This window comes from Copadichromis virginalis, linkage group LG4, assembly GCF_057382275.1.
Source record: "Copadichromis virginalis isolate Kocher_CV1m ecotype Utaka linkage group LG4, C_Virginalis_male_GT1.1, whole genome shotgun sequence".
In the NCBI taxonomy this organism is placed as follows: domain Eukaryota; kingdom Metazoa; phylum Chordata; class Actinopteri; order Cichliformes; family Cichlidae; genus Copadichromis; species Copadichromis virginalis.
Genome location: NC_140621.1, coordinates 1380621 through 1451934, shown reverse-complemented (window position 1 = coordinate 1451934; position 71314 = coordinate 1380621). Strand labels below are relative to the sequence as shown.

Sequence of the window (71314 nt, the reverse complement as noted above, 5' to 3'; positions counted from 1 at the left end):
GCGTTGACTAACCTCGGTCGACACTCACAGGATCCGAGATTAACTTCAGGTAACCTGTAGGAGCTATTTACACCTTTGCTGTCCACACTTTAGACCTGTGTAATGCAGGATATGTTATTAGAGCCACGTGGCAGTAGCCACATCAAGTATTACTCGTTAGATCGTTACCCAATGAACCTGCTCGGAGCCCATGCTGCTCTGATGTTAGAGGAGAAAGGTTGGAGAAGCACTCATGGAGGTGGTGTGGGTGGAAATAAACTCCACCAGGGCAGAAATACACCAAAGCAATCTGCAGGTTGTTCCTGGCTCTGATGATGAATTTTAAAGCAGGACTTGATGAGCTCTGAGTGCTGGCTCAGTGAAGTCACTGCAGAGAAACCCAGCAGAGTAATACTGCTGAAGGTTAAACCTTCCTGTGATGTTTCAGCCTGACTGCCTCACACCGGCCTCTCTTGTTTGATCACCAGAAAATGTTCTCTCCTCCCATACCCGGGGATGTCATGGTCAACTTTTACATCAACTTAAGCAAACTGTGTCTGACTGTGTACCAGCTCCACGTGCTGCCTGCTAACACCACCAAGGTTAGACTCTGTGACACCGTGCACCCGTCTGTGGAGCCGCCCTCTGTCATGTGACCAGTGTTTGTGATCCTTCTCATATCTGCAGAATTTCAAGCCTGCTGGGAGCTCAGTGCTGCACAGCCCTGGAGCGATGTTGTAAGTCCTTCAGTCCTCTGATGAAGCTTGAACATGTTGTAGGAGGTGAAACGTTTACACAAAGAGCCATCAGTGTCATTGCAACTATTCCTGTACATGCTTATTATTAGAAAACGACATATTTCCATTACCAGATGATGCAGCCTTATTCTGTTGTGTAATATTACTGAAACCTGGCTCTATGAGTAATATTTAAATATGACTGTGGCCAAATGGCCTCTTACTCAACAGCTGGGCTCCTGCCCCATGATGCTGGCTTGGATGGAAACTGATTTACTATCTAGTTACTGGTAACACACAGTAGTGCTAAAGTGTACATGGTGGACAGTATCTAAGCTCTCTTTACATTTTGCTAACACAGTGAGCTCAACAACAACCGGTTTGAGGTGAGCCATGTTCACAAAGTGGAGTGTGTGGTGCCTTGGCTGAGCGACACGCTGGTGTTCTTCACCATATCCCTGCAGCTCTGTCAGCAGCTGAAGGACAAGGTCAGTCCCTCAAACACTCGCACATTATTAATCATGACGTGAGAGACGTGGAGGAGATGGAGCATTCATTCTGGGAGCACGTGCTGTCTGTTCGGCAGTGTTGGGAAGGTTACTTTTAAAATGAACTGTTACTCTCCACACCAACACCAGCTAGATGTTAAAATCTTCATATAAATGAGTAACAGTAGGTGGACATTAGGTAAGGCTGCACTTTTTTTGCAGCGATCTCATATAGAAACTATCCCACGCGTATATAAAACAGGTCCGTGGCTCCGAACCGTAGTAAAGGGACCTCTGGCTGATACGTCGGGTTCGTGTCGGCTCGTAGCTGAAAACTAGCTTTACTTTGTTGTCTGGGTCAAGTTTGCAGTGAGAGACAGAGAGAGGCGTTGAAAGGCTGCTGCAACGAAGCTTATTGTTTCAGAGGAAAACAGGAACACAGCGTACAGTCGAGTCGTAACAGCTTACTTACAGCTGGGCTCGTCAGGCTCTCTGTTTGGCTGCAGTGGTTATTATTATATTTACATGCTTCCAGCTCCCGTTTCTGCTCCGTGACAGCTCCTACTGTAACACCTGTACTGATTTTTCTGTGCCAGCATGACACCAATGTGACTAAAAATGTTCAAACATGTAAATGAAATATGAACATTTACTCTGAAAACTGAATTAAAAGCTAAAAGTGAAATAAAAACAAACTAATTAGAAAATATGAACTTTTAGTAACACCACCATTCAGTGTAGCGAGGCTTAGCCTAACCCCTGATGCTGATGGTTCTGGAGCTTTCATGGGGGGCGGGGGGTCTTTTTGTCACGCTTAAGTGTTTCGGATCAAACATACAAAAAGTCAGTTATGATGAAGGGCACGAACACGTCTCCACACCGCTGTAACTAACCTGGGGTGAACCGAGACGTTAGCCAGGGTCACGTGACAGCTGTATGAGCAACGTTGGATAACAAAGACTTTGGGTTTGTTTCATTTACTTTAGAGAAGCAGCCTGAGTCTTTACTGTGGGAACAGATCGGGATCAAAGAGCTCTGGCTTAAATGATCACAGCACGGTTTGCCTAAACGTGTTTCTACAGTGGCGTGAAGTATTTGACCGTTTGGCAGTTTGTTTCATAAAGTGACCTTTCCTTTTGGTCTAGACAGTTCTTTGTTTTTCACCATTAAATCTGTTACAGTGAGCAGAAAGTGAAAGGAAGTGAAAACTGTTTCATCTTTGACTGAATCCCAGCTGCTTCCTTCCCTGCAGATCTCGGTTTTCTCCAGTTTCTGGAACTACAGACCTTTTTAATCCTGCAGCCCGTCATCCTCCAGGCTCCGCTCGGACTCGCACTTAGCACTCTGTTGTAAAGGAAGTGTTCATTATTTTAGCTATTTGAAATGCAGTGTGATGTCAGAGCGCTAAAGCTCCGCCCCCAGTGATGTTAGCCCAGATAGCAGACAGTCCCGTCAGTGCGTCTCAGTACTGCCGTGTGGATTCATGTCATTTGGTTCCCTTTAATAGAATTATTTATTACCCACACTCACATTCCTGATTGTGTTTGAGTTGTTTTGTAGAACACTAATTTTGTACTAAAAGTACGTTTCTTGTACTTGTTCTGTCCCAGCATGGTGATCGCTTTGAAAGCTTCCTCGTAGTAAAGTCCTGCCCTACTACTGTGGTACTGGTACTGTGGTACCGTAGTACTGTGGTACTGTAGTACTGGTACTGTAGTACTGGTACACAGGTGGACACCACAAGCCTGTGACTGTGTAAAATGCTCAGAGTCAAACAGTCTGCTGCCACTAACAGCATCATCTATTCACTCTGCTGCATAGCATTAACCTCACATGCAGCAGCAGTGCTGCGTGACAGTGCCTGTGCATTACTGTTATGATGCACATGGAAAAGGCAGTTTCAGTGGCTGCCAAGCGCATCATGTTGGAGTGGGAACAGGAGGAGGAATCTGTGATGAAGGTAACAGTTTTCTGTATTTTTGATGGGACCAAGAACGTAAACAAAGGAGGAAGGTCTTTGAAGAAGCTCCTGTTCCGTTTCTCCTGCCGTAGCACCTTTCTAATCTTCCCACAGGAAACAAACCTGCTCCACAGTACGTCGAGGACGGGGCTCTGCTGGAGGCTGTCATCACTGTACCAGGTCGTTTGGGGTGTAATGAGTGGCAGTTTGGACATAGATGTCAGCTGCTCAGCTCATTTTACCTGTCACTAGCTGATTGGCTGACCTGTGTATGTAGATACTGAGATGCTTCTTCACAGAGCTGAGCTCTAATTGATCCTGTTTCCAGTTTTATAAGGTGCACAATCAACAGAGGAAGTGTTGCTCTAGCTCAGCCTCTTCCTCCGAATTATTCCCTCATTCAGTATGTGGGTGTGTGGGACACAGTAAGAATCAAACGTTGTTGTAATGGGTAAAACATCTGTTAGGAGTGATATCACGAACATGCCACAGTCTCCCCCTGTGGTCTGCTTTACAGAGAACCACGCACGGCGTATATTTACACGTGTCATGGCTCCTCCAGTCTGCTTTGGTTCAGATTGTCGTGCAGTCCTGATGTGCTGTGTTTGTCTGCTTCTGCACACCGGCCTGAGCTCAGTACAGATGGCAGCACGTTTGTTTCAGAACAGCAGAAGCTGTAAGAAAACCCGACGAGCAGGATGAGCAGAAACACATTTGTGCAAACTGATGAACACAAACGTGGCTGGAGCAGGGCCCTTCATCCCTCGACCTCACATTCCCTCTTTGTTACTACATGGATTTATTTAAATAAGCTACCTGTGACATCATCTGTTGCTGTTTGTATTCGTCTCGTGTTGATTTTCTTTGAACCAAATACTATTGTAGACATGAACAAATGACTTCTTTCCACTAAGTATTAATGTATTTAAAGATGCCTGTCATGTAAAATGTGGAATGTGTGCAATTAAACTTTCGTCCTGATGAACTCTCTTTGGTGATCTGAAGATGCATGTAATAAAAAAGTCATCACTGAACTTCATTTGTATTATTGGAAATGCAGTGCCACATTGTATTTGTCACATTTCAGGTTGTCAGATTTAATATTAGACAAAGATTCATGCAAAATTCATTTTTGTAATGATGTCATACATTAGGGGGGGAAAGAGATCCAAACCTACCCGACCCGGTTTGTTTGTTTGTGGTAACACCAGCTGCACCTGATTTGCAATCAGAATTCTGAAACATCCATCAGTTTGTTCCATGAAGCTCAAGTTCATGTACTTGGTTATACAGCAGCACAGTGAGATGAAACACCAGGACCTTTACTTCTGAAAGTAGTGATGGCCCGCTTGAAGCTGGCGCTCCGGAGCGTGTGTCGAAAAAAACAACACACTGGTTCAGAAGCACTGTGTCGAGGCTTGCTTAGTTTGGCAAAAGTCACGTGACCAGTGACGTCCGAAGCTTCATTACGCACGTAACTGCTTCGGTACCTGATTCAAACAGATATAAGGAAGTGAATCATCCACGGGATTCGTGGAGTGTGTTGATGGTGACAGAGATCAGAGGCGTGTGGGAATATTTTGAGTTGATTTTGCTCAATTCATTTTATCTGCCGAAGTGAAAAACCTGAAATGTCCAAAATCATATTTTCATAATGTAAATATCATTACAGCATATGACTTTAGGAACACTTCCATGTGAATTAAAGCTAATGAAGACTACAACAATGTATTTGACACTATACGTACATTACATTGCTACAGTTTAGAAAATCATTTTGTTTATTGTTTTTAGGTGATAGTCTGCAGGACCCAGGAATACCTGCATATCTACCAGCTTGCAGTGTGGTTCCTGCACTCCACAGCCTCTTCTGTTCCATGCAAGTGGATTTTCTCCAGGGCAGGAGAAACTATTTCTAAGAAAAGGAACAGACTCAGCCAGCGCACAGTAACACTAATCCTCTTTTTAAATGTAAATAACAAAAGGGCTACCTTACATTGATCATGTTTTTACTTTGCAAGTTCTTGATTAGGGATGGGTTTTGATTATCGCTTTTCTGATTACAATCCATGCTAAACTGAATAAAGTGATATTGATTCATTAAAATCCCGTGTCGATTTGTAAATTAACGTTATTATGCCTGAAACGCCAGCATCTCAGGTTAAACCTCACAACATGTCGTCAAACACCATGCAGCTAAAACAGTAACTGGGAGCAGGTTTACGGATTCTGCATACAAACGTGAACACAGAGCGCGGACCCGACGCGTCAGAATCAGATTTTGATGTGTCGGCGGGTCCGCGCTGTGTTTGCCTCTTTTTTCTTCGCTGGCTTCTGCAGCTGCAGGTTTCATAACTCTCTGTTTACATCTCTAATTAAGTCTCACATGTGTCAGCTTTCTTTTAATAGATACGAAATTATGGATATATACTGTTAAATGATCAGAATTGTAATATTTCTGACTGAGGCAAAACTTTCCAGATTCCAATCAAATTGAATCGGATCCTGTATCGAATCAAAATGATTCTACAAATCAGTGACGATGCAGCCGTACTCAGCTCCCTAAGCATTTTCCCTTTCCAGTTCACAATCAATCCCACCCCTAGGTCAAAAATATGTATAGGACAATTGGCCTCATCTAATATTTTGTATGAACCTGTCCAGCTGTCCAGTGATTAAACGACAAGTAGATGGAGGCAGGACTTCACAGCAGGGGCATACTGCATAATGTGCTGTGCGTTATCATATGTATATTATATATATTGCTCACTTATTGTATTTACCAACATCAAGGAGTTATGAGCAAAGAAAGGCCACCATAGTGCATGTTTAAATAGGGAAAGTTTATTGATCAAAATGTATTACGCAGATACGCATTACATTTTTTTCAGCCCCCCAATCGAGAAAACAAAACCAATTACATGTTCAAAGCAACGGAACGGTGGCCCAATATCAGAGAGAACTCCACTCTTGAGTGAGCAGTGATAATTGAGCAGTCTGTTTTATTTTGCAGATTCAAGCTGCTCTTCAACATTTTCACCACCAGATGTCACCGGAGAGGACTGTGTTGAAAAGCTTCGAGTAATGAACCGTTTTTCAATACAAGCTTCAGTGCTTCGGAAAGCTTCATTTGGCCATCACTATCTGAAAGGCTCAAAACAGACAAAATTAAATTGGAGTTGTGCAGTCAAAATCCAGTTGTGATGCCTTGTCATTGCCAAGAATAAATGCTGAGGGAAGCAACAATGGTTGCTGACTGAAGTAGTCGCACTCGAACGTCAAGGAAGGTGGAAGGAAAGCAGATTACGCAGACATGTCAGGTTTCCAGAGGTGAGCAATTTATTTACAGTGAGCTTAATTTAATGTGTAACTTAACAAAACTTCCCCCCAAATCAAGTCACTTAACAAACCTCACCATGGCTCTGGTGACCCAGCTCACCTCTGCTCTCTGCTGCATCTGGTAGAGACTGGCTTTAAATAGGGCCATCAATTTCCCTCCAATTGCCCAGCCAGTACCACTCACACTGAGGGATCTAAAACTCTACACAGATGATCTGAAAACACAAAACCTCTACACACTTCTAACATGCACATTTACACAACTAAATGGCAGTGTTAACGAAAAGAAAAACATTCAACAAATCCCTTTAAACTTTAACACGAACAAAAGGAAGCATCTCTATGGACAAAGAAACCCCTCCACTTGGTTTGACCTGCTGATGTCATGTGTGACATCATCAGGACTTTAAAATGAGGAAATGCCAGGTGGGCGTTTCCCCACACCTGACCCTCATGAAGACTGAAAAGACAAACAGAGTAAGTATGAACGAATTACTTAATGTGTAACATAATAAAATATAAAGAAACATGTAACTGAGTATTTGTCTTAATTTGCAGAATGTTTGATTTGCCAGCAACAAAACGCTTCCACAAACAAACCCGGGACAGTGAGTGAAGCAAAGTTACATGACAAACAGCAAATCATAGCAAATACATAGAAACAGAATAATGTGCAAAAAAAAAAAAGGTAAACACATGTGGGACAAATGGAGAGCATTGCAACTGCTCCTCCACTTTGTCACACTGACCAGGAAAAAACAAAGCGAGCAACTTGTGTAAATCAAGGTAAAAAAAACTGTTTCCCCTCCTCGTCAACACTGACGAACCATCGAGGTCTGCAGAATGATCTGACCAATGGCTCAGACGGTTCAGAGTCTCTGAGGTCATAGTGCTGCCGGGACTGCCCTTGAGCACTGTCGGTGTCAGCACTGGAACACGACCATGAGGAAGACCTTGATATAGTTTGGCGCACCATCTTTCTCACTAGAAGAAACAAGACTTGTCATCACTGCAGTCTCAATACTGAGAGATATTGAGATGAGATACTGCAACCACTGGCACTCCCATATTTTCATATTCTGAGACCGAACTCTATATTGCTCGTTCCCATAGAGCAGGGTTTATCAGAGCTTACCTCCAAAATATGGGAATGGACTGTCTGCAGTCCTCACACTTGCTTCAGATGTTATCAGTCCATTCATTGGACATTATTGGTTGTAATCAGCCCCACAGATAGGAGCCAGGAGAGGCCCTCTACCCCTGCTAATCGCTCAGGTTTGTTATCCATTCACACAGAGGGCCACAAAGAAAAGGACGGGAACAGCCCAGAATCCATTTTCCTGACTTCATGCAAATAAGGCAGTGCTACCAGGTAAAAGGATTGAAATGGACAGCAGTGATTTTAATGAGTGAGTTAATGTGGTGTTGATATACCAGCTTTGACATGTATTTGTAGACGTTATGTTTTCCACTGTCTTTGTGATGCTAGCTTAAAGTTACTGTGAAAGGTTCATGTATACTGTGGTTGGTACGTCTTCGTCTTGGCTGTAGCATTCTATTGTTTCTATTTCTGTTTTCTCTAACTGTTATTACTGTAATGAGGGTCTAACAAACAATTGATCTAATTGATCTCATTATCATTTGTTTATTTACAATTAAGTGCTTCCAACTTCTAGTCACAGTTTATAGGTTGCTCCTAGTTTTTAGCTTCTACTCGTGCTTATTATGGCTTCATTTTGTGCTTATGTCATTGCCTAATTTACACAGTTAAATGGTTCTGTATAAGAAATATTCTTGACAAATCCAGAAAACAAAAGGCTCGGTGATGTCAGACATGACATCATCAGCACTTTAAAAGTCAGGAAATGCTGGATGTCTCCTACACCTGACCTCCGTTTAGTAGGATGAAGGACGAGCTCAGAGCAAAGTAATAATAGTAAGCTTAACCCTTAAACAAGAAGCAAACATTTAAACCTGAAACATAATAAAACAAGATATGACTGTGTACTGCTTTAATCTGCTGTTTTTTATTTAACTGCAACATAACACTAAAGCATCCCATGTCCCAATTGCCAGTCTTGGTAGCCGGGGTTCGGTCCACGTGGGTGGCTGGCCTCTCCCTTGGAGATAGGGTGAGAAGTTCGGCCATTCGGGAGGGGCTCAGAGTAGTAGTATCCTTGGGCAAGATACTAACCCTAAGTTGTTCTTCGATGCATCCATTGGAGTGTGAATGTAGTTAGAAAGCACTATGTATGGAGAAAGTGCTTGTGAGAATGGGTGAATGTTGTATGGAGAGTAGAAAAGCGCTAAATAAGAATCAGAGTCTATAACTGCTCACAGACTGGCTGTCAGGAAGCCGTTCGAACGCAAGCAAAACCGGGACACAATACAGAGCTATGCACAAGACGTAGACTACAAATTTATTTATTGAGCACTGTTCATAGATTAAAATCACAAAGTGTTGCACAATAAAACCAAAAATATTAATAAAATATTGACATGAAACAATGAAAACATTAATTAAAGCTTGTTTGTATAGAAATGGTGCCTGAGAGACCAATCCCCACGGGGACCAACAGTAGCCTCGGACACGAAGACCTGAGTGCTCGGGATGAAGCACGAGGTTTCAGGGATAAACTGACCAGAGCTTCACCATGTAGAGCTCAACAAGTTCAAACTGAAATTTTAAAATGAAACCTAAAATTTACTGGCAACCAATGAAGAGAAGCCAAAACTGGAGTAATATGTGGCCTCCTATTGGTGCTGCAGTGTTCTGTCTGAAGGCTCCAACGCTGATTTGTAGAAACCAGTAAAAAGACCACTGGAGTAATCCAAACGAGAAGAAATAACAGCATGAAGAATCATCCCCGGCTCAGCCTTTGACACCAGCAGCCTGACCTTAGAAATGTTTCTCATGTGATTAAAACACTTCTGAACCAGTTTGGAGACATTGAACTGTCGCTATGACGCCCAAATTTCTGAGACTCGATTGAACGGACGAGTCTAAAACACTGATGCGCTGCTTGATAACTCCAAATGATCATCATCATCATGTATGGAGGTGATTATGACAGTGAGTATCTGTTGTGTGCCCACCTTATTACTAAATTAGGCAGAGCACTCTGAATTGAATCAGGACATAAAGCACGGTCTTTATGTTGCTTTATTGAACACTCTTCATCTTACAACTAGCCACTTAACGGGGCTTCCTTTGGACAACAACATCCGGTTCAAAGGTCATCACCTTAAGACATAGCCATATCAGTACATATCTTCAACCATCTTTAAAAATGGTAGAGGGATGGTTTGGGCTGCGTGTCAGGCAGTGCTGGTGGGAATCTTGTGAAGGGAAAAAGATGCCATCTAAAAGCATGCAGTGGGAACTATGGAAGAAATTACAAGAAAGCTTGATTAGGAGAGTTCAGGCTGCACTGAACTCTGGTGATATCAGCTACTGACTTTGTTAGAACTGTAAAAACTCAGCTTTCATACTGTATGTCTCTGTGTCAGAGATGTCAATAAATCACTGCACCTATTTCCATGTTTCCTGTCAAAACATAAAGAAAAGAAGACTTTTGCTCTGTACTCTGCTTTATTTGAAATGAATGGAAGAACAAAACAAAATGCTTCCAGTGGAAGGATGGCTTTGACACTGGGAAAGTATTTATGGTCTGTATCGGGCTTGCCTGTCCATATGGAGCAAAAGCAGCTCTGCATCATACACTCAGGCTCCTGACATCTTTCTGCATTAGGAAACCTAATCACAGTTTATAGACAAGTCAGTGTCATTTTAGTGACAGTACCAGGTTGTTTCACAGCAGAAGTCAGCCATGTTTAGGGAAGGTCTCGTCCCTTCAGACCTCCACATTTTTATTTTCAGTACATCCAAATAAATGCAGTAGGACAGTAGTTTATCACTGAAGTCAATCAAAAGCCAACAGATAGTTGGCCTGCTCGAGGAAACCTTACTTTCTGGGTTACGTTTCATGCTGGTACTGTGGAGATCTGACTGTGGACGTATTTCACATATGCAGCCCTTGGACAGTGTCCAGGTACGTTTAAAAAGAGAGTAACAGTGAGATGAAGCCAAAGAAAGTGAATATAACAACCCACAAATAGTGTTTAGGTCGTTATATCTTTACAGAATTATTTTTTACTGAAGAAGTACCAAAACCCTGCATACATTTATTCCACCGTCGCTGGAAATCTAGTCAGCATGTAGAGGAACCTGTTTGTTTTCTATCAGACTAAATGTGTCTCTGTGTTTATGATACACTGGACGCTTTCTTATGATAAATAATGGATTTCTGTGTCCAACTAAAGAGAGACCCTTCACTGATGACGATGACGTAAACAGACAGACGTTCACAGCGCTATATACTGCCCCCTCATGGTCATCTTACAAGCAGCGTACACTATGGTTTTATATCTTCACAAATATTTTATATTTTTTATTAAGATTTGTATGTTGTGTTGTTGTTTTTTGAAACTATGGACGTAACGTCTGTCAATAAAGATAGATAGATAGATAGATAGATAGATAGATAGATAGATAGATAGATAGATAGATAGATAGATAGATAGATTGATTGATTGATTGATTGATTGATTGATTGCTGACAGCAGCATCTTCAAACATCACCACACATCATACTGAAGTCATTCATGCAGTTTGTAGGAAACAGGCCGCTGTGTTCATTTCACAGGCGGAGGTCACGTGTTTACCTGTACATAGAGTCGCCATTGTTGTTGTTGTTTATTTGTTTGCTGTTTCTACGACGGCGTGCGCACACTGCTGCACTCGGCCTGTCATGAGTGTGTTTTAAACGTCACACAGTGATATCTGATCATGTGTAAACGGCTGGTTAGTGTGTGTTAAACTCATAATGCGCACACACACATAAGATGAGCGAACTCGGGGATGTTTCGCTTGGTTCACGGGACAGCGACGCCCACGGAAATGACAGCAGCGTGACCAGTTCCGCTGCTGTCGCTTACGTGGAGACAGGAAGTGTCTTCCGTTGGTTTCCGGATCGGAGTCTCGGTTGATGTTGTTGTGTGTCTACCATGGCCCAGGACGCGCTTTCTCTCCGGGTGTCGGAGATCAGCGACCCGGCGCTTCTCTTTGAGTGCTATAACACTGAGGAGATCCGCGGAATCGAGCGCAAAGTCCGCGGGGAGATCGAGCAGAAGAGGGAGGAGCTGAGGCAGATGGTGGGCGAGCGGTACCGGGACCTGATCGACGCCGCCGACACGATCGGGGAGATGAAGCAGTGCTCGGAGAGCGTCGTGCAGTCCATCCAGGACATGCAGCAGTACTGCCACAGGCTGAAGCAGGGCAGAGCCAGCGTGGCCAGCTGCAGAGTGGAGGTGAGCCAAACGCCGTGTGTCGACGCATGCGCCTTAGTAGTACTTTACAACGTCATGAAGATCTACCGTAACCTCACCTACAAAGCGGCAGACTCGCAGCTGCTCAGGAAAGGTGAGGCTGCTGGACCACCTGAACACAGCTTCGTCACAGAGCAGTGTGTGGTTCATTCCAGCCTGTTCAACACCGCTGCTACATGCAGCACACAAGCACCATCAGGCAGAACAGAAGGATGCAGACACACAAGAGTGCAGAAGTGACCTGGTGTGTGTGTGTGTGTGTGTGTGTGTGTGTGTGTGTGTGTGTCCAGTCACTGAGTGTTCAGGAGTGTGATGGCCTGGGGGAAGAAACTATTCTGTAGTCTGGCAGTGAGTGTGTGTCTGTGGGGTGTGTGGTCCTCCACGATGCTGGTGGCTTTGCAGTGTGATAAGTGTCTGTGATGGAGGGAAGAGCGGCTCCAGTGATCTTCCCAGCTGTTCTCACGATCCACTGTACTGCGGTGCAGTTACCATACAGACAGTGAGGCAGCTGCTCAGGAGAAAAGGCTTCAGAGACTTCCAGCTGTTTATTGTCATTGTGCAGTTTCTGGACCACAAAGGTGCTGAAGTAAGAAGAAGAGAAACCAATATACAACGAAGGTGGAAAATAAATAAATAAATAGAATAAAATAAAAAGCAGTGTGTATGTATAGATATGTGAGTGGAACTATATACATGGTGTATGTGTAGGAAACACTGAAACAGACTGGGACCAGAATAAGTGCACAGAACATGGAGAGACTGAGATATTGCACACAGATGATCAGCAGCAGTGTCGGGGTGGATGTGTTGGGGAAGTCCTTACACACTCTTCTGGACTTCATCAGTCAAAGTTCAACACTTGGTTGAACTAAACTGCGTGTTTCCTTCTAAAGCTTCTCCTGAGTTAAGAGAACGAACGCTTTCACATGTGCACAAACTGCTTTTGCAGCAACTGTTTGAAGCTGATGACGTTGTGACGGAGACGCACTGTGTGTCCTGTTGCAGAGCCAGACACCGTGGCAGCTAAAGTTCTACACCATGGCCTCCCAGATCAAGCTGCTTTTGGAGATCCCGGAGCGGATTTGGAGTGCCATGGAGGCATCTCACTACCTCCGAGCCACGCAGCTCTACCTGATGTGCTGCCACCTGCACCATCTGCTGCAGCTGGAGGCCACTGCAGCAGGCCTCTACAGCTCCGTCCTTGTCCGATTTCCCATCCTAATCCGACAGGTTGCCACCACCGAACACTTCAGGTTTGTGTCACAATTCCTGCTTAACGGAAACTTGAAATCGAAACTCCGTGGCTGGAAACTAAAATAGTGCACTTGTAGTAGCTGAGAGTAAGCGTCTTCTTGCAGGGCAGCCATTCTGCTGGACAGCAGGGCTCTGCTGAGGGGCCGTGCAGTGTCGGACCAGGCCATCGCTGAAGCCTTGGTGTCCATCATGCTGCTTGAAGACAGCTCTCCTCGGCAGGCTCTGACTGACTTCTTGTTGGCCCGGAAATCATCCATACATCAGCTGCTGAACCAACCGCAGCATGGTATGCTCTATAGTTTCCTTCTGTGGTAAAGCGTGACAAATGTTTGATTTGATAAAGAAAAAGCCTTCGAGGCTTCTGTTAGTCCATGAACCTGTGCTTTTCTGCAGGTGCAGGGATCAAGTCCCAGGTGTGCAGCCTCGTGGAGCTGCTGGTCACCACTCTGTTTCAGGCCTATGCCATCTTCTACCTCCCCCCAGAGGGCAGCCCCAGGCCAGGGGATGAAGCTTTGAGCTGTGGCATGCTCTTCTCTGTCCTGGACAACGTCACATCTACGAGTCCTGCAGGTAAACAGCTGAGACAGGACACGTCGGGGTCTTTGTGTTCAGGTTAATAAGAATAAGCTTTGCTTCAGAGCAAGAATTTGCTGGCTTTCATCTCCTGGGTGAGCATGGCCATGTCTCCCCGTGCCTCACAGGAGCAGCTGACTCTAAACTGTCTGTGGATGTGACGCAGATGCTGAATACAACACTGTATGACTGTATTGTGCGTGTAGTCTGAGCTGCTGTGAGTGTGCAGTAAGAGCACTGCTCTGAAACACTCAGTCTGAGAAACTAACAGCCCCCTTTTTCCAATGTTCCCCATCTGTGTCCTCAGCTAAGGACAGAAGGGTGTTGCAGGAAGATGTGAGTACAGGCAGCTGGTTAAAGTATCTGCCTGCGTCCATCTCAGAGTTTCAACCTGTCCTTCGCACCCTGGCTCAGCCAATCCAGAGGGAGCACCTGCAAGACACTCTTCAACAGTGGATCGATACGTAAGGCCACTGAATGTCTGCTGTTTCCTTTCTTTCAGTTTCAGTGTTGTTTGCATAGAAAAATGTGCTAATAGTAGCATTCCAGCTCTGCCTCTGTGCTGTCAGGAGTGACTTGTGATCACTTTGAGCTGATAGAAGGGAGCGATCACCCCGAGGCGGAGTCCAGCTCACAGAAGTGGCGGCGGGAGTCCTCGGGGTAGCATACGTGATCCAGCACAGCCTTGCAGACTTCCTTAAAGCTGCCTCCTCGAGCAGCAGAGGGAGCCGACGCGCTGCATTTTATCCTCGGCCACTTACACACCGCTGCAGTGGCCTTAAACATGTCCGGAGATGACTGTGGGTCCTCCACCTGGGGACCAGTGAGGGTGGAGCCATGAACACCGTCATGATCGTTGGCTCAAGGACAAAGTTTTAGGTTTAGACACGAGGAGCAGGAGGGTCAGTGTTTAACGTGGTTCATTACAGGATCATTATCTGCTGATCTTCATTTTAGTTTCAGTTTGTGAGACGACGAGTGGAAGACCAGATGAAGTTTACTGGTTTGGAGTCGTCGACGTGAAAACTGGATCTATCTGTGACCGTGTGATGACTGGCGTCCAGGCAGGTGGTGCTCAGCAGCCGTGTAGGAGAGAACTGCTGACTTACATTCGATCCACTGCAGATGTGTGCACCTCGACTGCTGTGGGACACAATGAAGACCAGTGTCTGTGGTCCAATCATGTCTTACACTGCAGGACAACAAACATGAAGCTCCGACCAGAGACGGAACAAACAACACAAAGATGAGGGAGCGTCTCATCCCACCACCTGTCACATGTGCTCACCACTCGCACATCTATTTATTCACTACTCCTTATTGTTATCGTTATTATTCTCATGTCATGGTCCAGTGTAATTAAATTACTTTTCCACTGAAAAAGTAGAGTAACTGATTACTGTTCATTTTTAGGTATTTTAATTACAGTTACTTACAATGTGCTTGTGTTACATTGTAAAATAATTAAACTGGCTGAACATCGTTATTTAATTTCAATCATTTATCTTCTAAAGGTAGAAGTAAACTCTGCTCTGTAACATGGCTGAGGTGCAGCTGCGCGTCATTCCACACCAGTTTGCTGCACGGTCGTTTTCTACAGCGGAAGCTGTCGGACTGAAGCAGTGGCTGTTTCATGACGTGGACATGTTCCCGCCTCTTCACTTTTCTGAAACAAGCAGACAAGAACATTACAGTGATATGTAAAAACTATGGGCTGCTGTTAACAGCAGCAGTAACCTGCTGAAGCGCCTGACACAGAGCATAGACGAAGACTTCTGAGCGATCCTTCATCATCCATGGATAACACTGCTGAGCAGGACCTGGTTTTACTTCAGCAGCACCGACGGTGACTGCAGGCGACACTGGAAGAGATGCCGCTGCTGCAGAGTCTCCGTCTTTAAAATAATTTATTATTTAAAGAGTTTAATTTCTATTGTTTGCCACTCAAGGTTTTATTGGGATTTTAAGAAGTATTTAGTTAAATTACTTTTCAGACACAGTAATTAGATAAGTATTTTAAATACACTGTTGGTTAAGTAATTGGTAATTAATTACTTAAAGTAACTTACCCACACTGGTTATTTCTGGCCTGTTTGCAAAGCTCACCTTGATGTTATCGAGTGCAGGGCGTGTGTTTCATGAAGGCTACATGATCATTTCCAGTCTCTCCAAATGTGTTGTTTCCAGCTGTAAGGAGGACATCTGCCATGGTGTTGGAAGCCTTTTGGTCTACGTCAAGAGCCTGAAGGGGCTGGCAGCCATCAGAGACGCTGTTTGGGACCTTCTGTCAGCAGACTCCATCAGTCAGCACTGGAGCACCGTCTGTCAGCGTCTGCTGGAGCACCCCCTCACCGTCTGGGAGGACATCTTGCAGCAGCTTTTCCTCCAGCGGCTGCAGGTTGCTGTTCTTCTATCTTTAGCTTTATAGGTTCATTTTCAGGGCCCACTTAGTCTGTATACTTGCTAATGACGGGGGATAAACATGCAGTTATTGTAACACTTTTATTGTTTCTTTCGACTCTTCAAGGTCATCACTAAAGAGGAAACTGAAGCCATCTCAGTGCTGTCTATCCAGCTCCTTACATCCGCCGTCAGGGATCTGCAGACCCAGAGCGTCCATTCGTCTTCAGGTGCCCACAGCAGCCATGGGGCCCAGTATGAGGTAGATGTCTCCTCCTTCTTGTGGTTGGAGTCTCCAGGGGACCTGCTGAATGACGCAGGCTGGTTCAGTGTGAGCCAGCGGGGCCAGCAGCAGCACAGGAGTGGCCTGGCCATGAAGACGCAGGCGCTCACACCTTGTGTTCAGAACTTCTGCTCTTCCATTGATGCAAAGCTGAAAGCCAGACTGGATGATCTCCAGCACTACCTCCCCTCCCAGGACGTGGGTAGGTCCACTGGGAGTGTTGTGGGGGTTTCCTTGTGTTTCAGCTGACAGATTGATGGTGTATTTATCCTGATTTAATGTGATATTGAGAAAGACCAGTGAAAAGCTCAGGCTTTTATCTTTGTTGAAGTTTTGGAACCAACTCTAGATTCTTTCATTTCTCGTGGAATAACAGGAAGTGACATCACCTGACCATGAAACTGGGTGATGTCAGCTATCCGATCCCTTTTGAATGTCTGAAACTGTACTTGGCAGGACTGATGGAGCACATCTGTCTGCACTTCAGTCACGTCTTTGATCTGATGCAGTGCTGAAAACCACAGAAGCGTTTGGAGCTAAATCTGAGGGTTTCATACTCTTTGGATTGTATAAACATACGAATGGCAACTATTGGACCACTGAAATATTGAAAGTACTGACAGTTGTTAATGTGTCGTGCTTTGCAGGCTCTGACTCTACTTTGGCCACTGTCCCTTCCTCTGCTGATCAGCCATCGTCATCCTCATTTAACCGCTTCATCGACTCCGCAGCAGTGGAGGCGGCGCTGCGTGACGGCTGTTTGGCCTGTGTTCACCACATTCTGTCCTTCATCCGATCACAGCTGGCTGCGGCCTCGCCAGACTCCAGGCCCACCTGCCTCAGTTCAGTTCTATTCATGGCCAGGCTGAGCCAGTCTATGGGCAAACTGTGCCCCAACCTGAAGCATTGCATCCTGGGAAAGCAGTGTGGTTTTGACAGCACAGCCAAAGGGACCCCCAGGCAAGGCAAGAAGTTGGGCAAAGCCACGGCCGCTGCAGAGGTCAGGCCTTCCCAGGACAAGTGGGAGGAGCTGAAGGAGGAGCTTCTTGGCTGCAGTATGGAGGCCTACCGCATCTGGAGCGCCGCTCTTTCTAAAGTCAGACACAGTCACAAGTGTACATGTAAACTTGACATGTGGTTAGTGTCGGTTTATGGGGAGGTTTGTAGAAATCTGATAGAGCAGTAGAATCACATCACGTCACATAGCATCCAGCTGTGGTTAAACTGGTTTATAAAGGTTGAGTGAAAGTGTATTATCTGACTGAACTGTTGAGCAGACGGGTGGAGGGACACTGACTAAACCAGTGATCATGCTGCTGTTGGCTGTGAAACCTGTCTGTTTGCTAATGTTTTAGTTTCAACAGACGTATGTGGGAGGGTCAAAGGTCTACAGCTATGACTCTGGTGTTGTCTGAAGACCTGCTCGGCTCTGTGTTGCAGGGGCTGTTGGAGAAGTTTGGCATGGTGCTTCATGCTGAGTCTGCAGGCACCATCTTAGCTACAGCAACTAACTGGGAGGATCTGGAAATCCAGGAGGAGGCCGAGTCTGGAAGCAGCGTTACATCCAAGATCCGTCTTCCAGTACAGGTCAGGAGGACATCTGATACAAACTGGAAGGACCCAGAATCCATCCTGAGGTCTGATGGCAACCTTTTGTTTCTGGTGTCTTCTGTAGCCAACGTGGTTTGTGCAGTCCCTGCTGTTCCAGCTGTGTGTGGAAATAAACAGGGTGGGAGGCCACGCCCTTCCTCGCTCCACCCTCCAGGAGTTTCTGCAGACCTGTTTGACTGAAGTCCTGCACCATTACCACAGCCTGACACAGACCAGCAGCACGGTAACTGGGACCTGTCTGGTAGATAGTTGGATTATTCCTCGACCTGATGATTTCCTGTGTTCTGAGAAAAGTCTGAGAATAATCTTCATGATGATCACAGACGAGCAGAGCGTCACGGCTCTGTAGGAGGAAAAGAAGGGAATCATGCTAGCAGGACCTGGTGTATGGCTACAGACAGCCAGAAATATTCAATGAGAGACTAATGAAGAGCTAAGTACACACATACTTACGTAGAAGTACAGATACTAGTGTTCAGAAATACTCCAGTAAAAACTGAAGCACTGATTCTACTTCTTTACTCGATTAAAGGTGAAAAGTACAGGTTGTGAAATGTGCTCACAGTAAGAAAGTAAAAGGTTTGTATTGTTGTACAAAGCTGACGGAGCTGTGCTGCATCAGTTCAGTAACAGTGTAAGAAAGTAGATTGGAAACAAGCTTTTAGTCAACAGTTAAATTGTAATAAATGTACTCAGCTTGGTTAGGTAGAGTCTGAGTGGGAAAGGACAAACGCTGAGAGGGTGACTTTCCCCCACATCGGTGGGATCAGCACATGAACCCTGAGATTCGCTGTAAGGACTCAGCGTGGGGAGAGCTCACACAGGTCTCTGCTGTGGGCTCTATTTTCTTAGTGGTCAGGCTGTGATCAGCTGATCTGAAGTTTACGGCTCTTTGTAGATTTACAGAAGCAGCTGTTTCATCAGCTGTACGGACGTGTGCTGCTCATGCTGCCTTTATACTGGCTGGTGTCAAGTTGGAGTGAATCCAGTGAGTGGATCTCAGCATCATGAGCTTAACTCTGACCGTGATCATCAGTCACACACTGTTCTTTACTTTAAATCATCACAGCAAACTAACCTGTTTATCCTGCTTTGAACTGCACCTTCCTTCATGCAGTACCACAGTCAGCCTACCTTACCATGGACATGAATGAACCTACTATCACGTGTACAGAATGATGTCTGATTAACAACGAGAGGAGTTTCATGGCTCTGCTCGTGGTCAGGGCGTCAGTGCAAACTACCATTATAATGTCTTTAATGTTGTTAATACAAAAAAGGAAGTAGGAAGTGTTACGACACAAAGAAACTAGTGCTGTCAGCGTCACCGGGTTAACGCGTCATAACATATCCCTGTTAACGAGTTAACACAGATTAGTCCGGGTTACTTGGTGTCAACGCCACATTAACGCGTTAATGCGCTAAAAGAAACCTTCTTTGAACCGAAGAGATCAGAGGTCCAATGTGATATTAGAATCACACCCTATAGGCCTGTTCACCACTCAGGCATAACTCATGACCACTGACAGGTGAAGTGAATGTCACTGACCATCTCTTCATCATGGCGTCTTTTACTGGGTGTGACATGTTAGGGAGCAAGTCGACGTTTGGGCCTCGAAGTTGGTGTTTTAGCAGGAAAATGGGCAGACATAGAGTCCAGGTAGTGATGCTAGATAACTGAGTCAGAGCATCCTGTGGGGGCTCCAGTCTGCAGTGGTCAGAACAATGGTGGACAGGCTAACTGGAGAGCGTGGTCTGATCAAATAGACAAGCTCTGTAGGTCACATTGGCAAAGGTGTAATGCTTGCTCTGATAGGAACTGTGTTTTTAATGGGGCTGCAGATCTGTCAGGGTGCCCATGCTGGACCACGGTGCAGTGGAGGAAGATCGCCTGGTCTGATCAGTCGTGTTCTCTCTTACATGACGTGGCTGCTCGGGTGTTTGCGTGGCAAGCTTGCAGATGCAGTATAATCCTTTAGGTCAGTGGTTCCCAAACTTCTTTTGCTTCTTTTGTTTTTACAGCAAAAATCTAGTCTTTGGCTTAGAATGAAGTTGGTTTGGAAACATATTCAGCGATGCTTCATCTCCTGCTTTGTGTTTGTGTGGGAGCCCGTGCTAGCAGTGTCCAAGCGTTGTTGTTGTTGTTGTTTTTTTCCCGTTTCATACCGCGCACCCCCCCCCCCCCCACAATGGCTCTGCGCCCCCCTAGGGGGCGGGCCCCACACTTTGGGAAGGTCTGCTTTCGGTAATGTCCTGCTGGGTCCTGCATGTGGATGCGTGCCACCTACCAGTTGTTACAGACCATGTTTCATGGTGTATGCCATGATTGCTATGGCCTCTTTCAGCAGGAACATGCAACATCAGACAGAGCAGGAATGGTTTGAGGAAAACAATATAGCTTTGAGGGGTTGACTGGACCTCCATATTCCTTAGATCTCAGTCCAGTCTATGTGAGAGAGAATCTCTTGGTTCCAAAGCACACCTTCAGGGCTCTACTGGAGCACAATGCAGCAACAAAAGGGAACTACACAATATTAGGCAGGTGGTCATAAGGTTATGACTGATTAGTGTATTTTGTCAATGCAACTGTCAAAACGATGGCAGTGAGAAACTGATCTGATGGCAAAGGAGCACAGAAACATAAGGGCGTGGTTAGCACTTTAAATGTATTTTCTATGGTTGTGCCTCCCTTCTCCTTCAGGATGCTGTATTCCCCATGACGCAGAACAGAGCCCTGCAGTTCCTGTTTGACCTCCGTTACCTGAGCGCTACTCTGGGGAGCAGACTGGAAGAACTGAAGAACTCCCGACCACAGCAAGACCCAAGGTATCAATTCACATCCAAAATATGTGTCATGGGCTGTTTGTGCACAGTCTGCAAACACCCGAGGAAGCTTGGAAACTGTAATCCTGTAATACTGTAGTGCAGCACGAGCCAGAGGTGTTCACGGGTTCATATGGTTGTGTCCAGAATCAGGGACTGAATCCTGCGACGTGAGTGGCTGTTCAATTGGTAGGTCTCGCCCAGGGGTGTCAAACTCAATCGCACAGGGGGCCAAAACTGAAGGCACACTTTAGGTCGCAGGCCAAACAAGATAAAGATTTATTGAACACTCAAACAATGTTTTTTAAACATAAATATGAATAAAAACAGACAGGAATATGATTCCAGATTAAATAAACTTAAAAAAAGAAACTTTAAATATTTTGCTCTTCATAAAAATATATCTTGTCAAAATGATGCAAGTTAGAAATATGAACATGCTGCCAAACCCCCAGAAAAAGTAAATGAGAGCAAACACAAGGTTGGAGCCGCATGTAGACGAGCTGGGCGCTGCTGCAGGAGTGGAGCTAAAAAACTGTGCGGGCCATTCAGTGTCTTTCCCTGAGTGCATCGTTACACTGCAGCTGCATCTGAATCTGCACAGGTGCAGCTCAGCAAAGTGCGCTGACTTGGTTCAACGTTACTGCAACAGGGAAAGTGAGGCAGGCTGCACTGGTGCATTAGTGACAGCTTCACTTGAAACGCCTTCACTGCATCATACATGTTCATGAACTGACAGGTTTCCTTGCTGAGCTCAAAAACTCTGTTGAACTTTTATCCCGACTCAGCCAGCGGAGCTCTGCATGAAGGAATGTGGGCAAACTCTGAATCTATTTCCCACATAAAAGACTGAAACTGACGGTGATTTAAACTTTTAGCTCAGGTAAAATGTACGGTCTGCATCACGGTGACCATTACATGCTCCATTTTTAGGACTTCACCACACAGCCTTTCCTGGTGTGTGATGCAGTGATGTGCTGTTAACTCACCGGTACATTTCTCCTGCATCTTTACTCGCATCCTGCTGACTAGTCCGCTTTTTTTGGACACAACCCCCTAACTTTGGACACATCCCCCACACACCGCTGATGTTAGACACAGCCCCCTGACGTTGGACACAGCCCCCTGACTTTAGACACAGCCCCCCGACTTTGGACACAGCCCCCACACCCCCTGACTTTAGACACAGCCCCCTGACTTTGGACACAGCCCCCTGACTTTGGACACAGCCCCCACACCCCCCTGACTTTAGACACACCCCCCTGACGTTGGACACAGCTCCCTGACTTTGGACACAGCCCCCACACCCCCTGACATTAGACACAGCCCCCTGACGTTGGACACAGCCCCCTGACTTTGGACACAGCCCCCACAGCCCCCTGACGTTAGACACAGCCCCCTGACTTTGGACAAAGCCCCCACACCCCCTGACGTTGGACACAGCCCCCTGACGTTGGACACAGCCCCTGACGTTGGACACAACCCCCACACCCCCCTGACTTTAGACACAGCCCCCTGACGTTGGACACACCCCCCTGACGTTGGACACAGCCCCCACACCCCCCTGACTTTAGACACACCCCCCTGACGTTGGACACACCCCCCTGACGTTGGACACAGCCCCCACACCCCCCTGACTTTAGACACACACCCCTGACGTTGGACACACCCCCCTGACGTTGGACACAGCCCCCACACCCCCCTGACTTTAGACACACACCCCTGACGTTGGACACAGCCCCCTGACGTTGGACAAAGCCCCCACACCCCCTGACGTTGGACACAGCCCCCTGACGTTGGACACAGCCCCCACAGCCCCCTGACGTTAGACACAGCCCCCTGACTTTAGACACAGCCCCCCGACTTTGGACACAGCCCCCTAACTTTGGACACAGCCCCCACACCCCCCTGACTTTAGACACACCCCCCTGACGTTGGACACAGCCCCCTGACGTTGGACACAGCCCCCACAGCCCCCTGACGTTAGACACAGCCCCCTGACGTTGGACACAGCCCCCACACCCCCCTGACGTTAGACACAGCCCCCTGACGTTGGACACAGCCCCCACAGCCCCCTGACGTTGGACACAGCCCCCACAGCCCCCTGACGTTGGACACAGCCCCACACCCCCTGACGTTGGACACAGCCCCCACACCTCCCTGACGTTAGACACACCTCCCTGACGTTAGACACAGCCCCTGACGTTGGACACAGCCCCCACACCCCCCTGACGTTGGACACAGCCCCCTGACGTTAGACACACACCCCTGACGTTGGACACAGCCCCCACACCCCCCTGACGTTAGACACACCTCCCTGACATTAGACACACACCCCTGACGTTGGACACAGCCCCCACACCCCCCTGACGTTAGACACACCTCCCTGACATTAGACACACACCTCTGACGTTGGACACAGCCCCCACACCCCCCTGACGTTAGACACACCTCCCTGACATTAGACACACACCTCTGACGTTGGACACAGCCCCCACACCCCCCTGACGTTAGACACACCTCCCTGACATTAGACACACACCCCTGACGTTGGACACAGCCCCCACACCTCCCTGACATTAGACACACCTCCCTGACATTAGACACACACCCCTGACATTAGACACACCCCCCTGACGTTGGACACAGCCCCCACACCCCCCTGACGTTAGACACACCTCCCTGACATTAGACACACACCCCTGACATTAGACACACACCCCTGACGTTGGACACAGCCCCCACACCTCCCTGACATTAGACACACCTCCCTGACATTAGACACACACCCCTGACATTGGACACAGCCCCCACACCTCCCTGACATTAGACACACCTCCCTGACTTTAGACACACCTCCCTGACATTAGACACACCTCCCTGACATTAGACACACACCCCTGACGTTGGACACAGCCCCCACACCCCCCTGACGTTGGACACAGTCCCCTGACTTTGGACAAAGCCCCCACACCCCCTGACTTTAGACACAGCCCCCTGACGTTGGACATAGCCCCCACACCCCCCTGACTTTAGACACACACCCCTGACGTTGGACATAGCCCCCTGACGTTGGACACAGCCCCCTGACTTTAGACACACACCCCTGACGTTGGACATAGCCCCCTGACTTTAGACACAGCCCCCACACCCCCCTGACTTTAGACACACCCCCCTGACTTTAGACACAGCCCCCTGACTGCCTTCGGTGGTCAGTAAGATTAGAAGGAGTCCATTTGCATTTATCGACAGTGGAGTGTTAAATAACTGCAAACGTTGTGCTGTATGTCTTACAGATTCCATGAAACCTGTGATTGGCTGGAGAGCTTCATTGACCCCTTTGACCTGGACGTGTTTACACCTCACCTGAACGCCAGCCTCAACCGACTGTCTCAAAGGACCTTGGTACTTCCAGCTATGCTTAAATGAGTCAAAGATAAACAATGCTATTTTTGTAACAGGCAGTTCATTTGGACAACACATTTATATCGGACACATACATTAAGAGACACACATTCTCATTTAATGGTCAAAGGAGCTTGCAAAGAAAAGCATCTGGACTTCTGTAAGTTGCTTGAAGACGTTTCACCTCTCATCCGAGAAGCTTCTTCAGTTCTAAGGTCAAATGGTGGAGAGTCCCAGATATAAACCTAGTGGGAGTTTCCCCCCACAGAGGGACAAAAGGACCCCCTGATGATCCTCTAATCGCCTGAGCCAAGGTGTGAAACTGGGTGTGGGTCCCAATCAGCCAGAGTTTCGGGTGAGCTCATTGTGAAACCTGGCCCCACCTTATCATGTGATTTCCTGAGGTCAGATGGCCCAGGATGTGAGTGGGCGTTAAGGCGTCTGGGAAGGATCTCAAAACTGGATTATAGATGGCAGAGAGTTGGTGTCGTAAACCCCGCCTCTGTTCAAAGATGGTCGCTCACAGTGGACATAGATGCTTCTTTCACTCCTCTTTCAAACCATCTGTCCTCTCTGTCCAAAATGTGAACATTGGCATCCTCAAAGAGTGACCTTTGACCTTTAGATGCAGATGGAGTGCTGAGTCTTGTCCTGTGGAGGTGGCTCTTCTGTGTTGTGCCATGCGCTTGTGAAGTGGCTGTTTGGTCTCTCCAATGTAGAGGTCTGAGCATTCCTTGCTGCACTGTACAGCATACACCACATTGTTAAGTCTGTGTTTTGGCGTTTTGTCTTTGGGGTGAACCAGTTTCTGTCTGAGCGTGTTGCTGGGTCTGAAATACACTGGGATGTCATGCTTGGAGAAAACTCTCCTGAGTTTCTCTGATACACCGGCTACATAGGGGATGACAATGTTGTTGCGTCTGTCCTTCTTATCAACTTAAAGAAGTCCAGACGCTTTTCTTTGCAAGCTCCTTTGACTACGATGACCTGGATGACTGAGAACCTTCACAGACATACTCATTTAATGGTTTTTCTACTATTTCCATTGTAGGTTCTCACTGAAGCCATCAAAACTCTGAATAAACACAACATAAAATTATGTATTAAACAAAAAAGTGTGAAATAACTCAGATTCTTCCAAACAGCCCCTTTGCTTTGATTCCTGCTTTGCTCTCTCGGCGTCTCCATGAGCTTCATGAGGTCGTCTCCTGAAATGGTTTCCAACAGTCTTGAAGGAGTTCAGAGATGCTGAGCACTTGTTGGTCCTTTGCCTTCCCTTTGCGCTGCATCTCATCCCAAACCATCTCCACTGGGTTTAGGTCAGGTGACTGTGGAGGCAGCAGGATTCCTGAGAGTAATGAGATGAATGTATCCTTAGCAGCAGAGGTGACTCCTGGTCTTCTTTTCCTGGGCTGGTGCTCATAGAGCAGGGCAATATGCCCAAAAATATTTATCACGATATGCATTTGAAAATTTGCAATAACGATATAACTGACGATATAATTGACACTAGACAAAATACTTTACAACTCCTCAACTTTATTAGTGCAAAAAAACCCATCAATGTATTTTCACTGAAACAAGCAGCTGTTTTTTATCTGCATTAAAGTTATATAAAAATGTAACAGAGAAAATTCCTCACTGACAGTTTAACCAAAAAGCATTTCCAGTGGAAACTGGCCGACACATCCTGAGCATAACCATGTATAACATCCACAGAACTTAAAAAGAGGTTATACACACACAATACGGTAACATTATGCTGAAGCACAGTACGTATCACTCTGCGAGGCTCCGCCTACGATAGCCGTAACGCTCCGACAATCCATCAAGCGGTGCGGCTTCGTAGCTCAGCAAAGTCGCACTGAAACATGTGACAGATTTTCGAGCGCCGTGCACATAAAATCGTTTCGAGGTCATAAACACAACCAGAGTTCATACATAAGGCACACGGGATTATAAGGGGCTCTGTCGACTTTCAGAAAAATCAAAGGATTGATTTTAAGTGTGCCGTATTTTCCAAACAACACGGTAATAACGACGGCCCGCTAGCATGCGCTACCAAAAATAGTGCTTTGTTGTGTATCTGACGGACGAAAGCTAAACCAGTTCCACACCAGTGAAGCTGCAGCATTTTTACAAACCAGTTCAGGTTCATCTGTTTCATTCAACGATCCACTTTCGCTCTTCTCATTCTGCGTCGCCGCCATGTGCGCATGTAAACAAAGGCACTGCGCGTTTTACCCATATTCTATCGCGATATTTCATTTTCCTATCGTTGCCCAACATTACACCGGTATTACCGTGAACAGTATGATATAGCCCAGCCCTAGGTCGTCATGTGAGACAGTTTCATCATCAACTATCAGTACTTGATAGTTTTTGTGACTGCACTTGGAGACACTTTCAAAGTTTTAGCAATGTTCTGGACTGACTGACCTTCAGTTCATAAAGTAATGATGGACTGTTGTTTCTCTTTACTGAGATGATTGCTTCTTTCCATAATATGAATTCTGACAGTTGTCTTCAAAGGCTGATTCGGTTCATCTGGACGTTTTCAGTGGGAGAAACGTTTCGTCATCATCCAGGTGACTTCTTCAGTTCAGCTGACTGCAGGTTGACTGCAGCTGACCTGCCAGCCCATTGTTCCTTCACTGGGCTGCTTTAGTCATTATATGTCCTGTTTATAAGACTGGAAACCTGCAGTCAGCTGAGACTGAAGAAGTCACCTGGATGATGACGAAACGTTTCTCCCACTGAAAACATCCAGATGAACTGAATCAGCCTTTGGAGATTTACTTACCTGGATTGTTGAGCATCAAGAGGTTTAACAGTTGTCAAACAGAGCTGTCAGCTGTGCACCAACCTGACGTCTGAACAACACAACTGATGGTCCCAACCCTATCAAGAAGGCAACAAATTCCCCCAATGAACCCTGACAGGCTCACCTGTGAGGTGAAACAATGTCACGTGACTACATCATGAAGCTCAGTGAGAGCAGGCCGAGGGTTTGCAGAGCTGTCAACAAAGCAAAGGATGGCTACTCTAAAATATAAATTATTATATAAAAATTTTTCTTTGTTACATGCGTCCATATATGCTGCTTCATATATTTGATGTCTTCAGTTTGTATCTACAATGTAGAAAGAAGTAAAAATAAAGACAAACCATTAAATGAGAAGGTGTGTCCACACTTTCACTGGTAGCGTATACAAAGACAACACTTAGTCACTGCAAGTACACAAGTGCATGGAAGACTGTGCAAAGGAACCGAGTGACATGAACACATCCATCGTCACATCCAAACAGAAAAGCTTCACGCAAGTCGAGTTGCTCGAGATTCACAGAATTTACAGAAAATGTTACATTTTTGTGATTTATATCATTGTCAGGATGATAAATGTCTTATATCAGGATATGAGAGTGTCACGATATCTCCTGATGTACTTCTGAAGATTATTGTCCAAAGTCAGTGAACATGTCTTCTGTGTTGTGTTTGCTGACTGAATGGATCCTATGAGCCACTCATCTAATGCTGTCCTAATTATTTCCTTGTCAGTTTATAAGGAGTCTTTTTGTTTTTCCTCCAGGTCCTGCTGGGGCTCCTGACAGGCTCAGAGAAGCAGTTTGCTTTGCGAAGCAGCAGTTTGAACTCCCAGGATCCTTACAACATACTGCCGCTAGCCAGCAGCCAGATCAGGTCAGAATTTAGTTACTAATAGTTACTAAATGAAAAAGAAAGTAATGGGTAAGTAAAATCTGATGGTATAGTTTCACTTTCATCTCTTTAATGATCAATAAGATGGGATCGTCACGTGACATAGGCGTGAGAATAAACATGGCGGAAGGCTCTGTAAACTGTGTCAAGCAGAGGCCAGGGCAGCCTGATCCTCAGCTATCGAAGCTATCTGGTGAGGAAAGAGCCTGAGCCAGTGCGTGAGGTTGAGCGATACCAGTTAGACTTCCTTGTGCTCACCCTAATGCACAGCTTGGGCTCTGCAACCAGTCTCCTGCAGAGGAGCTGGAATCTGTTCCAGTTTGAATTGCCAGGAGGGTATTCCTGTACCCGCCGGTTTGCTGCCTGTACATTTGGGTTTTTACCTGTGGACAGGAAGGCTGCTTCCCTGCCTCCAGGTTGGGGAGTGGGTCTTAACCGTTGTTTGTGTTTGTGCGGTTAATAATTCAGTTCAGAACACTTAGCCTTCTTGAATGCACTGGATGGAGTGCTGGAGGGTACTACGTCTGGCGTCTCCATCGTCCCACTACAAGACCTCAGTGCACATGTGGGCAATGACAGTCAGGGGTGTGACTGGGAGGAGTGGCCGGCATGATCTGAAGCCAAGTGGTCATCAATTATTCCACACTGAACACCATGTTCAAGAATAAAGATGTCCGTCAGCGCATGTGGCACCAACGCACCCTAGGCTACAGTTCAGTGATCAGTTTTGTAGTTGTGTCATCATGTCTGTGGCTGTGAACATATGTTCTGGTGAAGAAAGGAGTTGATCCGTCAGCTTCTCACCAGCTGGTGGTGGACAGGCCTGGCACACCTGAAAGTATAGTGAGGATGCACTGGGAGCACCTGGCAGAGGCCCTGGTCCACAAAACCTTCAACTCCTGTGTGCAGAAGTACTTTGGCAGCTTTCCGAGGGAGGCTGGGGACACTGAATCTGAGTGGACTATGTTCTGATGAAGCTGCTGGACGGTGCTGAGGCTACAACATCATCGGTGACTGTTGTGCTGGTAATCCCTGCGAAGGGAGGCAAAAAGAATGATTCCTATCAGGCTTGGTTAGCCTAGAGTTGGGTGGCAGCTGAGGGGTGCTAACAGGCCGAGCAGAACACAGCCTGAGTAGTAACTGAAGCAAAGACTCACTGGTAGGAGTTCAGTGAGTCCTTGGAAACAAAAATCAGTCTGCCTCAGAGTGATTCTGGGAAAGCTTCAGCTGACTCAGGGAAGCAGTGTTGACTCATACATGTAGTGAGTGTGGCCTTCGCTGCTGAATTTACCTGAGGGTATAGTTGGGGGATGGAAGGAATATTTTGAGGACCTCCTTAATCTCATGGTATCTGGCCAGGAGCAGGTCAGTCTCTGTACAGCCGTTGGGAGTGTTTGGTGCAGTATGTGACTGATACTGTTGATAACCGTTATGGACAGAAGTTAGGTGTGGTGCACAGGGGAGGCCTCAGAAGCTTATCTCTAATGTCTGTGGGTCTGTTGGCTTGGCAGGTGGTGCTGACATTCAGATAGTGGGCTGCAGAGAGCCAGCAACACCACCAGGATGATGAACACAGAGAGGAAAAGAAACAGATGTTGACAAAAGCAGCTTTTCAACTGGTCTGCTGGTTTTACACAATTATGACTTCAGCGGTTCAACTGTTAGTTTAGATTTCCTTGTTTTCCCCAATAGCAGAAAAATGTGGTGCTGGTGACCAACGTACCACTGCACTGTTCAACTGGCCAAACTGGAAATACTCTGTTTGTGTGTCTGACAGGTTCGGGCTGCTGCCTCTCAGCGTGTCAAATGTGCAGAAATCCAAGGCAGCTTCCAGAAGCTCTGAAGCTCCTCAGCAGCTGGTGGTGAGTTCAGAGTCTGTCAGAGTTCTTGTTTGGGACATTTCCCCTCTGTGATGTTATTTACTGGCAGCCACACGATGACTTTACGTCTCTGTTTTACTGTGCTTATCTAAATGTCCTGTGTCACGCCCTTTGCCTTCCCAGCATTTCTAAGTTCAAGCAAACCAGTGTCAAACCAGTGTGTTCATCACTGTGTGTTTGGATTCTGCTGGTGAACAGCCACGTTACAACAGAATACTGCCACCAACAACCTAAAGTAAAGTTAAAGTACAAGCGCTACATGTGAAATAACAGCCAGTTTATTAAATAGAGTAAAACATCACCCAAAACATTTTTACCACTGAGCTGTGAAAGGGTGATGTCATCACTGCGCCCGCTGTGGACAGCCTGCACACCCAAGTTTGTCAAAGCTGAGAGTGAGATGACTCAGGATTTTCATACTGTAGCTGTAATCATTGAAAGTCTTGGACAAATTAGAATTTCAGTAACTTACTGAAATTCTCACTTACTCATCAGGGGGTCCTTTGTCCCTCTGTGGGGGGAAACTCCCACAGGGCTTAAATCTGGGACTCTCCACCATTTGACCTTAGAACTGAAGAAGCTTTTCTGATGAGAGGTGAAACGTCTTCAAGCAACTCAAAGAAGTCCAGACGCTTTTCTTTGCAAGCTCCTTAGACTACCATGACCTGGATGACTAAGAACCTTCACAGACGTTTCATATGACTGTATTATCTTTAACATTTCCAGTGTTGGAATCATTCATGGCCAGAAATAATTCCAGGTCTGGACTCTCTTCCATTCTCCTCATTCATAAAGTTGCTTCGTGGTAAAACGTTAGGAGCTTTCAGATGGCAGCCCTTCTCTGACTCTGCTGAAGGTCTGAGCAGAGTCGGGCTCCTGTTTCAGAGCAGCTCTTTTGCCAGGTGCTTGTCTTCAGATGTCCCGTGACCTGTTTCTCCTTCCTCCTCCAGGCTCCTCAGTCCTTCACAGCAGGCAGTGATGACAGCTTCCGGCCAGGCAGCCTTTTCAGGCAGCTCGCTGATCAGGATGAAGACACAGCAGCGACTTCTTTATTTAAGCTTAACTGGCTCTCTGGGATGGGCAAATAATTCTCAGCTGGCTGCTTTGTTACAGTGACATGTACAGTAAATACTCCTTTTGTGTGTTGACAAAATGCCTCCTGTGTGATGTGTAAATGTTGTGTAAGCACTGACGTGTGTTGGCTGACTGGTGATCAGAGCAGCGATACTCTGGTTGAATGTGTGCATACACAAGCAGCATCGTTCAGGCACTCTGTGTTCCTGAAAGGAAACTGTGTGTGACAGGGTGGATGCTTCCTCTGTAGTGCTTTTCTACTCTTCACACTTTCTTTATGCTCCTTCTACCAAAGTGCTTTTCACATTCACACACACTCATACTCTGATGGATGCATCGGAGAGCAGCTTAGGCTGTGGCTGGTTGGTGGGGTAGGCTGTCTTTTTCACTCTGGACTGAAACATGTTTAACACACTGTGGTTTGTGACATACAGACTGATGCAGTCAGCTTCTATCACAGGATGTCTCCACAGCTACATTTGTATGAGTATGTGAACATGCTGACACGAAGCATTATCCCTGCAAACAGCGATCAGCTGACACATTCTGTACTGGGTTCTACATTTTCTCTGGGTGTTAATATGTCAGGTTGTATTTTATGTATGTATTCAGTTCAGATAGAGATGGCTGGTTGCCATGATGGCAGAAAGCAGGTTGACTTTATCATTATTGCCTCAGAGTAATCACCAGTGTGAAACACATTCTGGTGTTTGTGCAGCACTGTGGTGATTAGTGCTGTCACCTCACATCAAACAGGTTGTGGGTTTGAATCCGTGCCTGCATGGACTCTGAACGTGTGTTAATCATGAGTTCTTATTGGTTGTTGGGTAAGTATTGTAATGCTAAATGTGTCTTGTGGTTAAATGTTGCTTGTGTCTCTCACCAAAATAAACTCAGCCAAACCTTCTGACGGTGACGTTGTTGATTGGCGAGTTTCTAGTTTGCAAAGCTGCTGGATGACGTTGGGACCACACTGCAAAAGTAGCACATGAAGCAAAACCCTCAGACAGGTCCGTGTCGCAGGAACAGCGTGGTGCAGATACTTGGTGTCAAAGAAAGTGTCACCAACACCGGCCCCCACCGTTCAGTTAATAGTTTTTCCATCGATCCTTTTCACAGTTATAAGATGGATCTGTGCTGCTCACCTTTGGCTGGATAACAAGGAGGGCGCTGAACACACTGCAGGCTGTGATTCGGTGCATCTGCAGGGTATTCACAGCACCTCACTCATGTTTACAACCTTATTTCAAATACATTAACTCCACATTGTACACTCAGTACCTCGTAATGATGACATGAAAAAAGTTGTTGCATGAAATAAAAAGAACAGTGAGTAGTGTTTGAGTATTCATAGCCTTCACCATGACACGAGCTCAGGTGTGTCGGTCAGGGCTGGTGCCAGGGGAGTGCTAGCTGCCACAGATGATACCTGTCTGATTGTTCGGCCCCTGTTTCAGTGGTGTGCTGGGACGTTACACACACTCCTGTCTAAGATCTCATAGACAGTGCATGTCAGAGCACAAACCACTCCAGGGAGTATAAGGATCTGTCTCCAGGCCGAAGAGGAAGGATTGTTTCGAGGGACATATCTGGGGAAGGGTCCAGAAAATGTTCTTGAAGGTCTCATGACCACAGTGTCCACTATCATTCCTAAATGGGAGCACCAGGACTCTTCCCAGAGCTGAACCAATCTGGACAACTGAAGGTCCTTAGTTAGTGAGCAGACCCAACTGAAGCTAGAAGGCAGCCAAAGTCTGGTCTGAAGAAGCTAATGTTGAACCTTTGGCCTGAAAGCCAAAGTTCACGTCTGCAGTAAACGGGCAACACTCAGCACCTGACCAGTACCGTCACTGCAGTGAAGTGTGGTGGGGCAGTATCAGCTGTGGGGGTGTTTGACAGCAGGAACTGGGAGACTAGTCAGGTTTAAGGGAAAGATGAATGCAGGACCTGCTCCAGAGGGCTCTGCTCAGACAAAGGTTCATGTTGGTGTTTGAGTTTACCTTGATTCACAACAGGGATGCTGCGACCGCCCTTCTCACTGTGATAGACCTCAGCGACCAGGCAGATGCACTGCTTCCAAAGGTTACAATAGGGGATGCAAAACCCAAGATGATGGAGGTGGGGGTGACCTTTTACTAGTTCTGAAAAGCTAAAACTAGTGCAGCAAGTACACTCTGGACACCAGGGAGGGCGGTGCTTGGCAAAAGTAGTTCATCCTGGCTTCTAACATGAGTTAGTTTCAGCATAACTGCTTCAGCGTGCCCCGGTGGTGTCGACAGCGTGGCAGGTCGATAGCTTCTTCTTCTGGTCCTCCTGTTATTCACTACATACCTGTTGTTTACTGTCACACTGTGGGTTCTGCTAACCAGGGATTCAATCACCTTTATTTATTTATTTAGTACATTTGGACCTTTGGTTTAAAAAGATGCTGAAAGTGTTGATTGATATGAAGTGTTTCTCAGGTTAGCGACTTATCATGAAAATACTTGTTGACTACAGCTGTGCACTTCTTAAGCACAAACAGAGCTGACACATATAGAGCCTTTTCTTACCTAAAACTCAAACATTAATACACGTTTAGCGCACATCACTTCTTTGTACTTCATCTCGCTCACACTCATCCACCCACAGATGGCTCAGGATTATCACTGCAGCATACAGAGCACTGGAAGGTCGGTCTCCACAATTCTCATCCAAACTATTTGTATCTCACGTAAAACTGAGATGGACAGAGTCTTTCCGTCTTTGGCTCCAAGGCTTTAAAACAGTTCACACTTAAGCTCTGTGGAGTCTTTAAAAACAGTTAAAAACCTTTTAAGAAAAAATCAGCAGATTAAACCATTCTCCTTTTGTTTGAACATGGTTCTCTTTGGTATTTATTGTGCTTTAATTGTTGTAAATAATCTTATTTATAAACGTACCCAGTGTTACAACCTACTGTAGCATCTGAGCCACAGACACCATTAATAAATGATCGCAAGCGTGTTTTTGCACAGCTGTGTTAAAATAAACTCTTTTTGATTTGAATACAAACACAGTATATATGCCAATATTGATGTATCCTTGATATGTCTTGGGGTGGCTGTAGCTCAGGTGGCAGAGCAGGTCAGCCACTAACCAGAAGGTCGGTGGTTCGATCCCAGGCTGCCTCCTAGCTGCATGCCAAATATCCTTGGGCAAGATACTAACCCCATGTTTGCCTACTGGTGGTGGTCAGAGGGCCCGGTGGCGCCAGTGTCCGGCAGCCTCGCCTCTGTCAGTGCTCCCCAGGGCGGCTGTGGCTGCAATGTAGCTGCCATCACAAATGTGTGAATGACTGAATGTAGTGTAAAGTGCTTTGGGACTGAGTAAAGCGCTACACAAATGCAGGCCATTTACCATGTATCAGTAGGGACTGTTGGCTGTTTAAAAGAAACATCAGTGAAAGTTAAAAAAAATCAGCCGTGACATTCAAAGTCTTCTACATATTGAGCTTATTTATTAGAATTCATTTATTTGTATTTTTGGGACATGGTCCACACTTGGATGCTACACAGATACTCTTTCATTGACATGCACTGAAATACTATTTTGCACGATTGTGACACATTTAATCTAATAAGACCAAAACAAAACCCTGTAATGACAGCAGTGTATATGTGCAACTGCAGAACTTTTGTTTTTTCAATAGGAAGAGGGCCATGTGACACATCAAACTTATTGGTAATGTCACAAGAAAAACAATGGTGTGCTTGGTTTCAACGTAACTTTACAGTAGCTTTTCAACAACAACTTCCTATTGAAAAAAACAAAACTTGTATCCAAGATGGCCGACTTCTAAATGGCCACCATGGTCACCACCCATCTTGAGGAGTTTGCCCCCTCACATATACTAATGTGCCACAAACAGGACTTTAATATCACCAACCATTCCCATGTTGTTACCATGTATCCATATAAATGGTCCACCCTGTAGACTCACAACAGTAAGAGTGTTATTAACAAACTGTGCTAACACAATATACATGAAATATGATCTGCTGACTAGTAGAAACTGTAGAAACAGCTTTAAGTACATCAGAAAATGTGATATGTAAATGATCGTTTGTAACTTGTCTTTAGGATTATTTCACTCAAATAAGCAAATGAAATGTAATCTGTGCACAGACAGAAGAAAAGCTTTTGATGGCTCAGCCCGTGTTTCTCCAGATCTTGGCCCTGAAAGCCCAAGTTTTTCCTTCCAATTTAAAATAACTCACAGTTACTAAAACAGGAGACCATTAATAAGTAAAGTGAGACCTTTCATGTATCCAGCTACAAAGAGGACTGCTTTAAACGAACCTGCGTGCATACAAACACACCTGCACTATACTTTTCTACTTCTTCCTGTCGATCTTGCTCATCATGGCTTTGACATCCACTGGAGCGGAGGCAGCGGCAGCCTTGGCTTTTTCCTCCTCTTCTTGCTGCCAGAGGATGATGGGGTGGATGCCCGGGCTCCGGTTGAGAGCATTCTGCTCCAGGTTGGCAGGACTTGGATGGAAATACAAACATTAATGACAAAAAAGCCTCTTTCACCAGAGTAAAGTTGTGAAACACACATTGCTTATCGATTGTAGAATGTTATGCTCTTTACTTGTCCTGTCCCTGGTTTGGGTGATTAGACGGTAAACCTGTTTGACCACTATACGCACAGGAGGAGCAACTGGTGACACACAACGCAGAAAATAATATTTGAATGTGATGCCAATCCAAATGGTGTGAAGGGAGGGCTTTTAAAAACACATCAGATCTCAGTGGGTCTGTGGACCAGACTTAAACATGTAAACATCCCTCATGCTGTCTCATCTTAAATGTTCTTATCTTCAATTTGAAAATGGCGCTATCATTACAGGAGCTTCTATCCCATGAATGCTGGAGAAGTTTTATTTACTTTGTTTTCCCATTGCAGTGACGCAGTGCTTCTCCTCTTTCTGTCTTCTTTTTCTTTTAGTCTTCGTCTTTTTCATATAAACTTAAATTCCAAGCATTTTTTACTTGAGCCACAGTGACGGTCTCAGAGGAACTGATTTCTTCCCCTGCGGACTTCAGACACTATTCAGTTTCATACAGTCATCCTTTCTTATTAACTGCAGGCCTCTCTTACAACACTGTCACCACTTCCTGTTTCAGCCTGGATTTAAACATGTCTCCTTATATAGAGATCTGTATGGAAAAGTTTGTGATTCCAAAAGTTTGTGATGTAGTCGGATTACTATTATGAAGGATCCAGGCAAAAAGTACTGCCTGTGTGTACGTCAGTACTTGTGGTAATATATCCCAATATAGTAAGAGGTTCCCTTCCCTGTTTTTCCTGTTTGGATCATTTTAAATTGGAATAAGTGGTACCTGAAATTCAGCTTCTGTGTCTACATTATGTAGAATACTAACCTGAAGTTGTGCGGTTCAGGGTTCAGTGCCTTCTTCTGGATGTCCTTGTATGTAGGTGACTTGAGGTAACGGAAGAACGTGTCCTGTGCCAATCAAAAACATGAGCATGCTAGCAACCTCCACGTGTTGGTATGAACAGATCATTTTTGACCCTCACACCAATCATGAATCTGGACACACCTTTTTCATGAGCAGGAAGACGTGCGTCTGTGCTGCTTCCAGCACATAGCGGTGAGGATGTTCCAGACCTTTCACTGTCAGACCCATTGTCCTGCCATCAATGTTGATCCAGCGGGGGGCGCCAGGGGCCAGGAAGGTCCTGCATACACACACATTCTACATCAATCTCCTCCATGGCTGAAAGTTATAGGAGTGAAGATTTAGAAAACCTGAAATCAATTTAAAATGACCCCGTCTTCCTCCCCTCACCGCAGCAGATGGCCCCGCCCCTCCCTGAGCCTGGTTCTGCCGGAGGTTTCTTCCTGTTCAAAGGGAGTTTTTCCTTCCCACTGTCGTCAAAGTGCTTGCTCATAGGGTTCATATGATTGTTGGGTTTTCTCTGTATGTATTATTGGACGACCTACTGTACAACATAAAGCACCTTGAGGTGACTGTTGTTGTGATTTGGCGCTGTCTAAGTGAATTGAATCAAAAGCTATTGTAAAGTGTGAAACTGAATCTCATGTGAAACAAAGATGTATTGTGTAACCAGGATGGCTGGACGGGTCTCAAGAAAACACAAAATGTGGAATTTAAATGTAAAAATGTGGAATGTAAAATAAAGTAAAATAGAAATCAAAGAAAGAAGAATGAGGTTAGATTATTTGTCTTACTTGAAGATGGTCTCAGCTTTTGTTGACATAGACGATGAGGTTCCCCACTTCAGTTCTTCTGCTGCTTCCCAAAAAGCCAAGTTCTCACCTGATGTGCACACACCATATACTACATTAGATCCTAATAAGTATGACAGTTTTCTGACTTATGGAGTTGTCATTGTACATATACAACAAAATCAACAACAGGGCGGTGCACTGTTGGACGGACCAATCGGAGTCTGCGCTGCGGGACTGTTTTGATCACGCGGACTGGGAAATGTTTCACGTGGCCGCCAGAGACATTGATGAGTACACAGAGTCAGTCTGCGGATTTATCAGGAAATGCGTGGAAGATGTCGTCCCATCCAGAACAGTTAAATCCTTCCCAAATCAAAAACCCTGGATTAACGGAGATGTTCGCGCGGCACTGGCGGCACGGAACACCGCCTTTGCCTCCACGAACACATCGGACTACAAACACGCACATTACCAACTCCGGAAGACGATCAAAGCAGCCAAACGTGAGTACAGGGACAGGGTGGAACAACAGTTTGACAACCCTCGGAGTATGTGGCAGGGACTAAACACGATCACAGACTTTAGAGGGAAAACCAGCACACCGCAGACCACGGCCTCTCTGTGTGAGGATCTAAACGTATTCTACGCTAGATTCGACACAGCGAACACCATGAGACCGGACAGTGTGCGCACCGCGGATGACGTCAGTGCGCACACTGTGTCTGAGGAGGATGTGCGGAAGTGCTTCAGGAAGGTGAACGCACGCAAAGCTACTGGTCCGGACGGGATTCCCGGCCGCGTCCTCAGGTCATGCGCGGCTCAGCTGGCTGGAGTGTTCACGCACATCTTCAACCTTTCCCTCTCTCTGTCTGTAGTCCCAGCCTGCTTCAAAATGGCCACCGTCGTCCCTGTACCCAAATCCTCCACCATCTCCTCATTGAACGACTGGCGACCTGTAGCCCTGACCCCCATCGTAAGCAAATGCTTCGAGAAGCTGGTCAGGGACTTCATCTGCTCTGCACTACCCGACTCACTGGACCCTCTACAGTTCGCATACCGCCACAACAGGTCCACTGATGATGCCATAGCCCTGACACTACACACTGCCCTGTCACACCTGGAGAAGAGAGACACGTATGTGAGGATGCTGTTTGTAGATTACAGCTCAGCATTCAATACCATCGTTCCCTCGAAGCTGGACAGGAAACTGCAGGATCTAGGACTGAGCAGCTCCCTCTGCAGCTGGATCCTTAGCTTCCTGTCTGACAGACGCCAGGTGGTCAGACTGGGCAGCATCACCTCATCCCCCATCACACTGAACACTGGTGCTCCACAGGGGTGTGTACTGAGCCCTCTCCTGTACTCACTCTACACCTACGACTGCACAGCCACTAACAGCTCCAACATCATTGTGAAGTTTGCGGACGACACTACAGTGGTGGGTCTTATCACCAACGGTGATGAGACGGCTTACAGGGAGGAGGTCAGCGCCCTGACCCACTGGTGTCAAGACAACCATCTCACCCTCAACGTCGCAAAGACAAAGGAGCTGATAGTGGACTTCCGGAGGTGCAGAGAAGTACACACCCCCATCACCATCAGCGGCACTGCTGTGGAGAGAGTGAGCAGCTTCCGGTTCCTTGGTGTACATCTGGCTGAGGATCTTACGTGGTCAGTACACACAAACAAAACAGTGAAGAAGGCGCAGCAGCGCCTCTTCTTTCTCAGGAGACTGAAAAGATTCGGCATGAGCCCCCGCATCCTCAGGACCTTCTATCACTGTGCCATTGAGAGCATCCTCACTGGATGCATCACCACCTGGTATGGCAACAGCACCGCCTACAACTGCAAAGCTCTCCAGCGAGTAGTGCGGTGCTCTGAACGGATAATTGGAGGTGAGCTTCCCTCCCTCCAAGACATCTACAGGAAGCGCTGCCTGAGGAAAGCGGGGAGGATCATCAAGGACTCCAGTCACCCCAGCCATAAACTGTTCAGACTGCTTCCATCAGGAAGGAGGTTCTGCAGCATCCGGTCCCGTACCAGCAGACTGAGAGACAGCTTCTTCCATCAGGCCATCAGACTGCTGAACACGTCATAGACACCTCAGCTTCACTACTGGAACTTCAACATTATGCACTCCACACTGTATATAAATGCCACTTGTTTTGCACATATTCAACTCTGTATATTTTATATATTTTATTATTATTATTATTATTTTATTTTATTTTTTTACTATTTAATTTGTAAAAATGTGTATACACACACACACACACACACACACACACACACACACACACACACACACACACACACACACGTAGGAAAATATTTAGTATACACATCCAGAAATGCATACACTATTATATATTGTACATATATTTATTAGTTTCAGGTTGGCCATTCTTGTATTTTGCTCGTTTGTGTTGTTGTGTTTGCACATCTCTGTTGCTTGTGGGGCTCGCACACAAGAATTTCACTCGCATGTGCTGTGCCAGTGTGCCTGCACATGTGATGTGACAATAAAAAGTGATTTGATTTGATTTGAAATCATGGGGGCTCCACGCCAAATGTGCAGGGATAAAATATAAATAGTAAGACACTATAAGACACTGGTGGTTCATCTAACCCCACCAGTGGAGCCAAAGTGTAACATTTTTGTCAAATTATGGAAACCTCTCCACAATCGTTGGCACGAAGATCTGACAAAACTAAAATAAACTGAAGACTGAATAAATACAAATGAGCTCTATGTTGAATAATAAGGGTCCTGATGTTTATTGTGAAAGAAATATGGCTGACGTGGGTGTTTCACAGTTTAGTTGAAACATCCATGTTCCCTTTGTTTTATCTACCACCCATCACCATGATAAAGCATAAATGTGTCCTAATCTTCACTGTATTTAGCTAAACATGGATAAAACTCCATGCTTGTAGTTGTTTAGTCATGCAGAACTCTCAACTCTACCAAGAAGAGAAACTGTGATGAACGACATTTGTTGACGTACCACTGAACTCCTTCTTAAGGAAGACCTTGAAGTCATCTCGCCCTCGCAGGTCACTCAGCAGCTCGAATAAGCTGAAGGACCAGCGCTCCACACGCATTTTAGTAGGAACTTCAACCCTGAGGACAAACACAGGTTCAGTCACTATTGGGACATCCATCATCATCCTGCCGTGGTCCCTGGGTTCGTCCAGGGTTTGAAGTTTGGTTCTGAACTTTTTACTTGTTCCTTTATAAGATAATCATCTTCTAGTTCCTGAAAATGTTGTTTTCTAGGGACTCTGTTGTTTTTGCATTTTGGTCATAGCAGTGTCTCTTTTGTGTCCAGCTTCTGTTGTCATCTCGTCTCTCTGTGCCGTCTCGTCTCTCTGTGCTGTCTCGTCTCTCTGTGCTGTCTCGTCTCTCTTTGCCGTCTCGTCTCTCTGTGCCCGTCTCGTCTCTCTTTGCCCGTCTCGTCTCTCTTTGCCCGTCTCGTCTCTCTGTGCTGTCTCGTCTCTCTGTGCTGTCTCGTCTCTCTGTGCCTGTCTCGTCTCTCTTTGCCCGTCTCGTCTCTCTGCGCTGTCTCGTCTCTCTTTGCCTGTCTCGTCTCTCTTTGCCCGTCTCGTCTCTCTGTGCCTGTCTTGTCTCTCTGTGCCAGTCTCGTCTTTCTGTGCCCGTCTCGTCTCTCTTTGCCTGTCTCGTCTCTCTGCGCTGTCTCGTCTCTCTGTGCCTGTCTCGTCTCTCTTTGCCCGTCTCGTCTCTCTGCGCTGTCTCGTCTCTCTTTGCCCGTCTCGTCTCTCTGCGCTGTCTCGTCTCTCTTTGCCTGTCTCGTCTCTCTGTGCTGTCTCGTCTCTCTTTGCCCGTCTCGTCTCTCTGCGCTGTCTCGTCTCTCTTTGCCTGTCTCGTCTCTCTGAGCTGTCTCGTCTCTCTGTGCCTGTCTCGTCTCTCTTTGCCTGTCTCGTCTCTCTGCGCTGTCTCGTCTCTCTTTGCCTGTCTCGTCTCTCTGTGCCTGTCTCGTCTCTCTTTGCCCGTCTCGTCTCTCTTTGCCTGTCTCGTCTCTCTTTGCCTGTCTCGTCTCTCTTTGCCTGTCTCGTCTCTCTGTGCCTGTCTCGTCTCTCTTTGCCCGTCTCGTCTCTCTGCGCTGTCTCGTCTCTCTGCGCCTTCTCATCTCTCTGTGCCTGTCTCGTCTCTCTGTGCTGTCTCGTCTCTCTGTGCTGTCTCGTCTCTCTGTGCCCGTCTCGTCTCTCTGCGCCTTCTCATCTCTCTGTGCCTGTCTCGTCTCTCTGTGCTGTCTCATCTCTCTGTGCTGTCTCGTCTCTCTGTGCTGTCTCGTCTCTCTGTGCCCGTCTCGTCTCTCTGTGCCTTCTCATCTCTCTGTGCCTGTCTCGTCTCTCTGTGCTGTCTCATCTCTCTGTGCCCGTCTCGTCTCTCTGCGCTGTCTCGTCTCTCTGTGCCTGTCTCGTCTCTCTGTGCCTGTCTCGTCTCTCTTTGCCCGTCTCGTCTCTCTGTGCTGTCTCGTCTCTCTTTGCCTTTCTCGTCTCTCTTTGCTGTCTCGTCTCTCTGTGCTGTCTCGTCTCTCTGTGCTGTCTTGTCTCTCTTTGCCTGTCTCGTCTCTCTGTGCTGTCTCGTCTCTCTGTGCTGTCTCGTCTCTCTTTGCCTGTCTCGTCTCTCTGTGCTGTCTCGTCTCTCTTTGCCCGTCTCGTCTCTCTGTGCTGTCTCGTCTCTCTTTGCCTGTCTCGTCTCTCATTGCCCGTCTCGTCTCTCTGTGCTGTCTCGTCTCTCTGTGCTGTCTCGTCTCTCTTTGCCTGTCTCATCTCTGTGTGCTGTCTCGTCTCTCTGTGCCTGTCTCGTCTCTCTGTGCTGTCTCGTCTCTCTGTGCTGTCTCGTCTCTCTGTGCCTGTCTCGTCTCTCTTTGCCTGTCTCGTCTCTCTGTGCTGTCTCGTCTCTCTTTGCCTGTCTCGTCTCTGTGTGCTGTCTCGTCTCTCTGTGCCTGTCTCGTCTCTCTTTGCCTGTCTCGTCTCTCTGTGCTGTCTCGTCTCTCTTTGCCTGTCTCGTCTCTCTGTGCCGTCTCGTCTCTCTTTGCCCGTCTCGTCTCTCTGTGCCTGTCTCGTCTCTCTGTGCTGTCTCGTCTGTCTGTGCTGTCTCGTCTCTCTGTGCTGTCTCGTCTCTCTGTGCCTGTCTCGTCTCTCTGTGCTGTCTCGTTTCTCTGTGCTGCCTCGTCTGTCTGTGCTGTCTCGTCTGTCTGTGCTGTCTCGTCTCTCTGTGCTGTCTCGTCTGTCTGCGCTGTCTCGTCTCTCTGTGCCGTCTCGTCTCTCTTTGCCCGTCTCGTCTCTCTGTGCCTGTCTCGTCTCTATGTGCTGTCTCGTCTGTCTGTGCTGTCTCGTCTCTCTGTGCTGTCTCGTCTCTCTGTGCCTGTCTCGTCTCTCTGTGCTGTCTCGTTTCTCTGTGCTGCCTCGTCTGTCTGTGCTGTCTCGTCTGTCTGTGCTGTCTCGTCTCTCTGTGCTGCCTCGTCTCTCTGTGCTGTCTCGTCTCTCTGTGCCTGTCTCGTCTCTCTTTGCCCGTCTCGTCTCTCTGTGCTGTCTCGTCTCTCTTTGCCCGTCTCGTCTCTCTTTGCCCGTCTCGTCTCTCTGCGCTGTCTCGTCTCTCTTTGCCCGTCTCGTCTCTCTGTGCTGTCTCGTCTCTCTGTGCTGTCTCGTCTCTCTTTGCCTGTCTCGTCTCTCTGTGCTGTCTCGTCTCTCTTTGCCCGTCTCGTCTCTCTTTGCCCGTCTCGTCTCTCTTTGCCCGTCTCGTCTCTCTGTGCTGTCTCGTCTCTCTGTGCTGTCTCGTCTCTCTTTGCCCGTCTCATCTCTGTGTGCTGTCTCGTCTCTCTTTGCCTGTCTCATCTCTCTGTGCTGTCTCGTCTCTCTTTGCCTGTCTCGTCTCTCTGTGCTGTCTCGTCTCTCTTTGCCCGTCTCGTCTCTCTTTGCCCGTCTCGTCTCTCTGCGCTGTCTCGTCTCTCTTTGCCCGTCTCGTCTCTCTTTGCCCGTCTCGTCTCTCTTTGCCCGTCTCGTCTCTCTGCGCTGTCTCGTCTCTCTTTGCCCGTCTCGTCTCTCTGTGCTGTCTCGTCTCTCTGCGCTGTCTCGTCTCTCTTTGCCCGTCTCGTCTCTCTGTGCTGTCTCGTCTCTCTGTGCTGTCTCGTCTCTCTGTGCTGTCTCGTCTCTCTGTGCTGTCTCATCTCTCTTTGCCCGTCTCATCTCTGTGTGCTGTCTCGTCTCTCTTTGCCTGTCTCATCTCTCTGTGCTGTCTCGTCTCTCTGTGCTGTCTCGTCTCTCTGTGCTGTCTCGTCTCTCTGTGCCTGTCTCGTCTCTCTGTGCTGTCTCGTCTCTCTTTGCCCGTCTCGTCTCTCTTTGCCCGTCTCGTCTCTCTTTGCCCGTCTCGTCTCTCTGTGCTGTCTCGTCTCTCTGTGCTGTCTCGTCTCTCTGTGCTGTCTCATCTCTCTTTGCCCGTCTCATCTCTGTGTGCTGTCTCGTCTCTCTTTGCCTGTCTCATCTCTCTGTGCTGTCTCGTCTCTCTTTGCCTGTCTCGTCTCTCTGTGCCTGTCTCATTTGTAGTCCTGTGTTCATCGCACTGTTTTTGTCCCTGTGTCATGTCTGCCATGTCTCTGTGTCTGTTTGTCCCCACTGCTGCTCCAGCAGCATTAAAACACACGTTTACAGTGTGTGTAAAACAATAGTTTGGACATATCAGGATGTTTCACTCTTCACATCAGGGTCACAAAGGTGGAACATGTTTCATCACTCATGTTTCAAAGGCTTAGACCTTTATCCATCTTTCATGTACAGAAACTTTTAATAAACACGGGAAACAACACAAACTGAGTGCCCCTCCCATTTTATTCCCCAGCTGACTGCATACTTGGGTACGAGGGACTTTTTATAATTCATTAATTTATTTTAAACGACTTTCCAAATAAACACACTTAAAATGTTAGACTGCAAAGACTCATCGGTGCTGCTGCTGAAGTTGGTACACTGTTGTTTTGTTTTTCACCTTCTCATGTTGAGAGTCCAGTATGCATCATGGTCTGTTTGCCACGGGTTGCTGGGTAGACAGGAAGCCAGGAACGGGTCATGATTTTTGTAGGTTGTGATGTATTTGACCAGCCTGCAGAGACAGAACTGTTATTAGCTTCATTTATTTTCTAGTTGAGGATGTCAAAACCAGGCAGCACAGCCGCGACAAAAGGAGATGCATATATATGTTCATTTAAATATACTGTATTTTAACTAATGATGATAGTACTCTTAGTGCTGTGGGTGAGAACTCGAGTGAAGAGATTTCTCAGAGTTTTTAGTACTGAAAAAACAAAAAGGTGTTTAAAAAAGCGAGTGACACAGTCACTGAGCTATGAGGGCTTTTTTAGAGCAGTGGCTCACTGGGACCAGCTGTTTTCCAGCCGTGCTGATTAGAAACAAGCCACACCCCCTCTCCCTTATCCTGAGAAAAGCCACACAGACAGAATGGAAAGGAGCTGGTAAGGCTCACCACTGGGACCCTCCAAACTGTGACTGAAATACTCCTTCTGGTTTCTGTCTTTATTTCTCCTCATTTCACTCAAAATATTACACAAAGTTACCTACAAGTATTGTTTTTATTAGGAGAAGTAATTGTTATAAGTGTTAGATGCAGTATGGCAAAGCTGCAGTTTTGACATTTGAACTCGTGTTTCTCTGCAAAGTGCGCTACATGGTATCGACCTGAATTTCCCAGTTGTATCTTGGACTTTTGCAACTGTTCCTTCTAATGATTTTTCAAATGTCTCATAGTGGTGTCGAGTCTCCGTGCATCCATGTAGTGTCCACAGCTGATCTTAGTGAGGGTCTAAGGGGCAGCAGTCCAGGCAGAAGAACCCAGACCTCTCTCATGGGGGGTCATATGATGGTTGGGGTTTCTCTGTCGTATTATTGTAGGGTTACATTACAACATAAAGCACCCTGAGGAGACTGAATCTCCTCTGTTTCTGCAGGAGGGCACACAGAGAAAGTTGGAAGTTGGAAACCCTTCACCTAGGAGGCACCTGGGTGGCGTTCCAAACAGATGCCTCAACTGACTCCTTTAACAACCCTGGACCCCTGCTGTACTGTATGACCAAGCTTGTCTCCACATCTCTGATGGAGAGCCCAGGAACTCTCTGCAGGAAGTGCATTTCCAGCACTTGTATGTAGTGCTGGGCAATAAAATGATGACAGTGCATTGTTTTATGTTTGTACTTTAACATATTTGTACTGTCAAACACACCATACACTGTTAATTTGAGTTTACTGTATTTTTAATACCTGTAAACCAATAATGTGCCATAATTTTTAGGGGAAATGATGTATTTAATTTCTGTTAGTTGTTAATAATAAATCTTTGAACCTGTTCTTTCAATTAGCATCAAAGCAGATGCCTGCTTAGAATATTGATTTGAAACTATATCTGATATAATCTCATTCTGTTACTGCCTAGAGCCTTAAACTAGGGTAAACTAGATAAACAAGGTCTCACTATGGTGCAGGGACCCCAACACCCTTTAATAATGGGCCTGATAACCCATGCTCCCAACACACCTCTTACAGAAAAGGGGCCACAGTCAGTCACATCACAAAACAGTTGTAGACTGGTTGGACAAACCTCATACACCATATCCTAAATATCCTCAAAAGGACAAAGATCTGTTCCACTGGTCCACAACCAGGACATAAGCCATGTTGTTCCTCCTGATCCTGAGGTTAAACTAAAGGGTGAGATCTGCTCTCCAGTATCCTGGCCGCACACCTTCCAAACGAAGTATAAGCTGGAAGACACCTCCGGCACTCCTTCTTAAAAAGCACCAACTACCACCACAGTTCCCAATCCAAAGGCCACGCCCCGTCTGTGTGTGTGTGTGTGTGTGCGTGCGTGTGTGTGTGTGTGTGTGTGCGTGTGCGTGCGTGTGTGTGTGTGCGTGTGTGTGCGTGTGCGTGCGTGTGTGTGTGTGTGTGTGCGTGTGCGTGCGTGTGTGTGTGTGTGTGTGCGTGTGTGTGTGTGCGTGTGTGTGTGTGTGTGTGTGTGTGTGCGTGCGTGTGTGTGTGTGCGTGTGTGTGTGTGTGCGTGTGTATGAGAGAGAGAGAAAGGCCCAGGAGACCCAGGCCATCCATAGCAACCGAAGAGAAGTCCCAAGGCCACATATTCTAATGACAACTGCATGCCCACCTAAGCAGAAGGAGAAAGCCCCAGATGGAGCCCTCATGTCCAAAGGGCAAGAGCCCCAGAGAACTAGAGGCAGGGGGCAGCTGACACTACCAGCAAGCTAAGAACAGGGCCCTATGTCGCTAAAAACTGCTTGGTACCTGGAAGCTTTCTTGGCCACTGGGACAAAACCCAATGTGTATCCAGTGTTGGGAAGGTTACTTTTAAAATGTATTCCACTACAGATTCCATTACATTACTCAATGAGAGTAACGTATTCTGAATACTTTGGATTACTTAATATATTATCATGGTTTTTATAACTACATGAATGTACTATTGCTGTGTCATTTATTACTGAAGGTTACTCTCCACACCAACACCAGCTAGATGTTAAAATCTTCATATAAATGAGTAACAGTAGGTGGACATTAGGTAAGGCTGCACTTTTTGCAGCGATCTTGTATAGAAAACTATTCAGCGCGTATATAAAACAGGTCAGCGGTTCCAAACCGTAGTAAAGGGACCTCTGGCTGATACGTCGGGTTCGTGTCGGGCTTGTAGCTGAAAACTAGCTTTACTTTGTTGTCTGGGTCAACTTTGCTAGCGAGAGACAGAGAGAGGCGTTGAAAGGCTGCTGCAACGGGACTTATTGTTTCAGAGGAAAACAGGAACACAGCGTACAGTCGAGTCTTAACAGCTTACTTACAGCTGGGCTCGTCAGGCTCTCTGTTTGGCTGCAGTGGTTATTATTATATTTACATGCTTCCAGCTCCCGTTTCTGCTCGGAGACAGCTCGTACTTTTCCTTTTTCTCCCTCCCTCGCTCACAGACACATCACGGGTAATCGCTTTATTTCAACAAAGAAACTGTATTCTGAATACCACCTTTTAAAACGGTAACTGTAATTCAATACAGTTACTCATATTTTGTATTTTAAATACGTTCATGTATTCTATTACTCCCCAACACTGTGTGTAGACAGTGAACTGATGGGTCACATCTATCACTGAGGGTGGAATATCTCCTGATAATCATTCCTCAAGCTGTGTGTTGAGGTCAGTCCAACTATATATGGCCAGTATTGCATGTTCCAAGTACAAATTATAGTTATGTGATAACTGAATATCACATAGCATAGCATCAGACCCCTGCAGCTCCCTTTGGTGGATCTATAGAAGTGCAACCACCAACTGTTCCAGTGCAGACTGGGGCCTCTGCGCTAGTGATGTGCGGATCGATACTGAAATATCGATTCCTTCGATACCAATCATTCATGTTCTAGAATCGATTCTCATATTAAAATATCGATATTTTAGTAATGTAGGGTAAATTTGTAGGTTATCATTAACAGGAACACAGTGGAAAGAAACAATATCATTTGGATTGTCTACATTGGAAGGAACTACTTCCTCTTCTGCCTTTAATAGTCATGTGTGAAATACAGCTCTATGAATGTGTTGCAGCCCCTTGTCATGCGCACTCACAACAATGGCTGAGTGTAAATGGAGTAATGTGTGGACGTATTTTACCTCCACAAACAGCCAAGATGCGGTTTGTGATACATGTGGCAAGAAACTGAGGTGTTCTGGCAACACCATTAACCTCGTCAAACACCTCAGAGTAAATCATATCACAGAATATGATGAGCGTATGTTGAGGTGAACTGAAGACGAGGAGAGGGACAGGTGCTGCCAGGGCGAGACAGACATCTCTCGAGGAGTCCTTTAGTGCTGCAGGCAGGCAACATGCTCAAATGGCACACAACTTCAGTTTTCTGTATGATAATTCTGCATTATTAAGTGATAAGAACAAGTAATCTGAAGTCCTGTAATCATTATGAATCTATAATTTGAGATACAATAAAAGATACAGTTAAAAAAAAGTTTTTGTACAAAGTATCGGTATTGGATCAGTATCGCCGATACCACCTTGAAGTTTACTTGGTATCGGATCGGAAAGCAAATCAGTGGTATCGCACATCACTGCTCTGCGCGGCATTCCCAGCGCACCCTCATTATGTGTTTAGGCATGCCACGTCTGTCCAACATCCTCCCCCGCCACCTTATCCAACTCACCACCAGGTGGTGATCAGTTGACAGCTCAGCCCCTCTCTGTACCCGAGTGTCCAGAACATATGGCCTTAGTTCTGGTGATTCGATTACAAAATTGATCATTGACCTGCGGCCTAGATCATCCTGGTGCCACGTTCACTTATCGAAACTCTTATGTTCGAACATGGTGTTCGTTATGGCCAAACTGTGGTTTGCACAAAAGTCCAGTAACAAAGCACTACTCGGGTTCAGATCCGGGAGGCTGTCCCTCCCAATCACGCCCCTCCAGGTCTCGCTGTCATTGCCCATGTGAGTATTGACATCTCCCAGTAGGAAAACAGAGACCCCAGGTGGAGCTCCGGAGCCAGGGGCAACTCCAGAGTCCAGCCCCTCTCCAGGAGACTGGGTTCAGAGCTCAAGCCGTGCATTGAGGTGAGCCTATATCTATACTATATCTAGCTGGTACCTCTCAACCTCATGCACTAACTCAGGTTCCTTCCCCACGAGACAGGTGACATTCCATGTCCCAATTGCCAGTCTTGGTAGCCGGGGATCGGTCCGCCAGGACCTCCACTCCTGGCTGTTGCCCTGCTCACAATGCAACCGACCCCTACGGTGCCTCCTTTTTACGGCCGTGCCCGGCCGGGCCACATGGACTAAGGCCCAGCCACCAGACGCTCGCACTCGGGCACCCTCCAGGGCCAGGCCTGGCCCCAACAATCAGATGACCCCTATGAGCAAGCACTTTGGTGACAGTGGGAAGGAAAAACTCCCTTTTAACAGGAAGAAACCTCCAGCAGAACCAGGCTCAGGGAGGGGCGGGGCATCTGCAGGGTTAATCTGTGTCTTGGTACCAGAAAGAAACTTACGCTCCCAGGGAGACGCTAGATTTGACCTTGGACCTCATGATAGCTTGTTGATAGAACATGTTCTAGAAAAAACACACACAGAATTGTTATTTGGATTATTTCCATTTCCAAAGTACCTTTGTACCTATGTACAGCTAAAGCTGTGTATTTATGCATGCATACTTTTAATTTTTCAGTAGCAACTCAAAGACTTACCTTGCGTCTATAGATATCAAAAGTGGTTTTCTGAAAGAAAAGAATTATAAAATGAAAAGTTTTCATGGAAGCATTTTTTTTGGTGCAGTAGTACTCGTTATGTGATAAGCTTAACAAGTATGATTAAATACAGAAAGACGTTTTGATGCTAGGGGTCTAGATCTACAGCTCAGGTCTGCTGAAGCAGAAATGGTTCCTCTGGGGTAAATGATTACTTAACTTTGCAAAGCTTTTTGAAAATTGCAGCCAAATATCAATATCAGTGCTTTTCCCCAATGCTAGAATTGAATAAGTTTTCTAAGACAGAGACAGACAACCACAAACTCTAACATTCACACCTATTAACAATTCAGACTCATTATTTCATCAAACATGCCGTTGGCCAAATTGATGCCCAGCAAATTTGGAGGTTTGATACCAGAACCCGCATGGTGTGAGGTAACAGTGGAACCCTGTACCATCAAACCATCCTCAAGGTTCAGCAGATAGCCCATTTCCATCCATCCATTTTATTCCATGTATCTAATTCAGGTCCTCTGGAGTGCTGGAGCCCATCCCAGCTGCCATGGGATGAAAGGCAGAGTACAGCCTGGACAGGTCGCCAGTGTGCTGCAGGGCAGCCAATTTGGTTTTGCTCATTAGTACAATGACCACTTACCACACCACAACACTATAATGTCACACAGTGGGGATATAAAGTCTGGCTACTTAAGCAAAGTTATTTCTGGTTTGCATGTGTCTTTTCTTCATCACCACGGAGTTTGATCCATCGGTTTATTGGTCTCTTTTTTGTAGTTGTCTCGTTACCCTCCTGCTTCTGTCCATTACAAGGTTTCACTACTATGAAGCCTTGTTTGGACTTCTGTGAAGTACTCTTGTGTTCTTCATTTACTAAATTCTGGATCTGTGTTCATTTTCTCTCTGAGAACAAAACTGCACTTTGTGTTTGCTCGTGTCTTTGTTTAATATTCAGATTTGTTTGATGATCTGACTCATTGAAGTGTGACAAACATGCAAAAAAGACATAAAGATTATGTCTCCACAGGTGGAGAACTTTCTCGACAGTTACCAGCCTTTCTAGGAATGAGCGTGGCAGTAAATCCACCCCAGAAATGACCCTGTGAAAACTTTTTCACCCCACTGTGCAGACACACATAAACCTTTCTGCATTACTCTTTCATGTTCATGTGAGAAAAGAGATCTGTGTTAGAGGAAAACAGAAGAAAGGGAAATGCAATAAATAAGTGTTCTGAATATCTTCATCCTGTAAAATACAGTATTTCCTTTAATATTTAAAATAAATACAGATATAGAAGGTTGAGCATCCAATCAAAACTCCAACTGAAGCTCTACTGCCATCACAAAATTACCAATGTAAACATGTAAACAGAAACATGTAGCTTTTTGTAAATTTGGAAATATAATTAAAATCTGAAAACTGATGTGGAAATGGGTATTTACAGTATTTAGAGTATTTACAGTATCATGGTATTTAAATGGGTATTTACAGTATTTACAGTATTTACAGTATCATGGTATTTAAATGGCATTTACAATATTTACAGTATTTACAGTATCATGGTATTTAAATGGTATTTACAGTATTTAGAGTATTTACAGTATCATGGTATTTAAATGGGTATTTACAGTATTTAGAGTATTTACAGTATCATGGTATTTAAATGGGTATTTACAGTATTTACAGTATCATGGTATTTAAATGGTATTTACAGTATTTAGAGTATTTACAGTATCATGGTATTTAAATGGTATTTACAGTATTTAGAGTATTTACAGTATCATGGTATTTAAATGGTATTTACAGTATTTAGAGTATTTACAGTATCATGGTATTTAAATGGGTATTTACAGTATTTAGAGTATTTACAGTATCATGGTATTTAAATGGTATTTACAGTATTTAGAGTATTTACAGTATCATGGTATTTAAATGGTATTTACAGTATTTAGAGTATTTACAGTATCATGGTATTTAAATGGTATTTACAGTATTTAGAGTATTTACAGTATCATGGTATTTAAATGGTATTTACAGTATTTAGAGTATTTACAGTATCATGGTATTTAAATGGGTATTTACAGTATTTACAGTATTTACAGTATCATGGTATTTAAATGGGTATTTACAGTATTTACAGTATCATGGTATTTAAATGGTATTTACAGTATTTAGAGTATTTACAGTATCATGGTATTTAAATGGTATTTACAGTATTTAGAGTATTTACAGTATCATGGTATTTAAATGGGTATTTACAGTATTTACAGTATTTACAGTATCATGGTATTTAAATGGGTATTTACAGTATTTACAGTATTTACAGTATCATGGTATTTAAATGGGTATTTACAGTATTTACAGTATTTACAGTATCATGGTATTTAAATGGTATTTACAGTATTTAGAGTATTTACAGTATCATGGTATTTAAATGGTATTTACAGTATTTAGAGTATTTACAGTATCATGGTATTTAAATGGGTATTTACAGTATTTAGAGTATTTACAGTATCATGGTATTTAAATGGTATTTACAGTATTTAGAGTATTTACAGTATCATGGTATTTAAATGGGTATTTACAGTATTTACAGTATTTACAGTATCATGGTATTTAAATGGCATTTACAGTATTTAGAGTATTTACAGTATCATGGTATTTAAATGGTATTTACAGTATTTAGAGTATTTACAGTATCATGGTATTTAAATGGGTATTTACAGTATTTAGAGTATTTACAGTATCATGGTATTTAAATGGGTATTTACAGTATTTAGAGTATTTACAGTATCATGGTATTTAAATGGGTATTTACAGTATTTAGAGTATTTACAGTATTTAGAGTATTTACAGTATCATGGTATTTAAATGGCATTTACAAACCATTTTTCACTCATACAGTGCTTCATAAGGTTAGACTGCATCTCCAGAAAAAGGATTTTAAGTTCATGTAATCATGTAACACTGTCGTTGCTCCACACCTGTTTGTGGGTTTCTATGTTTACTGACCTTTCACCTCATCTGTGTTTGGGTCAATGAGCCTCTCTGGACCACAGTCCATGGCACTGTGAGCACAACGCTGGACACACAGAACATCATTCAAGATAGATACAGTCTAAATAATACAATTACAGATCATGATTATAAATGAGATTAAAACATGTAGACAGCACAGAGTTTGAAAGACTGACCGGAGGCCTGTTCACCATCCAGTACGCCCTCTCCTGGCAGTCAAACACCACGCGATCTGGCTTCTTCCTCTCTTTGCCAGCCCTGACACATGTACAAGCAGGTAAGTGGGGTATTAAGAGGAAATCATCTGTGAAAACCTAAAACCAAACAACAGAAGTGCCTACAAGACCCGTCACAGCATCAGGACCAATCACTGTACATTAGTGACCACGCTGCAGCAAACTGCACTTTAAGAAATAGTCTCAAAAACCAGCATCTGTGGTGGCAGCGGGCATTATACATTACGAGCTGTGATAGTGTCACTTACTTATACTGTTCAGCTGCTTGCATCACAATGAAATCCCATTTGTGGTTCAGCCATTCATGGAGGTGATTGTAATGTGCCTGTTTGAAACACAAACACACAGCATGGAGCAGCAAGGTGAAAATCCCTTTTAGTTTAAGAGTTTAATCAGCACGTGCTGACTGCATTCTTGTTATAACCAGGAGATGAAAGAGCCTCTGATCGGTGAGACGCCAGAGAAACAGAAAGGTGAAGAGGAGCATCAAAAAGACAGAAAGAGGGCCCACAGAGTAAAAGGAGCCACTGTGGCACAACCGAGGCAGAAGCTATGGGGCCAGTGACGTTTGAAAAGTTAAATGTCTTGTGAATGAATACTTCATCACCATTTCATTCCTGCTGCTTCAAATAGAAAAACAGTGAAACAAGAAGATCCAAAATTGCACTGTTGGTTTGTGTCAGTATCATTCTGTGACATCAGCCCTCAACTTAAATCTCCCAGCTTAAATCTGAGAAGCCTTATTGAGTTGAAGACCAGTAGACTTAATGTATTCCAGTCAATAATGGAATAATGACTGTGCTACTCATTACACATCTAGAAGCAGACACATTGTCTACCTGTTCATATGGTTCCAACACGCCCTTCTTCCGGATGTTCCGCTTTGCCAGGTAAATGGCTAAAACCACAAAACCAAATAAAAACACAGTCAAAACACAAAAAGTAAATTTTATTCATCAGATTATTAGCTACAATAAACAAAACCAGTCTTTCTATGAACAACATTATTTTCTTTATAATTTACTGGTTTAAATGTGTTTGTTTAATAGAAATCCCGTTAATTTCATAGTTGTTTCTATGTCCTCCAGGTTACTGCTTCATACTGTTGCTATATTAAAGGTATGGAAGCAAAGTGGTTCATTAGCAGCTTTAACTCACATGAATGATTTCAAATGATTCGATCCTACGATGTCATAAAATTAGCCCAGTGTTTCCATGCTGCAGACAACCACTGTGCGACCGCTGCAGCACAGCTCTGACATGATGTTGGCACACTGACTCAACACAGGCTTGTTTCTCCTGGGCTGCCTTTGTGGACCAGCTCTCAGGTGTTCCACTTCTTATTTGAGGAAATGTTTAACGCTGAAAATATTAACGCTGTTTGCCGAGTGCATCGTGGGAGGCTTTTTCTTTGAAAAAGATCAGGCTTTGTTTCTGAGAAGATCAGGCGAGAACGTTTTTACTTATCTTTGTGGGGGAAGAAATTTAAATACAAAACTTTTGTCAATTAATTCAACTTAAATATATTTACCTACAAACAGACAGTCAAGTTTTATTGTTAGTTTAAGTGAGTTGTATCCATTAATACTCCTACCAGTCGTTCTCTGAATTTATTTATTGTTGCACACTTTCTGTAAATCCAATAAACTTAATTTCACTTCTCAAATATCACTCTGTGTGTGTCTCCTATATGATATATTTAACTGACATTTTTTATTGTAACAACCATCGATTTATACAGGAAAATAATGACTATTAACAAGGCTGCCCAAATCTTTGCATCCCACTGTACATGTTTAATATATGGTGACTGAGGTATGACACCGCCTGCAGGTTCCTGTAGAAACAAAGTGCAGGTAAGTTCATATCACAGGATACCCACCATAATCAGAGTCGTCTGGGACCCATTTCTGTGTTGGCCAGAAGTAAGGAGTCTGAAAACATTGAAAATGAAACCAGTTATATGTCTGCTTTCAATGTTTATTTAAAATGTTTCTGGACATTACTGAAACAACTAAATTACAGCAAACAGTCTAAAGAAAGCTCATGTCCTTCCCTGACCTTTACCTGTACCCACACTCTTTGCTTTGGTTTAATGAATCGTTTGCCAACATAAAACAGCCCACACACACAGACATGGTCAGCACAGAATTATTTTATGTCATAAAAACATAGTGCAAGCAAATCATTTCATTTCACAGGAGTTTATTCTCAGTCGCACAACAATGTGTGTAGAACTCAGGATGGATGAGCACGTGAAGTCATCACACACGTGTCTGCTGAAAAACCAACTGTGGTTTACTTTAATGCTGGAGGCAAGTCTCTGTCCCATCAGTCTGTTGTAGAAAAGGATGAAACATTTCAGGACTTAAAAACAAAAACTCATAACGAGAATCAGTCAACACCTTGACAGTCAGTCAAGGTGTCAGTGAGTCCAGTTTCCTTCACCATCAAAGGCTCAGAAACAAACTGTGACAGGAAGAGGTCTGCAGACCCAAAGACACGAGTGAACCAGAGGACAAGTTTCTGAGAGTTAGCAGCTTGTGTGATGGTGGCTCACAGGACATCAGCTTCAAGCAGCTTAATAGTCTCAGTTTCAGCTGTGAAGAGAAAACTTCAAGCTGCAGGTTTGACAGGATGAGTTGCAGCAAGAAAGCCAGACTTCAGAATAGGACAAAGAGGCCTGGCTGGGCCATGAAACACCACCATTGGACTGCTGAAGACTGGAAGAAGGTATTATGGACTCATGGATCAACATTTGAACTCATGCAGGATCTTTGCCGTCAAGTAGGTGAAAGGACGGTTCCACAGTGTGTGGCATCAACTATCAAACATGGAGGGGGAAGTGTGATGGTCTGAGGCTGTTTGCTGGATCCAGGGTCGGTGACTTGTACAGAGTGAGAGGCTCCCTGAACCAAAACAGCTACCACAGCATCCTGCAGCACCATGCAGGACCCTCTGGTATGTGTCTAGTTGGTCAAGGGTTCATCCAAAACATAAATCCAAGCTATGCCAGAACTACCTCAGGAAAAAAGAACAAGATGGTGAGCTTGAAAACATGGAGTGTCCAGCACAGTCTCTTTACTACCTCAATTCTCAAAAGTTCTTGAAAAACTGTTTAAAAACTGACTGGAAAAATTTATAGATAAACATAAACTACTCACCGAGAGTCAGTACGGATTCAGATCAAGCAGATCAACATCATCGGCACTATTAGATTCAATAGAGTACATCACAAACTCCACAGACAAAAAGCAACATGTGGCTGGGTTATTCAGAGACTTGACAAAGGCATTTCACTCTATAGATCCTGATATATTAATAAGAAAACTGGAACATTATGGTGTCAGAGGGGTCGCTTTAGATTGGGTCCGAAGTTATTTAGGTGACAGGAAGCAGTTTGTGAAATTAAATGATGGTTGCTCCTTATGTATGCACATTGCTTGTGGGTCAGTTTTGGGTCCAAAAGTCTTCAACATTAACGACATCTGTAAAGTGTCCAAAGCATTAAAAGTGGTTCTCTTTGCTGACCAGACAAACATCTTCTGCTCTGGTGATGATCTGCAGAATTTATTGGAGGATATGACTAATGAAATAAGTAAAGTGAAGTTCTGGCTTGATAAAAACAAATTATCATTAAATTTGAATAAATCTAAACTTATGTTATTTGGAAATAGTAGTTTAAATACAAATGCAAAGATTCAAATAAATGGTGTTGATATTGAAAGAGTCAGTGAAAATAAATTTCTGGGGGTAATAATAGATGAAAAACTTAACTGGAGAGCTCACGTAAGATATATTCATTCCAAAGTATCACGAAGCATTGCAGTACTAAACAAGGCAAAACAGGTATTCGACTGAACATCACTTCATATTCTCTACTGTTCACTGGTTTCACCATACTTAAGCTATTGTGCAGAGGTCTGGGGCAATAACTATAAAACCACATTACATTCACGTTTTACTCTTCAAAAGAAAAAGCAATTCGAATCATCCACACTGCAGGTTACAGGAACATACAAACTCACTATTTTTACAGTCGATATAGTGAAATTCCAAACAGCACAAATTCTATTCAAAGCAAAAAATAAAGAACTGCCAGGAAATATTCAGAGTATGTTTGTTTTGAAAGAAAGAAGTTATAATTTAAGGGGTTTTTATAACTTCAAAACAATGAAGGTCCGTACTACAAGAAAAAGCTTTTGTGTTTCTGTTCATGGAGTGAAACTGTGGAACAGCCTGAATATGGAATTAAAGCAACGTCCAAACATAAAACTGTTCAAAAAGAGTTATAAAAATATGATCTTCTCCAACTATAAAGAAAAGGAAAATATTTAAATTAAGTGAATGTCTCTATTTAAAAACAAACAAACTCATGATGTGATATTATAGTTTATAGTATATCAGAAATCTGTTCACTATTTTTATTACAAATGATACCAGTAATGAAGCTGATTAAATATTAACTGATGATTTATGGCAAAGGGGTGGGATTAAATAAGTGTTTACTTCTTCCCTTTCAACATGTAAATTAATCAGAACGTTTTTTTGTATGTATTTTGTAAAGTTTTTTTTTCTTTCTTATTTTCTTTTATAAAGGTACCTGTATATTGTTCACATGTTGAAATAAAAAATTACCAACCAACAGTCTCCAGACTTAAACCCAACGAGCTGGTTTGAACTGGACAGAAGAGTGAAAGCAAAGCAACCAGAAGGTCCACATTTATGGGAACTTCTGCTCCAGATATGGGAGAAGATTTCTATTGCAGAAAGAATGACACGGCTGTGTTCAGCTGGTATATCTGCCAAAGGTGCGACTTTGATGAATCAAAGTTTAAAATACATTTTGGTCTATAAACTGATTCCATCTTTTTTAACTCTTTATTTGTACTACACTTTCATTTAAGAATGCAAAGAGACATTAAACTGCATAACTTTCAATAACAAACTGGAAAATTGGGGTGTTCTAAAACTCTTGACTAGTAGTGTGTGTGTTTCTATCCTTTTCCTCCAGGCTCAGAGGGAACGTTTTCTGCCTGGTATCAGGCTGAAAAACAGTTTCCTTGGAGGAGCCAGAGGACAACCCCTCATCCAAGTCCCCCCTCAGGTCTAAACAAGGCAAAATCTGAAGGCATGAAGACATCAAGGGATTCCAGATGATTCAACATCTTGCTCATCATACAAATCTGTACTCTGATTGGAGGATCTATATGGGTATTTTCAGTTTCCCTTTGCTGAAGGACGTGCGGCACCATGAATCACGTTTTCATGCAGTAGCTGATATCAGTCAAGGAAGTGGTTCCACCTGTTATGTTGTTTGTGTGTATGGTTATAATCATGCAGAGCGTGCGTGAGTGCTAGCACATCTTTCAAAGTTTCCTGTCCAGTTAGTCTGAGGCCTGTACTATGAAGCACGAGTTTACTTATCCAGGAAACGTCGAGGTTAACCCTGGGTTCTGTATCACCACCGTGAGAACCCTGAACCCTTCTTGCCAAAGTACATTGCCATGGTAACTTACGCTGCAAACCTAACCTACTCTGGAGCAGGTTACAGGATCCAGATTAGAGATTAACAGGCATGAAATCATTGCCTGTTGACCGATCAATTCTCCAGAAAATGGTTAAAATAGCAGCCTCAAAGTCTTTGTGTTGGCTTGATGAGCATCAGTAATATACTGCAGCCATGGACCCAGCATTATTCATGTTGACTGCAAACTATTTTACATACACTACCAATCAAAGGTTTGTTTTTTCTTTATTTTCACGACTATTTATTTATTTATTTATTATATTGTAGATTCTCACTGAAGCCATCAAAACTATGAATGAACACGTGGAAATATGTAGTGAACAAAAACGTGGGAAATAACTCCAAACAAGTTTGATATTTCAGATTCTTTGCTTTGCTCTCTCGGCGTCTCCATGAGCTTCATGAGGTCGTCTCCTGAAATGGTTTCCAACAGTCTGGAAGGAGTTCAGAGATGCTGAGCACTTGTTGGTCCTTTGCCTTCACTCTGCGCTCCATCCACATATATTTGAAGATTAAGCCAGGACATTCTTGGCTAAAACATGTTGACAGTGTATGGGTGACAGACAAACAGGGTGTTTCAAAAGGTTAGGCATCGTTTGGGTCCACACATGTCCAAACGATTGTGTGTAGGCTGTGTTGGTACCATTACAAGAACAGCAACCATGGGGGCCCGGCCCTGGAGCAGGGTGCCGCCGGTGCATCGAGCCGCCTGGGGGGCTCTTCAACTGGTGGGGGGGATGGTCACATCTGGCAGGAGCTTTCTTCTCTCAGGAACTCTCTGCAGGAGGGGGGAGATACAGGAGAGGTGGAGGAAGATCTCAGCCTGGGCGTTTACCGTCTTATGTAGTCTGGAAGATGTGTGGTTGGTGGGGTGGGTGCAGTTTTCTCTGTGGTGGGGTTGGGTGGACTGTCCAGGGCTCTGTGGAGCCGGGGGGCGCTACTGCACTGGGCCCCGGTCTGATGGGCCTGGGCCCCCCTTCCCTGGCGGGTCGCGGAGGGTGGGAGTGCCTACTGGGGTCAGCGGGGGAGCTGGCCCCAGGGAGGGGTTACCTGCCCCTCCCTTCCTTCCCTCCCCATCTCCAGCTGCCTCCCTCTTCCCGCTCCTCCACAACCACCCACACATGCAGGGCCTTGGAGTGGGGGTATGTCACCAGGGTGCAGAGGAGGCTACCCCCCCCCCCCCCCCCGTCCCCTTCTGGCTGCCTCTGCCTCAATTTTATCCCACAACTTAGACATTCACATTATTCACACTCTCATTACACATACATATAGGATCTTGGGGGTGGGCACAATCACGGAGTCCAAATCACCATCAGGGTGTATACCTCACCCCCGACGTCGTTGCCCACCTCTCAATTTTAAATACACGTAGACATTGAGGGCTAGCAGGAGGGACTATGCGCTTACCTGCTGCTCCTTGGCAGGTAGCTCCATGCCCTCCTGGGTTTTAATTGCACCTTAGAACACATATGCATCAACACTACAATGAGCGGGTGGAGGGAGGTTTGGAGTCTTCTCCCACCCCCATTCTCTGCGGCCTGCTGGAGCGGGAGGGCTAGGAGGAGGAGTTGGCCGTCCGACTGCGGTCTGGGGTGTGGGGCCTCCCTGCTGCTGCGGAGTCGGGGTGGTCTGCCTCTCCCCACCGCAGGGAAAAGGGTAACACCACCTGGGTCTGGGTGCAGTTCCCCCTCCAGGGGCAAGGGTACCTAGACCCGGTTTGTAGAGTACGCTTGGGGAGTGTGATCGTGTGTACAGCGTCTCTTTATGTCTGTCTCCACGTTGGTTGAGTGTGGAGTAAGTGCATATGAGAGCATGAGGGTGGGAATGGATGTTTGTATCTGTGTGTGCCTGTATGTCTGTGTCTATATGTCAGGTTGGGTGTCAGGCGCCACCTCTCTGGGGACATCTCAGGCCCTCCAAGGTTTGGAGGCCTATCTCCACCCACCACCACTTCCCCTGCCGGTGGCGGACTCCCTCAGGTGTCGGTGTGTTGGTGGTTCTTTGTGTCTGGGGGTGGGCGTCCGGGTACACACCGGCTCACTCCTTGGCGGCCGCTTGTCGGGGCCTGGGGCCTGGGGCTCGCTCGGGCCCCTTTGGAGGTGGGGTGCCCCCGGCCTCTCGGCCTGGGGCTCGGTCACTCAGGCGCAGCTGGGGGCCGGCGGAGCTCACGGGCGCGTCACTGCAACCCCCCCTGGCTTCTGCTCCGCGGCTGCTGAGTGAGCCCTCATCTGGGACTCTCCTCAGCTCTTACTGGAACAGTGGCGCGGCTGCCCCTCTGTTGGTCTTCCATGGTCTCTTGTGTTCTGGGGGCCTCTGGATGTCTGGAGTTTTGATCTCCTCCATACCCGCTTCACACCCTGGAGGACGGGGCTGTGGCCCCCCCACACTCCCTAGCAGATCATTACATGGAGAAACCTTTGGAATGCAAGCATGCTGATCCACACAGGTATGCACACATGGGTATTCACAGACGCGGACTAAAGCTTTCTTGGCTGCTGCCTCAAAGCACACTGTGCGCTGTCTATCTTGCGTGCTGCACAATATCGTTTATTACTTAGTAAATACTGATATCTATGACTAGCTAGTTTATTGTGATGGTGCTTTGTTTTCTCTATTATTATGTTGCTCTTTGTTGTTTGCTGTCTCCTCTGTTTGTTTGTTTGTTTGTTTGTTTGTTTTTTTCTCCATACAGGTGACCCAGGAGTTTTTTGTTTTTTTTTTGTTTTTTTTTTGTTTTGTTTTTTTTGTCTCTCTTCCCCCCCTTCTCACCGTCTCTTCTCCCCTTGGGTTTTCTTTCTTTCTCTCCCCCTCTCTCTCTCATTCATTCCCCCTGTCCTATTTATTAAAAAAAAAAAAAAAAAAAAAATGACAAAGGATGAACTGAAGCTCTGCCATCACGTAATGTCGCATACTGCTGTTTCTGATGTCATTTAAAAAAAAAAAAAAAAAAAAAAAAAAAAAAAAAAAGAACAGCAACCAGACCAAAGCAATGATTTTGACTCGATCGGCTGACAGATAAAATACATTTATGAACACAGCTGCAGGGCCAGGAGTGCCAGCATGGATTCAATTAATACATCATTAAATGATTAATTAAATACTTAATTAAGTCATTAAACCAAAAATTAAACAAATGGGCTTTTAATTAATTATTTTTGTGTTTATTTAATTAATTTATAAAACATTTAATTCATTATTTAATGATGTATTTATTTAATTCATTTGTTGATTGACTGATCCCCCTTTCCAACCTGTGTGCGCACAGACGCGTCAGCAGGACTGCGTCTGAGTTCTACGCTCACAGGTTGTTGAATTTATGCACAACGAATGTCATTGCTATTAAATACCTGCACCCACAGAATGAAATGATTTGCTCAGATTATGTTTTTTTCTCACGTGTAACTTCTGACAAATTCCATATAAACTCCTTCACATGCTTTACCTACGATGGGACAGTGTGACTCGGACTCTTATCACATGTAGCAAAGGTGAAGCAAACATTTACCTGGAAACGGTACAGGCTGCTGTCGTTGCACATGACCAGCTTCTTATGGTTCTGCAGCGGGTAGATGTAACCATAAGCTACCAACATGGTGCCAAAGGCCTGAGCCTCTGGAACAAAGGCAGGAAAGAAAGAAAATAAAACCAGTTCAAACAACATTTGGCTGGTGTTCTGTTAAATATAAACTCATAATACAGAGGTAATATCCCAGCTATTATAGGGCGAGAGGCAGGGTGACAGTCTGTCGCGGGGCTAACACACAGACACCGTTCACACTCACATTCACACCTATGGGTGAGTTACCAATTAACCTAACCCCACTAACTGCATGTCTGAACTGTGGGAGGAAGCCCAGCACCCAGAGGGAACCCACGCAAACACAGGAAGGAAATGCCAACTCCACTTTGTTTGTCCGCTGCTTTCAAAAAGTTCTTTAGTTAGTTTTTTTTTTTTTAAACAAACAAACAAACTTGTACTGATTTTTCCAAATCCATACATTAATAATTGATAAACACTAAAACTGGCTGAAAGAAAACATTTCAGAAAATAAAAACTAACTTGAAATGAGCAAACTCACAATGGAAACTAAGTGAAACTACACTGAAGTAAAAGCAAAAAGGCAAAAAGAAATAAAACTATAGTAACTCTGGTAAATGGTGTGTGCAATGATTTAATGTGTCGAAGTGCAGGGCTGCAGTACATTTGGAAAAAGAGCTTTGATCGTACCTTCTGTAGTGGTCTTCATTTTGTTGCTAATCCAAGCAATTGTGTCATTACCTGTGTGGAGACACAGATATACTGATCAGAATCAAGAACATTTAAATCACACGTCTTTGTGTTTATGTTGTGTCATTTGTTGGTCAGTGGAAACCAAAATTAAATCCTTTGAAAGAATGGGTTCAAAATCAAAAAGAGCAAAAAGAAAATAATTTCATCCCAAATAATTTTAATGAAAGCCAGAAACACGAGTACACTGGAGGTTCATTTGGAAATCCTGTTCAGAAAGAAGCAGATGCTGACATGATTCTTGCTTTATCAGCAAAAACCAGAAGATAGAAACAACTTAAGAATAGAAATTCACAAAGAAAGAACCAAATAGCTCAGCTGTTCCAAAGTGTTAAATGTGGACTATAAACATTAGGTTACATTCCTTTAATAATGTCTTACACAGACATGGTTACGGCATGATTAGTATGTTAGTTTAAATGAATCATCACCCCGAGTCATACCAACCACCAGATACAGTTTTATTTTATTTGAGAACCTGGCACACAGCCTTATATAGGCTCAGATACTAGAGATGGACCGATCCGATATTACGTATCGGTATCGGTCCGATACTGACCTAAATTACTGGATCGGATATCGGAGAAAAATAAAAAATGTAATCCGATCCATTAAATATCACGAAAGCACCTCACAAAACTTGCAACACGCCGTAACTCACCTCAGAACGTTAGCATGTCGGAGCAGTATGCATCACGTGATAGAGCGGCTGTGGCATGCGGGACCTGTCGGTGGTCTGGATAGCATGTGGAGCTTCGCTAGCAACCCGGCATTTCATCTCCGACAAAGTTATCCCGAGAGAAGTAAAGCAAGTGTGTAAGTCCATCTCTGAATGTTTGTAAAGCATTCCCACGTTAAGCTTAACGAGCGACTGCCTCTCGCTCTCCGGCTGCTACTTCAATCGTGAAACTGCTTAAATGATCAGCTGATCGGCTTTTCTGTCGTGAGTCTCTCTTTGTTTTTGGCCCACTTTGCGCCAGAAAGAGGAAACCAGCGGCTGAACAACAGCAGCACGTTTAAGCTTGATCAGCTGTTGTTACAATTTATTTAATATTAATTTCTACTCGAGGATCTTTTTCTACAGCTGACGGCTGGTAACTGTGCAGGGGCGGATCTAGCAAAGTTTAGCCAGGGGGGCCGATAGGGCATTAACAGGGAAAAGGGGGCACAAAGACATACTTTTCTTTCTTATTCTCATTTAAAATGTCGAGCTTTTAATAAATAATTATCTGACACCCAAAGTTTTAATTTGATGTAAAATGAATAGAAGTCAATTACTGTATATAGTGACTATTAAGTCTAATATATATACCCTAGTAAGCTATAGTACTTTTTCCTTTGGGAAGGTACCATCTGTGCAGTCTGCAATTTTGTTGAAGAAAGATGTTGAATCTATTTAATATTTCTTGAAAAATAATTGATTTCTGTGCATTTTTTTCACACTGCATCAAATTAAGGTTGATTACGTCGATTAAGCATCATGAGGTGGAGCGTGAGGGGTGGTTCCCTATTTTTTATTTATTTATTTTTGTTGTTGCTGGGAGTTGGAACCCTATTAGTTAGGTTGCTTAATATTTATGCTAAGTACTCTTTAAAATACCAGAATAGGGAGGATGGTGTAGGTTTAAGTTTATTAGATTGATCAGTATTGCTGAACTATGAAATATTTTTTTTGTATACAGGTATAACAGAATAGCTTTAGTGTAGTTGTTGTTTTAAACTTGAGTATGAACTTGCAGACTTGCAAAATGCAGCAAGATATTTTAAAAAACAGTTTTGTTGATTAAAAACACTATATCGGATTCATATCGGTATCGGCAGATATCCAAATTTATGATATCGGTATCGGACATAAAAAAGTGGTATCGTGCCATCTCTATCAGATACAATAATCATAGTAGGTCATTTTAACATGCATGCAGGTGCTGGAAATGACAGCCGTGCATTTCATCTAGTATGAGACAAGAATCAGGCATTTCTCAAACTATCAGTGAGCCTGCTCAACACATCATCACATAAAAACAGAACATGTAACAGTAAACTCTGAAACCCTTCTTTAGTCTGATCATTTCTTAATAACATTTACAGTAATAGATTACACAGCGGGAAGCACGGTGGTTAGCACTGCTGCCTCACAACAAGCAGCTTCTGCTTATCTTTACCAGGCTGACTTTTATTCATTGTTCCAGTTTGGATTCAGGAGACAGACACTATCTCTACTTTTAAGATTAGGCTTCAAACTTTCCTTTTTGCTAAAGCATATAGTTAGGGCTGGACCAGGTGACCCTGAATCCTCCCTTAGTTATGCTGCAATACCCACATAGCAGACATGACATACCCTGCCATGACTTCTGGCATGGCAGGGTATGTCAACCAGATGTGGGCCAGGTCTGGCAATACAGCTATGGTAATCAATGTTTCAAATGCAGGTTTGACAGGTTTGTGAGTGTACACTTTATCCAAAACCTAGTGAGGGTTTACTCATGTTTACCACCGGGTGGCTGTAGCTCAGGAGGCAGAGCAGGTCACCTACTGATCGGAAGGTTAGTGGTTTGATCCCTGGCTCCTCCAGTCTGCAAGTCAAGACTATGAATAAAGTTAGGAAGCACTCAGTTTAGATAAAGTGTGTGGTTGGGTGAATGTGGCATTTTGTATAGAGCACTTTGAGTAATCTGGGAGAGTAGAAAAGTGCTATAGAAGAATCAGTCCATTCACTGTCTGAGCAGAGTTTCGTCATGTTACTTTTGCTCTACATGTTGTTATTACATGGCTTGATTAAGGTTCACATCAGGCTGACATCTGGGGCCAGAGCTGAAACTGTTCTGGGCCAGCACAGGGCCAGCAGCTGGCCTTGTGCTGGCCCATGTGTGGGCCACCAAAAGGCCGTCATTCTGTGCGGTATGTGGGCCATGTGTAAGCACAGTGTGTGGGCTGGATCCGGGCCCACACAGCGGGCTGCTGCTGCTGCTGCTGCTATGTGGGCAGCAGCCAGCTACAGCTACCAACACCTACACCCTCCTGATGGAATACCTCTGGTTCTAACACATCATTTATGTACTGTAAGTGCTGGCAGAATACTTGGGTCAAATGGATGGCTGCTCAAATTTCCCTTCCAGGCCTTAGTCCAGATTAAAAAGTCACTTTGGTTCTTAGAGCACTGCACAGATATCATCCAATAATGGCTGCTTTATTTAGCTACTAGCCGAGCAGTTTAGGCAGCAAAGCTTTAAATAATCCAGTGAGGCTGTACAGATTAAATACCTGAGAGGTAAACGCACTGTCACCTTGTGGTCTAGCACATCGGACAGGACAAAGTATGAAGGTTCAATAAACAGGAGCATTTAGCTTCAGAAATAACAGGTAGGCTTTAGTGAAAAAACCAAAACTATGAGAATTATTTGTTCTTTTTCTACTTAAAACTTTATTGTTCTGTATCAGTTTGTGGTATTTTAAATCAATTTGAAACATTTATTTAATGCCATTTACAGAATTATATGTTTTTATTCACTTGGTTGTTTTTTATACATAGCACCAGTTCACAGTAACAGTTAGTTCAAGGTGCACTGTAAGGTGAAGACAACGAGCTCAGACCGACCACACAAAAACAACCCAAGATTTATCAATCAACTTAGACCCAATCCTTTGGTCTCAGATATGCTTAAAAACCTTTCAATGGATCAGAAATCCCAGTTTGCAATTAATACAATACAAAATATTACACAGAGTGCACTATAGTGGTCATAGGATGTTCAAGATGGGCTATACGCCTTCCAACAACTGCTCACACTGCACAGCAAATACACCGGACAATTACATCCACGCTCTTTGGTTCTGTCCACCAGTTCAGAAATTCTGGCGTGAGATATGTGAAGACTTATCAAATGGTCTGAAATGTAACATTCCAGCCTCCCCTTTAGTGTGCTTGCTGGGCAACTTGGATGAGGTCACTGCAGAAATAAACACAGCCCACGTTGTTTTTACGGCCCTATGCATTGCCAAGAAAATGGTCCTCATTAACTGGAAAAATAAAAATAATCTTAATTCTAACCAATATAAAAACCATCTAATAGATCACATTAGTCTTGATACAACCTCTGCCATCACATTTGATCAATCCCTTTGGGCTCCTTTGATCGGCTTCATCACCTAGTGGGGGGTCATGGTTTGGTCCTGCCTTCGCTATTGTGGTTGATATGGGGGTAGGGACGGCCTTAGGGTGTCTGGGGAGTCCCTAGGGACGTTTCCCTAGAGGGACTAACCTGGGGGATGTGGCCATGACCTGGTTAGGGGCTCTGGGGCTCTTGGATGGTGTTTTCCTTGTGGCTGCGTACAGCGGAGATGGGGGAGGGTCTGTGCTGGCGGACGTTGGTTACTGGCCTGGTAGCCTGGCTGCCCCTGGGAGGGTCCGGGACAGGCGTGGAGGCTTGGGGGTCTGGGGGTGCTCCGCCCCCCGGTCTGGGGTGCTGGCCGGGCCTTGGGGGCTTGGGTCCTGGCTGTTGTGTCGCCGGAGCAGTGGGCGGGTGGGTGCAGGGGGGCTCAGCCCCAATGCAGGGGACCTCTGGTGCATTGGCCCAACTAGGGGGCTCTCTAACTGGTGGGGAGGTTGTTATATCTTTGCAGGTGGTCTCCTCACTACAGGAGCCCACTCTGCAGGTGGGGGAGAGATATAGGAGAGGTGGAGAATGAACTCAACCTGGGTGTCTATTGTCTTGTGTAGTTTGGGAGATGATTGGATGATGGGGTGGGTGCAGTTTTCTCTGGGGTGGAGTCGGGTGGGCTGTGGGGCTGGGCGGTGCTGCTGCTGCGGGCCCCGGTCCGGATGGGCCTGGGCCCCCTTGCCCTGGTGGGTTCCAGAGTGTGGGGGTGCCTACTGGGGTCAGCGGGGGAGCTGGCCCCAGGGAGGGGCCGCTTGCCCCTCCCTTTCTTCCCTCCCCATCCTCAGCTGCCTCCCTATTCCCGCTCCACCACACCCACCCACCCACACAGGGCTTGCGGTGCAGGTATGTCACCAGGGTGCAGGGGAGGCACTCCCCCTCTGTCCCCTTCTGGCCGCCTGTGCCTCAATTTTATTCTGCAACCTAGACATTCACATTACTCACACTCTCACATAACACATACATATAGGGCCTTGGGGGTGGGCACGTTTTACAGCATCCAGAGGATGGTCGGTGTACTCCAACCCACCTCTGGCGCTGGTGCCCTACCCTCAATTTTAAATGCATTTAGACACTGAGGGTTTTCGGGAAGAGCCGTGCTGCTCTCTGAGAGTAAGCTAGTACCATGCTCTCCTGAGTTTTAAATGCACTTTAGAACAGCACACAGCAACACGACATATGAGCGGGCGTAGGGAGGTTTGAGGTCTTCACTCACCCCGGTTCTGTTAGCCGTCAGGGCTGGGGGGCTGGGAGGAGGTGCTGGCTGTCAGACTGGGGTCTGGGATGCGGGGCCTCCCTGCTACTGCAGATAAGGAGGTGGTCCGCTTGCCTCCACCCCAGAGAGAAGGGTTACATCTCCTGGGTCTAGGTGCGGCTTGCCCCTCTGGGGGCGGGGGTACCTGGACCTGGGATATAGAGTATGTTTGGGGAGTGCGACTGTCTGTGCAGTGTCTATTTGTGTCTGTCTACATGTCGGGTGAGTGCCGAGTATTTGGTTGTGCATATGGGGTGGGAATGCACGTCTGTGTCCACGTGTGCCTGTTCGTCTGTGTCTATATGTCAGGTTGGGTCTTAGACTCAACCTCTCTGGGAACATCTCAGGCCCTCTAAAGTACGGAGGCCTATCTCCCCTCACCACACTCCCTGCCGGTGGCTGATGCCCTCAGACGTTGGTGTGTTGGTGGTCCTTGTCGTCTGGGGCTGGGCGCTCATGTATGTACCGGCTCACTCCTGGTGGCCGATTGGCGCCTGTGGCCCGGCTGGGCTCCTTCCGGGGGATGGGATGCCCTCAGACCTCTGGGCCTGAAGCTCGGTCCTCTCTAGCACAGCTGGCTGCCGGCAGAGCCCGCGGGCACGCCACTGCAACCCCCTCTGGCCTCTGCTCCGTAGCTGCGGGGCGACCTCTCCTTTGGGGCTCTACTCAGCTCTTCCCAGGAGGGTGGCACGGTTCCCCCCCCCCCCCCCCCGTTTGGTGGTCCTCCTCAGGTCCTTGTACTCTGGGGCCTGGATCTCCTCCATACCTGCTTCATACCCTGGGGGACGGGGCTGTGGCTCCCCACACTCCCTAGCAGATCGTTACATGGAGAAACCTTTGGAATACAAGCATGCTGATCAACACAGGTGTGCACACAGGTGTACACACGGGTATTCACAGACGCGGACTACAGCTTTCTTGGCTGCTGCCTCAAAGCACATTGTGCGCTGTCTATCTTGCATGCTGCACAATATCGTTTATTATTTAGCATCTACTGTTATCTACTGCTAGCTAGTTTATTGTGATGGTGCTGTTTTTTTATTATGTTGCTCTTTTGTTGTTTGCTGTCTCTTCTGTTTTTTTTCTCCATACAGGTGATCCAGGTGTTTTGTTTGTTTGTTTTCTCTCTTCCCCCCTTCTCACCGTCTCTTCTCCCCTTTGGTTTTCTTTCTCTCCCTCTCTTTCTTTTATTCTTTCTCCCTGTCCTATCCCCCAGTCATGTCTGTCCCGTTTGTTGCAACTGAAAATAAAATAAATACATAATTATAATAAAGGTCAATCAAATGGACCAATATGGCAAGGCCATGATGATCCACTTGGTAAAATAAATCCGCTTGGCATCTTTCTTGGCCTTAAGACAACAATTCTGATGGCTAAAGATCCAAACGGGACACAAAAAAAACACAACAAAAAGCAACAACCCAATGAACAGGACAAAAGATAAACTATGGGCAAGAGTAGAAAGGTCAATGACATGCAGTTACCTTAGTATAATGTATGTAACCTACCCCATCATCTCCTCAACTAATGGGAAAATCAGAGCCAAACTTTGCATGGACATTATAACACATACAGTGATTATTAACATATGCTTGCAAAATATATAAATCTCAATCTTTACTCTGGTATTTTTGGATCAACAGAAGGCTTTCAGGAAGATTTTGGGGAATGCTGATCCAGTCCAGAAGTAAAAGAAATAAATGCATGAATGCAGGTATTCAAAAAATATATGTCAAAAGTCATACAAAATAGTCTTGACTGGTTTTTATATAGTGCTCTACTCTACTCTACTCTAAGCACTCTGAGAGGCCAGGGTTTGATCCACCAACCTTCTGATTAGTTGATGACCTGCTCTACCTCCTGCATCATGTACCAGTTAAAAATGCTAGAAATGTTTGAGTTTAATTTCATTCAGTTTTATTTCTATTGTGTGTGTGTGTGTGTGTGTGTGTGTGTGTGTGTGTGTGTGTGTGTGTGTGTGTGTGTGTGTGTGTGTCACACTCACCAGCAATGACATGTGGGATGGTAGTGATATTGAGCTTCTGCTCTGTACCTTTAACTCCACTTTTTGTGTCCTGCATTTCTAGCAAAATCGACTCCAGCTGAAAACAGAGGTGAATGAAAAAGATTAATATAAAGAGGACAAACGAGACACAGCCTTTGGAGGCTGTCACTGTCGTCGAGATACTTAAACTCTCCCACTTGGGGCAGGAGTGCCCACTCCGTGTCAGGAACCCTGACACGGAGTGGGCACTCCACCTTTTTCCAGCTGAGAACCATGGCCTCAGATTTGGAGGTGTTGATCCTCATTCCCATCACTTCACACTCAGCTGCGAACTGTTCCAGTGCGACCTGGGGGCCATCACCTGATGAAGCCAACAGAGCCACATCATCCAAAAACCAGAGATGAGATTTTCTGACCACCAAGAGGAAACCTTCTGCTACTTGGCTGCATCTAGAAATTCTGTCCATAAAACTTACGAACAGAATCGGTGACAAAGGCAGAGCCCATCACCAACCGGAAACAGGTCTGACTTATTGCCGGCAACACCCCATACTTCTGAAGCACCTCACACATGACACCCCGAACACGGTCAAATGCCTTCTTCAAGTCCACAAAGCACATCTAGATTGGTTGGGCAAACTCCTATGCACACTCAAGTATCCTCGAGAGGATAAAGAGCTGGTCCAGTGTTCCATGACCAGGACGGAAGGTACTGCCCCTGACCTCCATGCAACCTTGTAGAGGTGTGTCAACAAGACAGCAATACAACATGCAGAGCCTTCAGGAACTCAGGGGGTGCACCTCACCCTCCACAGGAGCCTCTGCCAGGGAGTTGTTTAGCAGCCTCAGAGACCTCACCCCCAAAGATGGACGAGTCGTCCCCCTCATCCCCAGACTCTGCTTCCTCCAGTGGGATTAAGGAGGTCCTCGAAGTATTCCTTCCACTGCATGACAATGTTCAATGTTCAGCAGTGCTCCACCTGCAATATACATAATGCAGGTACAGCGCCGCTTTCCCCTCTTGAGTCGCCTGATGATTTGCCAGAATCTCTGCAAGGCAGTCCAAAAATCTTTTTCCATGGCCTCCCTGAACTCCTTCCACACCCGAGTTTTTGCTTTAGCCATTGCCGCATGCTGCTTGGCCAGTCGGTACCTATAAGCTTTCTCCGAAGTCCTACAAGCTAACCAAGCCCGATAGGCTTTCTTCTTCAGTCTGCTGGCTCCCTTCACCTCCATTTGGTTCGGGGGTTACCACCACAACAGTTACCAACACTCCTGCAGCCGCAGCTCAGTGCAGCAGCTTCAGGCAATGGAGATGCTGAACATGGTCTATAGAGTTCGAAAATGTGACGTCATTTCCAGGGT

The 71314-nt window shown here is 45.3% G+C and overlaps 3 protein-coding genes across 7 annotated transcripts in view; 2 read left to right on the top strand and 1 right to left on the bottom strand.

Annotated features, from left to right (window-relative positions):
* The window catches only part of rogdi (rogdi atypical leucine zipper), a 12208-nt gene extending 7010 nt beyond the window's left edge, over positions 1-5198 (top strand). For 2 of the 5 annotated variants that reach the window (XM_085453068.1, XM_085453066.1), the window contains 4 exons: positions 468-581; positions 667-716; positions 1078-1204; positions 2457-4198. In XM_085453068.1, the coding sequence (XP_085309194.1) occupies positions 468-581; positions 667-716; positions 1078-1204; positions 2457-2498 (333 nt within the window). In that variant the 3' untranslated portion in view covers positions 2499-4198. Of the gene's footprint in view, positions 1-467; positions 582-666; positions 717-1077; positions 1205-2456; positions 4199-4958 lie in introns of those variants that run through there. The other 3 variants (XM_085453067.1, XM_085453064.1, XM_085453065.1) reach the window with 3 other exon arrangements.
* A 6280-nt stretch (positions 5199-11478) lies between these two features.
* cog1 (component of oligomeric golgi complex 1) lies at positions 11479-31819 on the top strand. Its single transcript, XM_085453063.1, has 15 exons — positions 11479-11873; positions 12897-13144; positions 13250-13431; positions 13539-13715; positions 14026-14182; positions 15906-16116; positions 16246-16603; positions 17049-17497; positions 17842-17988; positions 18077-18235; positions 20714-20838; positions 24132-24240; positions 27831-27940; positions 29736-29820; positions 30789-31819. Exons 1-15 carry the CDS (start codon positions 11571-11573, stop codon positions 30924-30926), a joined length of 2958 nt encoding a protein of 985 aa, XP_085309189.1. The 5' UTR covers positions 11479-11570; the 3' UTR covers positions 30927-31819.
* Positions 31820-34904: 3085 nt separating this feature from the next.
* rgs9a (regulator of G protein signaling 9a) lies at positions 34905-70570 on the bottom strand. The gene is made up of 18 exons (XM_085455317.1): positions 70426-70570; positions 70222-70310; positions 69950-70046; positions 62476-62526; positions 61753-61859; positions 54600-54651; positions 53557-53615; positions 52966-53042; positions 52658-52739; positions 52483-52545; positions 49445-49474; positions 49250-49311; positions 44167-44280; positions 40163-40278; positions 37155-37242; positions 36502-36640; positions 36322-36404; positions 34905-35424 (listed from the first exon to the last, which is right to left on the bottom strand). Exons 1-18 carry the CDS (start codon positions 70568-70570, stop codon positions 35268-35270), a joined length of 1611 nt encoding a protein of 536 aa, XP_085311443.1. The 3' UTR covers positions 34905-35267.
* Between the last annotated feature and the right edge of the window lie 744 nt (positions 70571-71314).

Bases quoted from the DNA above. Each gene is read 5' to 3' on its own strand.
- cog1 (XM_085453063.1), top strand. From the start codon at position 11,571: ATGGCCCAGGACGCGCTTTCTCTCCGGGTGTCGGAGATCAGCGACCCG. The intron at 16,604-17,048 runs GTAGGTCCACTG...CGTGCTTTGCAG, and splicing joins CCTCCCCTCCCAGGACGTGG to GCTCTGACTCTACTTTGGCC. The intron at 17,989-18,076 runs GTCAGGAGGACA...TGTCTTCTGTAG, and splicing joins AGATCCGTCTTCCAGTACAG to CCAACGTGGTTTGTGCAGTC.
- rgs9a (XM_085455317.1), bottom strand. From the start codon at position 70,570: ATGTGCTTTGTGGACTTGAAGAAGGCATTTGACCGTGTTCGGGGTGTC. The intron at 61,860-62,475 runs GTACGATCAAAG...CCTTTGTTCCAG, and splicing joins AATGAAGACCACTACAGAAG to AGGCTCAGGCCTTTGGCACC. The intron at 52,740-52,965 runs GTAAGTGACACT...TACATGTGTCAG, and splicing joins CAAGCAGCTGAACAGTATAA to GGCTGGCAAAGAGAGGAAGA.